At 37.1% G+C, this 72,089-nt stretch overlaps 2 protein-coding genes across 3 annotated transcripts; one reads left to right on the top strand and one right to left on the bottom strand.

Moving 5' to 3' along the window:
• Nucleotides 1–17,086: 17,086 nt before the first annotated feature.
• LOC125234705 lies at nucleotides 17,087–29,988 on the bottom strand. Of its 2 annotated transcripts, XM_048141062.1 has the most exons (5): nucleotides 29,494–29,988; nucleotides 29,301–29,402; nucleotides 23,043–23,123; nucleotides 22,693–22,913; nucleotides 17,087–17,707 (listed from the first exon to the last, which is right to left on the bottom strand). In XM_048141062.1, coding segments are annotated over exons 1-5 (519 nt in total). In that variant the 5' UTR covers nucleotides 29,496–29,988; the 3' UTR covers nucleotides 17,087–17,594. The 2 variants fall into 2 exon arrangements, with proteins under 2 accessions (XP_047997019.1, XP_047997018.1); XM_048141061.1 differs by lacking the exon at nucleotides 17,087–17,707 and having other exon boundaries at nucleotides 22,125–22,913.
• An 8,596-nt stretch (nucleotides 29,989–38,584) lies between these two features.
• Nucleotides 38,585–39,469, top strand: LOC125234951. Its single transcript, XM_048141373.1, has one exon. The coding sequence runs from the start codon at nucleotides 38,585–38,587 to the stop codon at nucleotides 39,467–39,469; it is 885 nt and encodes a 294-aa protein (XP_047997330.1).
• The last annotated feature ends 32,620 nt before the right edge of the window (nucleotides 39,470–72,089 follow it).

Genomic DNA, 72,089 nt, shown 5'->3' with positions numbered 1-72,089 from the left:
TTCAGTGAGAAATTAACAAACTGGTGACTAAAACGGGGTTTCGTGCCATCGCTCACGAAATCATTTTCCAACCTGAGACGATGAATAAATGCAATAAATTGGTGCTAGCTGGGCATTTTCTACAGATTGAAGACATTATTCCACCATTTGTACCTATGTGCAATAAAGTATAAATAAATCATTGGCTTTTGAAATAGTTGATCAGTTCACTGCTATCCTGTCATTTTCATAGGCTAACTATAGGTATTATAAATATCATTGCAGGGTACAGGGTTTATTGTAAAATAAAAACAAACTAGCTATAAGTAATAACGTTTAATTATAATATACATTACAAAAACTTGTTTCATTTACTTGAAAATATTGGAGGTTTACCAGATATCATATCAAATACAATCATGAATGCGATGAAATAAGTTCTCAGGAATTTTATTTAAAATGTGATAAGCCTTCAGTCGATGGACTGCTTCTGCTTCTATTGTTCTCGTGCTCCTTCTTCCCATTGAAACCTCGATATTTAAGCATTTTCGTCAATCCGTTTCGATTTGTATACAGGAGCACACATGAGGAAACAAATAAAATTATTTTCGAACATAACTGGGATTGGCTTCCACGTCGGCTTTTCTACCTCCAATAAAATTTGCACTAAGGTAATGGCGCCTATTAACGTGGTACTTAAGGAAGATTTCAAAAGATACCAAAAAATTAAGGGTATCAATGCTCATCAACGACCACAAATATTTTTTTTATGGAAGAGTATTTATTGAACTATTAGTTTTGAAGAGTTTTAGGATCATTTTAGTTTATTATATGTCATGAAATGATTATTGAAGCCAACATACCTAAATTTTCTATTACCGTGGTAATGAACAGGCTGCAGTTCTATTAACGCGAATTGAGATTTCATTACCGAGGGTATGAATGACAGTGTTTTTCTGCCATCGGTAAATAGAAACCCATCTCAAAATTCGGAGCTTAATACCGACGGTTGAATATACAAATTATGACAAATACATATACCTATACTATCCTCCTTTATGAATACCCACAGAAGACTCAGTTTCACCTAAGAAATCTGTACTTACGGTACACTAAATGTCATATTTTGATACAATACTAATATGTCACTCGGTAATAGATACTTCTATAGGAACCCATTACCGACCCAAACAAATATTGCATGGATCGGTAATAGATTCTTATATATTCTATTACCGAGGGTTATCTGATCGTACCATCGGTAATAGGCATAAATTGGAGTATTATAAAATCTAATTTCGACCCATAAAAACAAAGTCATACAGATGTATTTTCATTACAAATGAAAATAAAATATTGCAACCTTATATTAAAAGCAAGTTTACATAACTGGTAAGTAAGCATCAGACTTTATGTCAATGTTTAAAAAAATTGACAAATTAACGGTTTTCATAGAAACTACGAAATCAGTCATGAAGTTTTTGCTAAAAATTAAGGTTTTTTTGAATAATTTTCATACCGCGTAAATAGTTCTTTGATAGCGTGAATAGATCAAGATTGAAACAACTGTAAGACATTATATAACTGATCACATATACTTAAAATAAAGCAAAAAGAACTAATATCACTACTTTAACTATTACTGTGGTATACCACAAGTAGTATATATTTGGGAAGTTTAAACCACTTTCATTTCGTTCGAGCGATTCTCGCTCAAACTCATTCCAGTGGTCTAAACTCCCAAATACATCCTAACCCTCAAATATCTGGACAAGAATTGTATCATCATCGTTAGGAAGTTTAAACCACATCGATATCCTTTCGCGATAATAGTTGTGTTTAAAATCACTTCATACCGTTCGAGCGTTTCGCGGCCAAAGCAGGCATATTAATCGAGTTGACAATGTAAGTCATCATTATGGATTAACATTTCATTATAACAAGACGTTGCTAACTAACGAGTATTTACTATGAAGTTTGTTAAGCAACCTCAAACCCTTCGGTTTGACATACTAGCTTCAAACTGTTCAAAACAGAATTCTTATCATGGAAAACTTTTACCGAATTCAATCCGTTGCGTCATTTGTGGACCATCTAATTGTGGAAAGACCAATCTAATGATAGGTCTTCTTTTACATGAACAAGGAATTCGTTTTCAAAATGTGTATGTGTATTCAAAAACTCTTTATCAACCTTTATACAACTATCTAGAAAAAGTGTTGTCATTGGTTCCCTCAGTAAATTATTTCAAATATCGCGAAAATGATGAAGTCGTGAGTCCTCAGGATGCAGCTAATGACTCTGTATTCATATTTGATGACGTTGCATGTGAAAATCAAAATAATATAAGGGATTACTTTGCGATGGGACGACACAAAAACATTAATAGTTTTTACTTGAATCAAACCTACAGCAAAATACCTAAACAGTTAATAAGAGATAATGCAAATCTGATTATTTTGTTTAAACAAGACGAAATTAATTTACGACATATTTATGATGAACACGTTGGAACTGATATGCGATGGAACCAGTTTAGAGATATGTGTGCCACTGTATGGAACCAACCGCACAACTACTTAGTAATAAATAAGGATTGTGCGAAGAATTCAGGATGCTATAGATCGGGTTTTGATACATTTATTATTTTAGATGAATGTATTTAGAATGCCGCAATTACATTACACCGCCATTTCTTCATATAATTCCAACGAGGTTGCATCGTAATGAACGAAGAGAAGAATTTAAAAGAGAAGTTGCTTCAGTCAGCTGAGGCTGTAAAGAGAAAAGTTAAGTTAATTCGTAACATCAAAACGGCCAATGAAATGACATTAGAGTCAGTTTTAAAACCAATAACAGAACCTCTCAATGAGATGGTTAAAAGTAATAAAAAAAGTAACTTTAATAATGAAAATAATTACCTTAGCGACGAATTTAAGACTGATGATACAGACTGGAAAAACTCAATTAAGCGATTAAAATTCAGCCCTGAGGCCAGTGATAAGGAAAGTACTACTCACACCGTTGGTGTGAATTCTACGATCTCTAAAAGTAGAGACGTTTATGATGGAAGCAACGCCTCTTTAGATGACAGTATTAATAGCGAGGAATCAGCTGATGAGTAAGAAAGAAAGAAGAAAGAAAGAATTATTTATTTGCAAGAATATGTGCAGAAAAGGTGTGACATTGGTATAAATGGTAACAATATTCAGCCATGCGGCATGCAAATGTTTGCAGTAATCCTAAATTAACATTAGGTAGGTAGGTAACTATATACAAATAAATCCCTGAATTCTTAGGTAATAATGAAATATTTACATGTCAAGGTACTCCTTAACAGAGTAGAAACAATGTTCCTGAAGCCATTTCGTTAATTTTGTCTTAAACTCTAAATCATGCAATAATTTAATACAGTCAGGAAGCTTATTATAAATTTCAATGCTTTTATAACATACGTTCCGTTTATAGATATCAGCACGGCAACGAGGCTGATAGAGGAGGTTTTGATATTGGGTTCTTAAGTTCCCTCTGATAACGTCTGACCGTAATCTAAAATACTCCATGTGAGATTTGACAAACAAGCAAACTTTCTTGATGTACATGCATGCTAGTGGCAGAATGTTAAATTTCTTGAAAAGAGGTCTGCATTTATCTCTTATCCAAGCGTTTGCAACAGCTCGCACACACTTTTTTTGAACTTTAAACACATCACTGACATGAACAGAATTTCCCCAAAGAAGAAGACCATAGTTTAGTGCAGAAGACACATAACCATAGTAGGCTGTAACAGCAGCTTCTGTAGACACAGTTTTTGCAAGTCTCCTTAAACCATATACAAACTTGTCCAGTTTCGAACGAATTGTTTGTATGTGGTTTTTCCAATTTAAATGACTATCTATATATAACCCTAAGAACTTTACACAGCTACTCTCTTCTACAGCTTCATTATTATACTTAATATTGAGTTTCTTATGCTTACTTTTATAGGATCGAAATTGCATAAGTCTAGTCTTCGTTAAATTAATATTAAGTCGATTATTTTTTGTCCACGTATAAATGTCAGATAAAGCATTATTAATAGTTAACTCATAATCAATTAAATTATCCCCTTTTACTATAAGTGTGGTATCATCTGCGAAAAGAATGCATTTCTGTGTTGTTGACTGCGGTAGGTCATTTATGTATATCAGGAATAACAGTGGGCCTAAAATACTTCCCTGTGGTACGCCTGACTTAATCGTTCGAAATTGTGACCTGTAAGTTTCCCTTAAGTAGTTGTTATTTCCTGTGACTATACGAGTAATTTCAGTGCATTGTTTCCTTTCAGACAAATAGCTATGAAACCATTCAGCAGCCTTTCCTCGAATACCGTAGGATTCTAATTTAGACATAAGTAACGTATGGTCTACAAAGTCAAATGCTTTGCTCATGTCCAGAAAAATGGACATTATTGGTACTTTGTCATTAATAGCTTCCGTTACACTCTTAACAAAATGAAAACATGCTAACTCCGTAGAATATCCTTTTCTAAAACCAAACTGTTCAGCATTTAATATATTGTGTTTTGTCAAAAAGTCACATAATCTTGAGTACATTGCCTTTTCAATTATCTTTGAGATTATAGGAACAATTGTGATAGGCCGATAGCAGTTCGGATCTTCGCGATCCCCGGCTTTAAACAAAGGCTTAACAATGGACATTTTAAGTTGCTCAGGAAACACACCGTGACTAAAAGATAAATTAATTAAATGAGTTAAGGGGCGACTTAAACTTTTAGCATTTGCTTTTAACACCTTGGTCGATATATTGTCTGGACCACATGTATTGGTGTTGTTAAGTTTCATGATTAATTTATAAATTTCATCCTCATCTACAGGTTTCAAAAATATTGTTTGAGACCAATTACTTAAACCAGAATTTGAATTTTCTTTTTTAGGAATATTATCATTAATGATGTCAATGAAATAGTCATTTAAAATTTTACATATGTCCTGTGGGTCGCAATAGGTTTTGCCATTTGATTTAATACGAGAAATGTCTCTGTTATGAATATCATTACTAGTAGCCGAAGATATAACTTTCCACGTAGCTTTACATTTATTATTTTGAGTTAATATATAATTATTATTGCTATATTTCTGAGAAGCAGTTATACATTTTCGTAAAATTTTATTATAGAGTTTTAAGTTCTCCCTATTTATAGTTTTATTTATGGCATTTTTTTGAAGCTGATAACACATCATGCGTTTAACATGGCAGGATTTCCTAATGCCTTTTGTTATCCATCTAATACCTTTACATTTGTTGCTAACCTTTACTTTTATTAGCGGAAAGCATAAATTAAATAATAAGCAAACTAGGTCGTAAAAAATTTTAAATGCATCATTAAAATCATCATTTTCTAAAACGTCAGAAAATGAAAGGGCTTCCATACATTCACGAAACTTTCGAAAGTTGTCTATACTGTAGTCCCTCTTGTGCTCAAACCAAGTTACAATCGTTTTAGAATTTTTAGCCTCAATGGTTAAAGTTTGAGCCATGTCATGGTCAGACAGACAAAGTTTATGGGTCATCGGTTGAACTTGCTTGATGTTGCTGGCCATTTGATCTAAGCATGCATTAATCCTTGTAGGCGACTTTATGTGCAGTACAAACTTGTGATTGTTAAATACGCTAAAAAGTTCGTTTGAGAACTTACTATCTTTTAGAATGTCAATATTCCAATCTCCACACAATATAATTTTCTTGTTCTTATACTTCTCATTGAGACGGAAAAGAAGTGTATTCATTTTATTTATAAATTTACCAACATGTGATTGAGTCTGCTCCGGTATTCTATAAATAACAATGACGATTAAGTTAATGCCCAATATTTCCACTCCACATGATTCAAAATAGAAGTTTTCGCACAAATCAGTGAGAAACTGCACAGGTTTTACATCTAATGACTTCTTAACAAAAATAGCAGTTCCTCCTCGACTTTTCTCTCTACAAAAAGAAGCTACTTGTTTAAAATTGCTAAGCTTTATATTTTTTTCAGAGCCTTGCTTTAAAAAAGTTTCACTTAGACAAAGCACATGAATTTCCTGTTGATTATCAGAAAAGTTCTGAAGTGCTAATTCTAAAAAATCTATTTTGTTTAAAACCCCTCCTATATTCTGGTGCATAACTCTGAACTTATCATTACAGTTATAATTACAGGTATCAACAGCCTGCTTAACGAAAAAACTTTATTGGAAAATAGTCAGTTACACATTTTTGTTTTAATAGCTTTTTAGAGGTATGCTTGGTGTTTGTAAGCAGCGGACAATAGTCTGTTATATATTTTTGTTTCAGTGACTTCTTATGCCCGGTAATTTTATTAGGTGTACAATTTTCATAACAGTATTGAGAAACATGTTTCCGCACTGCGGCAATCTGTTTATTATAACCTAGATACTTATCGTTATAGTACTTACAATCTATTAGAAAATTAATTTTAGAGGACATTATTTTCATAAAATTTACATCATAAAATTTACATCAAGTTCTCTTTTAAGACTTCTGATTCGATAGATTCTCCCGGAGATGATAATAGTGATGGTAACATTTCGTATAATTTGGAGAATATCCCTTTTGGCGTACACAAAGAACGTGGTAAAATTATGCTCGGATCGCATGTGGTAGCGCTTGATAATAACAGTATAGTAATTAGCGGAAAAACTTACAATTTAACCCCGGGTTTGAAGGAATTATTATTTAAAAAAGTGCCTGAACTTGAAGTTATAACTGAAGAAGATAAACTTAATTATAAGTTACTGCTATTAGAAACGAATGCACACAGGCGTGACTTTAATCCAAATAAACCTATAAAAAGCAACAAAGGTAGAAAATATTTACAAATCATAAGGCCTATGTTTAAATATACTAAAGAACGTTTAAAAAGTAATGGGAGTAATGTCCAGGGACAAGGGCTCCCAACTATGAAAAAGGTAACCAATAATATTTCATACGTTTATTGGGATGATCCAAATGAGTTAGTTGAAAGATTAAAGCTACTTATTGCATCCCGGGATGCTGGTAATACAGGGTTAGATAACGAAATAATATCTATAATTGAAGAATTGAAAGAATCAGATATATTGAAAGATATATAATGACCTAACGATACTTTAGATCCGCAGTCAATCTTAATCTTTTAATAAAGCATGATACATAGCAAAATGAACATTGATAAATTTGGACACCATGTACATAAACGCTTACGAGTATTCGAATTTTCGGAATTTGGTGAAAGGGCACTAATTCGCGCTGATAATGGCGATTTTGATTTACAATCGTCTCGACTGAAAGGTGTTAATACACCTGTGCTGTCTACTGATGGTGTAAACAAACAATATGTTGATCAACTCTTTAGTGGCACTTACAAAAAAAGTGAATTGGATTCTTTGCTTGAAACTATAAATTCACAAATTCATAGCTTGCAGCGCCAGTTGAACTTGAACTTTTATACAAAAAAGGAAACTGAGGGTATTTTGAGCAGACTCAGTAATGGAAAAGAACCAAATAGTAAATGAAATTCATAGGTCTGCTCGCAAAAATTTTGCGCGGCGTTCAGTTGTACTAAAAGGCATAGATGATTTGTGGCAAGCAGATTTACTGGATTTACAAAAATTTCATAATATTAATAAGGGTTATAAGTACGTTTTGGTTGTCATTGATACATTTTCAAAATACATTCGTCCCCTTACTGCAAATACCGACTATGTGCAAAAAAGTGATTTTGAGATAATGCGATTTTAATATTTGAAGGTACGATTTCATATGATAACATGAAAAAAATTACTATTTGTATACAGCAGTCTACAGCCCGTATTGTCTTGTTTAATACTTAATCGTAAAAAATATCCAGGCTGTATTTGATTGCCGATAAAACTACGACTTAAAAAAAATAGTAGCAAACTTAGTTGGTTTTTCCTGTAGAAATAAAAATGTGTATATTTCTCTTATTAATACATATAAAGCAGTGTTTCCCTTTGATTAAGCTTTGATTTTCATACACTTTACTTATGATTTGCAAAAAAAGAAAAAATATACAAAAGTTTTGAACTTATTTCAAAATATATTAAATATTCTCAATGACATAGGCGGTTTTAGCTGCAGAAAATATAGCTGCTCTAATTTTATGTTACAAAACTTCACTTATCATTGTTAATTAAAGAGTTACATTTGTAATAAAAAGTTTTTTAACATTACTAACCATTAATAATACTTTATTTGAGGTTTTGAAGGGTTATTCTCAAAAAAAATTTTTTGAAAAAAATCCTTTTCAACCGGTTTTAGGAGATTTTTCACAAAATACTTTAACCGATTTCAGTAAAATTTAACAAGAAGTAACGCAATAGCATCCTCTTGAAAGGACAAATAGAATTTTAAAAATCGGTTAATGCGTTTTTGGGTAATAGCATAATATGCATAGGTACTTACTACATACTAGTTCACTGTCTCAGTAATCCGACGTCCGCCATAATTTATGTTCAAAATTTCACTATCTACACTGTTACATTTAATATAGGTAAATAGTTTTTGTATGCTCAATAACCTGAAGTAATAGTTTATTTAAAGTTTTGTAGTGATCATTTACGCCAAAGTCACTAAAATGTAGGCATAGATGAGGTAATAAGTTAGAAAAAGTAATGTGTGACGGTAATTACATGGGTTTCTGGGGCGATTTAAGGCAATCAAGTTTGCAATATTCTTACGCCCCCAGTTATACGCAGTGTTTTTCGTCACACTTGCAATAAAAAGATTAAAAAGTATTTATGGTAGTCCAAAATACAAATTTGAACACTCCCTTAGGAAAAAGTTTTTTCTGTTACTCCTGATACTCCTGCGTGCGATTGCACACTTACTGCGCAAGAGTGATAAAAAGTTATTAATCAACATGTTCATCGCTGGTGGAATTCGATACAAACACATCCGTAACACGGCTGCCAATGCTAGACTAACTAGGTATTAAGTGATTGGAAGCACTCATGGTACTATTTAGTTATGATACCTTTGTCAAAAAGTCTGCGTAAGTCCATTTTCTTGAACGCAGAGATAGCTAGTTCTTTATCGAGCTTTAGACCGAGATAGAAATATGGTATGATACGTTAAGAGGTTTGAGGTGGTTCTACTGAACTGGAGTTCAATTTGTGGCGTTGATTTCCTTGCCTTGTGATCCAGATCTCGACATGAACTTAAGCCTGGTGCCCACTAGACTCGTCGAGTCGAATCTCATTAATTCGCCTTCTGCATTTCTTATGAAACTACGTCCATTAGCGACGCGTCGAATCGGATTGATCGTTCATTGTAAATGTATGCAGGGCTCGATACGACGCGGCTCGACTCCAGCTAAGTATCCTCAAGGCTTTATGCAGCCTTTGTGACAGAGATTTCATACCTAAAGAGTACCATGGGTGGTTTCAATCACTTAATACTGCAGTTGGTGAAGTGGTACACAGTTGTGACATCTGAAGTCTACTCGTACCGTAGGTATGCTAGTAAGTAAAGTAAAGTAAAGTTTATTCATTGTTAACTGTGTACTAAGATGGTATAATATACAGGAAATACAGTATCAACAGTTGCCCATTTCGAGCGTACAATATTCTTAAAAACTACTGACTATATTAGCTTACTGGCTAACTTATAATTATTACCCGGGATATTTCAGAAAAAACTCATTTAGGTTGTAGAAAACATTTTCTATCAACCAATTTTTTAACTTAAGCTTATATATCTATTACCCTTCTCAACTGGTAAGGCGTTCAAAATACGAGTAGATGCTAGATGTCGCTGTATGGGAATCAGCATCGATGAAGATGACGTTTAATAACTTTATCACTATTTTCATTAGACTTATATTGACCGGGATATAGACCGTGATTACCTTTTTGATTTTTGTCGAGCTCCCGATATTTCGACGCAGTTGCATGCATCATATCCCGGTCAATATAAGTCTAATGAAAATAACCGTGAATCATTCAAAACTTTTATCACTATTTTATTAATAAGAATATCATCTACCTACGTCTACAATACAGTGACTTTGGCGCAGTGAATTTAGTTTCGTAGGCCAATTCCACTTCGAGTTGTTAAAACAACGATACATGTTATGCGATTACTCACAGACGTCTGAACCGATTTGTATTATTTATCGTAATTCAAAGGTTAATTTAAGGTTATTTGCCAACCAGCTTAGGTTACCAAATTAAAATTAGTATGAAATAACTTTGCACTAATGCAATCTACAAGATTTTGTGGATAAAATGCAACTCTCTCGTCCGTTTTCGAAGAACTAAGAGAGCCTTTACCAGTCGGTGAAGTGGCAAAAAAGATTTGATTTAAATGTAACACTGTAATTAGTAACGGTCATCGAAGTTATGAAACATAAAATTACACTAAATTTGATTCCTGTAGCTTAAACCGTTTGTGTTATTGTATTATAAACCGATTTAAAAAAAAGGAAGAGGTTCTCAACGCACGCTAATCACGAGAACATCATATATAATGGATTATATGTATAATGAAGAGAAATATGCAAACATTTATTTCTACAGGAAAAACCAACTAAGTAGGTATTTGACTGTTTCATTAAATCGTATTTGATCGTCAACTAAATACATTCTGAATATATATACGACAAAGTAGTAAACAAAAAAATATAGGTTTTAAAATGCCATACACATAACGTACATTTCTTCATGTTTTCATATAAAACGTGCCTTCAAACTTTAAAACCGCATTATCTCAAAATCGCCTATTTACACATAGTCGGTATTTGCAGTAATAGATCGTTATCCTTTCCTTCGTCACATTACATGAAAAACGAATTATAGTCCCTATACAACTTTTTGGTAGAATGACATTGCTGATGTTTGTAAACAAACATCTTCTGGAAAAACATCTTAAAGACATTTGGTGTATTTAGCCTGGCTTAAAATAAAGAATTTTGTTGATAGTTTTATTTGCAAAAATCAAATATGTACACATTAAACTTTTTTGTAGAACATAAGATGGCTACTTTAACAAAATGTTTAAATGCAAAAAAACACTATACACCATTAAAAGGTTCTACTTGGCGGATAAAGCATAAAAGTTTATATTAAATATTCATATCACATTCTGGCACTTTATAATGCAACAACTTGACCATTAAGTAACTTTATGCGAAAGCTATCTTTTGAATGCAGCGTCGTATCAATACATGGGTTTTAACATATTGTAGCCCTTGAAAACCTTATTCTATAGGTGCTAAAAACCCGATTTCGTCAAAAAGTCACTTAGTCGGTATTTGCATTAATGGGACGATATGGGGAATTCCGATGAAATCTAAGACCAAATTTGAGACCAAAGACGCTTTTAGGCAACTAATTGACACTGCAAAACGCAAACCTAAACATCTACAGACAGATTTGGGGAAAGAATTTTACAATACTGAATTTAAAAATTATTTGGAATCCTTGCAGATAAACCATTATTCAACCTATTCAGTTAAAAAAGCATCAATTGTAGAAAGGGTTATAAAAACTTTAAAAGGCAAACTGTATAAATATTTTAGTTTTGTTGGCAATTACAAATGGTTTGGAAAACCTTTACATGATATTGTGAATTCATATAATCATACATTTCATCGCACAATAAGGTGTAGACCGATAGATGTTGATTTCCATAAAGAGTCTGAAATAAAATCTATACTAAACAAACCTCGCTCATACCTACAAACAAGGGCCAACAAATTCAGTGTAGGGGATTGCGTACGTATAAGCAAGTACAAAGGCGCTTTTCATAAAGGTTATACGCCTAATTGGTCTACAGAATTATTTACAATAAAACAAGTTAAGAATACTATACCCGTTACATATTACTTAGAGGATCAACGAAAAAATTCAATATTAGGCACCTTTTATGAACAAGAGCTGCAAAAAACAAAGTATCCTAATGTTTATCTTATAGAGAAAATAATGAAAAGAAAAGGCAACAAGCTATACGTTAAGTGGTTGGGTCTTAGTACAAGCGAAAATAGTTGGATTGAGCGCAGTGCTGTTGTATAGAGGTAAATCTATTTATAATACTGATGCGAATGTTACTTTATCACTAGTTAACTGACTATGAAAGGAAGAGGACTTTTAAATAGTGCCATTAATAATCTTCCATTTGAACTACACATACCTGGGTACAATTATTGCGGCCCTGGAACTAAATTACAAGAACGCTTAAGACGGGGTGATAAAGGTATCAACGGGTTAGATTCAGCTTGTATGCAGCACGATATTGCTTACGACAAATATTCACGTATAGAGGATCGACATAAGGCTGATTTAGAACTTTATAAAATGGCTAAGCGACGTATGAATGCAAAAAACGCTGGGAAAGGAGAAAAACTGGCGTCATGGCTGGTTAGTAAAGTTATGAAATCAAAAATTAAGACAGGAGCAGGTGTTAAGTCATTTAAGCACTTAGTTACAAAAATACGTAGCGAATTAAAGAAAAAAAGAATGGAAATATCATAAGCAGTGCTTATACAGCTGCGAAGAAAATATTTCCTAACACAAGTCGTATGCGGATACCTCGTATAATACCTATTCCAAAAACTGGAGGCATATTACCGTTGATTCCTATATTCGCGGGATTATCGGCTCTGGGTTCTCTGGCAGGCGGCGCGGCAGGAATAGCTAAAGCTGTAGGAGACTATAAAGCGGCAAGAAATAAACTAGCGGAATCTGAACGTCACAACAAAATGATGGAATCCATAGCGTTGGGCAAAGGATTACATATAAAACCGTACAGAAATGGCAAAGGACTATGCTTAAAAACCTCAAAAAACTAAATGGTAGGTTACCCAGTCGAGCTCTCACAAATGTCGATATTATCAACAATTCAACGGGTATACCTTATTTTAGAGGAGTATTTATGAGAGACCGCTTACCCAAACTTCCTAAGCGTAGAGAATGCGCGATAATTAACTTAGACGAATCAAAAAACCAAGGAACTCACTGGGTAGCCTATGCAAAGGATAAAAAATATTGTGAATATTATAATAGCTTCGGCGATATTAAACCGCCATTAGAGTTGATAATATATTTGAAAAGATTTGATATTTCATATAATTATAGGCAGTTCCAACAATTTAATACTGTAAATTGTGGTCATTTATGCTTAAAATATTTAAAACAATTTTGGCAGAGGCGTTTAAATTGTTAACACTAATAAAAAAAATGTCATTTACACGATGTCTTTCACTTTATCCATAACGGGAACCTCCTCTAGTCTTACAACAAATTATTCGCCTGAACTTCAATTGGACGGTGAATACGAATGTGGTCTACTGTATTTATCTACGTTTAATTCAATACCTAACATAGATAGTCGAAATTGCAAATTTTACTACGGTGAGGGTGAAGTATTGGAGATACCAGAAGGCTCTTATGAACTCCAGGATTTAAACGATTATTTAAAAACACATGTTCAAGGCTGTTCTTTTAAACTTTTGTGTAATAATAATACTCTAAAAACATCTATTTTTTGCTCTAAGAACATACATTTTGGTGGCGATAACTCCATAGGTAAACTACTAGGTTTCGGTAATGAAACTGTTCCTGCGAATATATTAATGGAATCTCCATTTCCAGTGTCCATTCTATCGACGACTATAGTTCGAATCGAATGTGATATCATTAGTGGATCATTTATCAACGGAAAACCGAGCCATATAGTTCATGAATTTGTACCTAATGTGCCTCCAGGGTATAGAATAATAGAGACGCCTAAAAACGTTATTTATTTTCCCGTCACTCAAAATACTTTAAGTTCTCTTAAAATAAGACTACTAGATACCAACAACCAATTGATAAATTTACGCGGAGAAGAGATTCAAATATATTTACACCTGAGAAAAAAATGATTGATTTCAATAAAACAGCAGTGAACCGTGATAAATCAGGCAGTACCCTTGGTGCTATCAAGAAAAGAAGACCGAAAAGCAGGCTCACTAGTGAAAATATTTTGTTTCTCAGATCAATCGGTTTACTAAAATGAGCATTCTGGACTTAGCAAACTCCTTTAGCTATGATAACTCAATCGAAAGTTATGAATACCACTCGTACAAACCTTACGTTACAAGTTTTAATTTGAACGATGAAATTCGCATACCCATCAATCAGCAAGATATGTACGTGTTGCCTTCAGCTAGCACATTATACATAGAAGGTACTATTACAGTGATGAACAGAGAAACAAAACAACCCGTGTCGAGCGTCCTGTTTACCAATAACCCTGTCCTCCATTTCTTTCAAGACATTCGATACGAACTGAATGGAATTGAAATAGACAAAATAAAAAATGCAGGAATCACAACAACAATGAAATCTCTTTTATCCATGAGTGAACATGAAGCGAGAATGGCAAAGTCGTGGGGGTGGGACATAAAAGGTACTAAAGTTACCCAAGGTTTATTTTCTGCTTCTATAATAATAATAATAATAAGCCCCCAGGGCAGCTTGTGGCGAGCTGAATGGGAAGTGGCGTCCCTTGGGTCCCATGCCCCCGAGAGTCGATCAGATCCCTCCCTCCGGCTTGCCTTCATTGGCCGGCCGGAGTGAACACTGAGCAGGGGTCGCAGGACTCTCACCTCTGGCTTGCCTTAACCGGCCGTCCAGAGTGGGGTGCCAGAGCTATATGCTTGCAGGGTGGAAGTGAAATATGCATAAGACGCGAGTTGGCACAGTGGCTGTTTCGTACAGACTGGGTAGAAAGCGGCGCACACCTCTCCACACCCTGAGCCGCTCACGCTATGTTGTGCCCTTGTCGCTCCGTGCGAGCGGCCGTTTTCGGGGACCCATATAGTGAGTTGGCGAGTCACCACCTGCCTATTTTGTCATGTTTTGTAACATATGAGTAAGGCAGGTGCCATAGTTTTTCCAATAGCACCGGTTACGAATTCACTAGCAACTCAACATAATAGACCGGTTTCTTTTTGTACCTTTATCTTACAATAGTTCTACACTAACCGGGGCTTGTCCTTGGGTGCATTACTATAGTGCGGACAGGGATAATCGCTGGTTTGTGTCACATTACATTTAGATTAAACTGTTCTAAAGGGCCACTGCGCTGTTGGCTTCGGCCCCACGTATGCCTTACAAAGGTCCGGGACCCCATGGTCCCGAGATATGTAAAGAACAAACATAATAATAATAATAATAATAAAATACTTTATTGCACACTACAAAACATAAGATACAGTTAGATCCAATGAAATTAACAAACTAGGGTGACAACAGGCGGGCAGGCGGGTCTATACCATTAAACAAAATTTTGGGCTTTGCTGAAGACTACAACAAAATTATTATTAATTGCAAACATGAACTTATACTTTTACGCTCTAACACTAACTTGAATAGCGTTAAATTGAACCCAAATGAATATATAGACAATGTTACTTTATCAAAAGTGGTATGGCGTATGCCTCATATTAAGGTTTCCGATCGGGAAAGACTGAATCTTCTTAAATATGTGGAAAAAGATCGTGCAATACAAATTGCGTTCAGAAACTGGGACCTCTTCGAATATCCACTGCTGCCAAAAACTTCCAAGCACTCTTGGGCTATTAAAACTTCATCTCAAATCGAAAAACCTCGGTATGTTATAGTTGGTTTGAAAACTGGTAGGAAAAATGCGTCCGACAAAGATATAACACATTTCGATCATTGTAACTTGAGAGAGGTTAAAGTTTTCTTGAATTCTATATATTATCCTTATGAAAATTTGAATGTTAGTTTTTCCGATGAGAAGTATGCTATATTATACGAGCAATATTCTAAATTCCAACAGTCCTACTATAATCGTAGTCAGGCACCCTTGTTAAATCCTTACGATTTCAAAGAAATAGCACCATTGTTTTTCGTGGATTGTTCAAGACAAAGTGACACTTTAAAATCGGGTGTTGTTGACATCAGAGTTGAAATAGAGTGCAGTGAGGATATACCCGATCAAACATCTGCGTATTGTCTTATTTTGAATGATAGCATTATAGAGTATAGACCTCTTAGCAATATAACAAGGAAAATATCATGAGCACTAAAAGCTTATTCGTGGATGTTCAAGGATTTAAATCATTAAATAACGATTTTATAATAAAGGAATTCGCACTTAGTACTAAAGAATACACGCAAGTCTTTTTAATAAAACCACCCTACACGTTTTCTCATTTATCTCAGCAAGAAAGAAAAAGAGTAATATGGTTAGAAAAAAACCACGGGATTTTATGGAGGGAAGGATTTGTCGATCACAGAGAATTTAAAAGAATGATTGTGAACCATTTAAATAACAAGAACATTTATGTAAAAGGAGCGGAAAAAATTAAGTGGGTTAAAGATTTGTGTGCTAATTGTGCTGTAATAGATTTAGGTGAACAAGATTGTCCTAATTTTCTACATTTGCATGAAAAATATTGTAATAAGTCTAGTGCATATAACTGCCTGCATCATGAAAAAAAAAAACCGGCCAAGTGCGAGTCGGGCTCGCGCACAAAGGGTTCCGTAGCAGCAACCAAAATTACAGTTAAATCAACCTATCTCAAAAACTATAAGAGATACTTTGATCAAACCAAAAATCGTTGAAAGAGTTAATTAGCATGCATCACCTCTATTTTTTTTAGAATTTTATACCCCGTAGTTATAAAAATAGAGGGGGGGGGACATACTTTTTACGACTTTGAGAGCTGATATCTCAAAAACCGTTCACTTTAAGAAAAATGTTTTTTAGAAAACTTTATATCATTTTAAAAGACCTTTCCATTGATACCCCACACGGGTATGTACATCGAAAAAAAAAATTTTCATCCCTCAGTTACATGTATGGGGGCCCCACCCCAATTCTTTTTTTTTACTATTTAGTGTCATAATTTTGTAGCGGTTCATACAACACATATTCCCATCAAATTTCATCACTGTAGTACTTATAGTTTCCGAGTAAATCGGCTGTGACAGACGGACAGACGGACAGACGGACAGACGGACAGACGGACATGACGAAACTATAAGGGTTCCGTTTTTGCCATTTTGGCTACGGAACCCTAAAAATGTGCTTTAAAAAATGTTATATGTATTAAAAAGTGGTATTTTGATACTATTGTGTCTGCACAAGATTTATAACGATGTTTACTATTTTAGAAATAAGCACTGTATTATGTTTTAATGATAATAAATAAAAGTCTGTAATGAAAGACCCATTTTTTATTTTTTTATTTTACGCACACATACATTTTTAACCTTAACAATAAACTCAGAAATTTTCTTGTAACATTGATTTAGAGATTTGATTTATTAAACTGTATGCCGAATCCACAACATTGTCCACTGGTTCGCTGGCTATATATTGAGCACTAAAGATCATATTTTCTTCATCATCACTCTCTGCCTGGCTTTCCTGCCCGTTACGTAAGCCGATGATTTTTATTTGTATCAGACGGGGTCCCTCAGCAACGGATTTTCTACATTTCACAAAAGTAGTGGATGATTTTAATTTACGTTTTGGAGCACGCTGTTTAGTTTTTATTTTCTTTTTGTTGGGTGTTTCTATTGATGGTGCTGTAATGGTCACGTCATGCTTGTTGGCAAGTTCTGGATATGCGTCTTCAAATGTCTGGGTGTTCCACTCTTGAGCATGGGTAAAAGGATCCTCGGGGTCACAATGTTCGCACATGTTGAAACTGTAACACAATAAGTATTACCTTTAATAAAGCCTTACTATTAAGCATTAAATCTACCTCTTGTAATTTTAAGTTTTTCTTTTGTAAAATAAAGTTTAAATAAATATATAATAATAATGTATTTAAATTATCACATAATATTTACTAAAAGTATATAATAAAAATAAAATAATTACTTACTTGAACTTATTACTTGAACGACCACTTCTTATTGTATCAAATTCATAAATGCGAACATGCGAACATTATAACAATATAGAGAATGTCAGTATTGCAGTTTTCCAATAATGTTGTTGACCTGCTTTTGCCAGCGTAGGCATGCACGCGCCAAGAAATTAGACTCTATTCAGCTATGCAATATATACAGGTTAGGTAGATAAGCTTCTTGTTACTTGTCGGCGTTAATTGATTTATCAAACAGCTCAAAAGAAGAGACTCACATGTGATGAGCAAAATTAACACCTTTGTATACTTACTCATTATCATTAGTAAGAAATTGATGTATTTAATTATAATTTATAACACTGAGTGAAAGTTACTCACAGAGCGCACTTGCAACTATTATTTACTATAAGATAGGTATAGCTCTGTACTTCCTTAAAGAAAAATGAATCTACAGCACTCAGGCTTTTGAGTAGGAAACTTATAACAAAAATAATTGTCATCCTTTTAAGAATGTATTCATCTTTTTACATTATTTTCACTGGGAAACATTGTTAAAGCTACTTAAAAATAACATAATTATTTGTACAATAGGTACTATATTGAATACATTCTTAAACGCTTGATCAGTATTTTGGTTACACCCTGTAAAAATGGAAAGTATGGGAGTGTATAAGAAGAAATAAACTGAACACATATTTTTTATACGTTTATTAGATAAGTATACAAAATAAAAGCATAAAATACAGACGTGCGTTATTATATATATATATATTTATTTTCCAATGCAGTGAGTTAGCAGAGTATAAGTGGATATCCCTCATCCTGCTAAAATAAAGTGTAATTTTTTTCATGATTAACTGTGTTAACTAAGTTTAATAACAGTTTGAAACACTTTCACGGTAAATACAATTGAAATAGTACATTGAAATTCGCTACAACATATAATATTCAGCACTTACTTTTAGTTACAACTTTTCCATTATTTGTTTCGGATCTACAAAAAAGAACTATTACCCCATGCCATAGTTGAAACTTTGTCTGATAAAATAATTCGTTTATCATCTTTATTACATAAAGCAACTTTGTTGACCGTTTGAGTGAAGATGTCATGTTTGATAGTTTTAAACAAAATATTCTTTTTTCGAATGATTTTATCGTTTAAAAGTACGTCTTTGTAATTTTCCAGTGTCAAATCTTTGATGGCACCAGCCTTAGTACCTTTTGCTTTTTTTACAAAGCCCTTTTTCGGGTGTGTACTAGTTATACAATACAGCCTTAGACCGCAATCCTACAAACTCTGTTATAAGTGATCCTTCTAGCTCATCTTTGAATAGTCCCGGAATCTTTTTATTACGCAAAGGAATCTGGAAATCATTTAAAGGACTGTAATTACTCGTATCAAAGAAATCTAAGAAATGTGTTCTTAAGTCTTGGTAAAAGTCTCTAGTTTTAATTTCATAAATGAAACTGTCAGTATCAGAATAACAGAGGCGAACGCGATCACTATAGTGGGGTTTTATTACCGAGTAGTGAAATTTGTACATATGGTTTTTGGATAGTTCTAATACCGAGAATCCTATGTAAATGGGTTTATCCAATACAACTCTTTCTGGCTTCATTTGAATGGCTACCAAGTTGTCAGTGAGCACTGTGGCGCTATGAAAATTGGGTCTTGCTATTAAAGTACCGCCACAAGTAACCTTTTTAGTGCTGTTTCGTTCGTCATACCACTGGTTGACCAGTTTTACGTCAACGCGTCGTTCACAATCCTCAAGAGTTTTTCCGAATATCGAATTGTTCATTAGTTTAAATAGGTCCTGTTGAAATTGGGTTTTCGCATTTTTCCGCAACTCTGTATTTAAGTCTATGTATTTCTTTAAAAAAGAATTTTGTTTAAAAGTGAGTACACGATGTATTTTCTTAATAACCAAACCGTTTTTGAGGCATGTTTTTAGATGCTCGTAATGAATTACGTACTCATATTTATCGAACAAATTTGGAATTAATTTTGTATTTTTCCTCCCGGAGGAACAAACTTTTCTGCGCAAAAAGGATAGTCGTTGTGGTCATGATGTAAATATTGCGGATATAGCAAGTCAACCTCAAGTATATACCCAAATTCCGCGTCGTCTGAAACCGATGTAATATCTAGGTGTGAAATTTCAAAGTCATCCAAAAAACGAAAATCTGACACAGGCAGCGGTTGTGACATTGCATACCCGTACAAATTATTACAATCTATGTATATGAGAAACGAATCAGGTGATTTGTTATCGTAGGTTTTCATATACTGATTATTTGCAATGGAATGTCTAGTTGAACACATACAAATCCCTCCTCGAATCCCTTTTTGAATAAAGCGAATGATTTCTAGGTCTGATATTAGCTCTAATTTAATACCAGTCATTAGTAACATTGCATCGAATGAAAGACTAGGGAGGTTAAATAGAACGCAGGATCTAGTCGATAACTAACCATACAATTTCGCCGAAAATTTTCAAAGATGTCTGATAAAAGTAAAACGTCGGTCTGAAGGTAAAGATCCGTATATTGACCAAGATTTTTTATATTAAATGTATTCCATACAGTTTGCGCATGCACATAATCCTCATCACTTATGTTCTCCGAAGTTAACGAGTTATAAAATAAATCCTGCGAAGGTAATTCAGTCTCGGCAAACGTGTCCCAACATGTTATATAGTCATAAGGATAAACACCTTTTCTAGTCAATAGGTCAAATTTGATTTCATCAGGAAAAACAATCGTAAGTGAGAAAAGTCTGCCTTAGCAAGTCCCTTCGCTAATTTTTCTAAACTTGTATCTAGGAATTTAAACGAATCTACAAATCGTATCCGCACATACTGATCGTCAGGCATCTTTAAAAACTTACTGAAGGATATATAGTTTTCCTTGTTCTTCGCAATTATTTGCACCTTTGAACCTACATCCTCGCATAACTCCTTTATAAACAAGTGCGCATCATATCCTGCTAAGTTATGAAAGAAAACAGGAATAAATTTGGGAACACTATAACGTAAGTTACAGTATTGATGAGCGGCCCCACGATAAACACCAGTTAAGTGGCAGTGATCTCTTACGTTGTCGCCAAATAAAGCAGTCAGGCAAATGTGGCATGTCTGAGCATTTTTGTGGGCTAAAGCATTTGTTTCTGTGAAAATCATAGGCACTTCTTCACGCAATATTTTATAAATATCTTCAACATGTCTGTATAAATATTTTAAAAATTTAGAAACACAGTCGGGTCCTCTGTATTGAATAAATCTATTTAAGCGTTGATCATAAGAGCAGACTATGTTATAGGCAAAAGCTGCGGGTATATGCATTTGTTTATTTACAGTGAAACTTCCCTGAGGTTCCTTTTCAGGCTCACATGATTGAAATGGCCTAAGAATTGTTTCAAAGTCACAATAAACTACAAAAGGAACATTATAGTGACGTTCATAATGTTTAAATTGTAGATATGTACCTCTTTCCGGGAGTACAGTGGCGATTCCACTACAGGAGTGACTTTCAAACTTGTCTAGGGAAGGAAAAAATAAGAGGCAATCTTCACAAAAGTAAAGTTTACCATGATGTTTAGTTATTTGGGAACGAACCAATCGAGACAAATTATTTATTAAAACGTAGTGCGATTTATTTCCTTTCTCTATTAAAAGTAAATTAATTTTCTTACTCCTTTTATATTGAGATCTATAAATAGGTCCTGTCACTGTACGATTATCCATTAAAGAATACACATTAATACTTAAACCCACATTTTTATGCTCAAACATACCAATATCAGAGAAAGTTATGGGAAAACTGAGACCATCAATATTCAACACGTCTTTAAAGTAGGGGTATGAGGCCGTACGCTCTTTGTGATTTTTTGAGGGATAAAGCGCAGCAACAATACTCCACAGAAAACAATATTCATCTTTATTCTGTATGTTAATACAAGCTTTCTTGTTTTTAATAGACTTAGGTAAATCTATGTAAGAAGATCCTTTCAGAGGCTGGTATTTGTTAACATTAACCTCTAAATATAAATTAGATAAGAAAGTCCATCCACTATCGCGCTGCTCAAAATTTTCAATGTTATTTTTTATGTCGTTTATAACTTTTTGGTATAACTCAGAAAATGTATAGTTTTGATGTACTGTGAAGTTTTTTGTCGTAAACGACTTTGTTTCCTGCCGGTTGTTCTTAAATAAAAGAAAGTTTCCAAAATACTCGAAATTGATTTTTTAAACACACGTGCTTTATCAAACACTGTTTTATAATATTTTCTAGTTTCGACGTTAAATTATCTAAAAACTGTTCAGGTATAGCAAATTCTAGCTCTTCAGATCCGAAAACTCTATAAGATGATATACGACCCTGAAAGGCAGACGAAATCTCAATTACGCCATCAGTTACTGCCACTAAAGAATTATTTTTGTGTTTAGTACTTCTCAAATGACCAACCCATTTATTTTTCAGAACTTGGATTGAACAGGCAGAGCAAAAAGGCATTTTAGTTCCACCTAACTAAATTCGCGTATAAAACAGTAAAATAAGTATTTATCTAACTAAAGTAAGTACCTATATGTATATGTGTGGTATCCGAATACAGTTCAAAATATACACTTAAAAATTATTTTTGACAATGCTGAATTTTTAACCTTTTTTGTTGTGAAAAAATGTAACTTCAGCATCGTCAAAAAGAGTTCTTAAATGCTTTGTGAGTTTTTGTAGATATTCCCACTGAGGAGTATCGTTATTTATTTGCGCTTTAACTGCCAGAAGGGCCTTTTTCCACTTATGCTCCGCTAACTCACTGCGTATATCGGCGGTGTTGTATACTCGCAGCTCCAAGAAAAACTCCCCCTCAAGATCAGCAGCACGCCGAGTCAATCCATCAGCCACGCGTTGAGTTATAGACGAGCGTAGCTGGTCTGGTGTAGGGCAATTTTTCGCAAATGCCTCGTCATCAGGAAATAGCTCGAAGACGTCGAAGGGGTTGCTGGCAGTCTTTTTCTTAGACGCTCCACTAGTAGTCCTGTAAATAATACAATAAAATATAAGTAATGCAAAACAAGGCAACAAAAAATATTTTTCAGATTACAACATAGGTGGGTGTCACAATTATAATAATCGAATAGATGCATATTTTAAATGTGTAACATACCTAGGAGATTTCGCCTGGCGAGGCTTCTTCACCTTCTTGGTCCCCGCGTCAATTTCTTCCCACTCTCGTTCTGAATCGGACCTGAAAATATTTTAACAATTTGTAAATTTAAATTCATAATGTAAGTAGGTAAAATAAAACGTAATAATCAAAAACAATTTACGTATGCAACGCATACAATATGTAAGTAGGTACTATCAGCCGAAAAAGTGCATGGAAAGCCTAAGGGTCAATTTTGCATATCAACGTCTGTAGCAAGAATGGAGTAGTGTATAGATAGAAAACTAGATGGCGTTGAAAGCAAGAATGGAGTAGTGTATAGATAGAAAATTAGATGGCGTTGTTGACCAAAAAAGGTTAATGTAGGTGAATTTGCTAATAAATAAAGAAATTCATTAAATTATTACGAGTTTTTATGTTCATTGTCGTTTAAAATACATTTTTTTATATTTTAATTTCAAACGAATGTCACTTAGTCACCGTGGGTAAAACCACATTAGGGAGAGGTAGAAATCGTTTATAAATTTTTGTTATGAGTTTTTCTAAATATGCCTTTGTCTTTAAATACTACTAAGTTAATCGTCCAGTGGCGGTGGCACCCTCATTAGTGCGTTTTCACATTGTCCAATCCGATATCGGATGTAGGACCGATATTCCATACCTTCCGACGTCCGATATCGGATCGGATAATGTAAACTGCAGAGAAATTAAACCCTAAAGACCATCGGTCAACGGCGAGCGCGTCACGTGATGTGTGCTCGCCCGAGCCGGTTCTCCCTCACCGTGCCTCCCCCCACCGCCCGCACCAACCAATTACTTTTCTAGCAACCGTCGTTTCTGGATACATATTTGCTCGTTTTTAATTTTATAATATTTTGTCGGCTTCCAGCCAAACATCATACAAAAAGACATCACACTTAGCGCCACTGCCAGGATTTGAACTCGGAACACCAAGCGCCCGACCCTTCGTATAACCAGTGCTCTGTTCCCCTAGGCTACCAGTTGAGTTGACAACCTTGTCGAAAATTTGCCTTGCATTACTTCAATGCAATCCGTAATCTATGTCGTCTCAGTGGTCTGTTCTCAAACTCTTCTAATGACTACAGGATAAGGTTGAAATTGGCATAATAATAATGTTAATGTTATTCTTCCGAAATTTTTTATACTACCGCGATTTTACTTCAGAAAAGTATCTCTTGATTTTTCGTGTTTTTATTACTTGCTGGTTAAAGTTGAGATTAAAATAATTTACTTATTTATTGTCTTATTTACTACACTCTAGTTGAGGGTAATATTATTATTACTTTTCAAGTCATTACATTACTAACTATTGGAAGTATGGAACGGACATTAAAAAAAAAATCAAGTTTCCTTTATTAACGAGTATCCCTGTCTTAATGCTCCACCTGCCCCTCTAGCACAACTTGCCTTGTCGCGCGCGAGTCCATACTTGAAGTCGCGCTTTATGTATGGACTCGCGCGCGACAAGGCAAATTGTGCTAAAGGGTCTGATCTCACATAGGTATTAATTCTAATGTGTGTAAACAAAGTTATCAGACATTGTGATACCTATCAGGGAAAGATTTCTATATTTTTTTTGTAGAATAGTTATAGTATATGTTGGTTCTTTCTCAGTGAGTTACTGAGACATCCCAGTTTAAATAGCTGTAAAATAATAATGTTTTAAAAAGTATATAATAATGTTTATATTATACGTTTATATAAACAAGGTTTTCTATTTTAGTTTGTTAGTAAATTAACTATAGTTCGTTTCAAACCTCGGGTAGTTCCATGTAACGGGAAAATTTAAGTTACCAATTATTGCATGATACTTCAGGTATTTTTTATTATTTTTTATGTCTATGATTAAAGTTATTAACTTATATAGGTAATATGAGCATTATACAATACTAGCTTTTGCCCGCGGCTTCGCTCGAGTTAAATTTGAAAATTGCGGAATGCTCCATACTCAATCCATTTTAGGGAAGAGACCGGGGTTGGAAATACACGAAAAGTAGCCTGTGTCACTCTGCAACCCTTCAACTATCCGTTCCATTTTACCGTGAAAGGCGGAGAAACAAACAGAGACAAACACACTTTCCCATTTATAATATTAGGTAGTATGGATGGTATATCGTTAATACGATCATTTAATTTACTTCATAAAAATCATAAAATTTTTCACCACACCAACACGAACAAAATACTGACTATAAAACATCAATTTAAATCAAATCCAGCAATCTATTCAATATTTATGATTTAAAAATAATTATTTGTAGGTAAATTCTACCAGCCAGCTCAAGGCATCAAGTTAAAATTTGTATGAAATTACTTTGCACTCTTGTGGATAAAATGAAATTTGCTATCCGTTATCCAAGAGTGCAAAGTAATTTCATACAAATTTTAACTTGATGTCTTGCCTTAGAATTTACCTAAAAATGATGATTTTGAATCCTAAATATCGAATAAATTGACGGATTTGATTTAGTTTGATGTTTTATAGTCTGTATTTTGTTCGTGTTGGTGTGGTGAAAAATTTTGTGTTTCACTCGGTGGCAAAGTTTGTTTAACCTTCGTGCCTTGAAACCCTCGCAACGCTCAAGATTCCACTTTTTGAACCTCTCGCTACGCTCGCGGTTCAATATTGGAATCTTTCGCTTGCTCGGGTATCAATATTGGCACGTGCGGTTAAACAACAACAGAACTTTGCCCCCTTGGCAAAGTTGGATTCCAATATTAAAACAAAAAACAAATAACTATTACACATACAGAGTGGGGCCTGTAACAAAGGCGAAGAATTGAACTGTAGGCTATTCTCCTTATACTGATCAACATTTGTTCAGTGACTTTTAAAAATTATGAAGTCTTTAAATTTTTAATTTTTCATACAAAATAAATATTAGCTTCAATGTACGCCATTATTGTTGTCATTGACGTTGTCTGTCACACTTTAGACTTAACAGAATTCGCAATACATTATCTCTTAGAAAAAACTTTCAAGGGTGATAAAAATCAAAATACAAGTTATTTTTAAAAGTCGCCGAACAAATGTTGATCAGTATAAGGAGAATAGCCTAGAGTTCAATTCTTCGCCTTTGTTACAGGCCCCACTCTGTATATATATAAACAACCAGAAATAACTAAACGCTGTTGTTTTCATTATTGTATTTATTTTCATTTATTTTTTACTAATACCTGGAGGTCGATTTTTGAATCTCGCATACGGGATTTTGTCACTAAAATACCGGTTGAAAACGGTGACTTGTTTATTATTTTCAGTGACAATTTTCTGAATTCGAACGCGTGAGACTCAAAAATCGGCCTGCTGGTCACGATAATGTTCACTTTTATAATTGCCTAAAACCTTATACAAAGTATTAAAAAAGACGACAACGGCAAAATAAGGTATACAGCATTATCTTCAGAGAATAACTGCAATTACACATTTTATTTTACCCTAAAGGTTCTTATCTTAAAAACAAGATATATATATTAAGTTATTTATTTACTTCTAAATAACAGCCTAGATTAATAATCTAATACCTCGGGTGTTGACATGTGTAAATAAATTACAAATATCTTTCTAATATGTATAAAATTTCCACCATTTAACCTTACTGTTTGAGCAGTGGTTTAAAACTTTATTTTGGGTGTTAACTATATTATTAACCGCTATTTTTATAACATATTAAATGGTCTAATTTACAGCCGGATGGCAAATTACCCAACATTTTATTAAGGTTTAGGCTTAAGTTGCATTTCCGATCGGAAAAGGATTGAAGCCTCACCCCAATTAAAAATGTAGGTATTGTAGGTAATATGTGAAATAAAGGAGAACTAAGATTGTTAATTTTTCATTATTTCCAGCATAAATAAAATTTAGTGAATGAATCACATTAAACATAAATTTAAAAAAGCACCTTTATAAATCCTTTCACCTGTACGGTAAAACGAGAGTGGATTACAGGACTGGTAGGCAATTACCTACTTAATTACCACTTATTAATAAATTGTGTCAAGTTTGAAATTATTATCACTAATTCCAATATAGTCTTGTTATCAAATAATCAAAGGTAATATTTTTTACTTACGTGTTCAATAGAAAAATAATGTAATTTTAACATATTAAGTATAGGCATATAAAGTGAGGGCTTATATTATAATGTTATTTATACACTTATTTGACACACACTGTTGCATCGATTAACAGTCTTTGTTATACCTACAGGCTTGACCTGGCCAAATGATTATGTCACTAATATTTGGTATAACCCCCTTCTTTGTCAATTACATCTTGCAAACGGGAACGCATAGATGCGACAAGATTTTGACAAAAATCTGACCCGCGAATGTTTTCCCATATTTGCAAACAATGAGCTTTCTAATGCTTTGGGGGTTCGCTCATTGACGTTATCCCAGCGCTGGACCATAACACCCCAGACATTCTCAATTGGATTTAAATCGGGCGTCCTAGCAGGCCACGGAATAACTTTTACTTCATTTTTATTTTGCTCCAACCACCTCTTCACAGTATGCGAATTATGAATAGGGCAATTGTCCTGCACTAACGTTATCTGTGTCATTTCGTCTTCAGGATATACGTTTCGAACAGTAGGTAATAACGTTTCCTCTAGCACTTCCACATATGTTTCGCTATTCGCTCGATTGGGAATCCTGACGAGCTCCCCCGGCCCTGCTGCACTCATCCAGCCCCACATGTTCACCGAAATACGGCCCGACTCCATGTTAGGCACGACATTGTTGGTATCGTACCGAGTATTATTTCTGCGCCATAAATGAAGACGGCCATGTTGACTTGATCTGAAAGACTTTTCGTCAGTGAAGATAACATTACTCCAGTCGTAGTCTAAGTGATCCTTCGCAAATTGTAATCTTGCCGTTTTGTGTCTGTCTGTGAGAAGAGGCTTAACAGCAGGCCTGCGATTGTGCAAGCCTTCACTGTGAAGAACTCGACGAACCGTGTCCGCACAAGTGCCAAATAAACGGGCATAGTGGCTTGTCGGTTTGAAACCATTTTCCTCATATTCCCTCACCATAAGCTGACGTTGTGAGGGGTCTATAAGGCTCGGTCTGCCAGACCTCTGGCGGTGTGACAGCGACCCTTCCATTTGGAAACGTTGTATCCACAAACTAGCAGTTTTCCACTGTAACAATTTATAAACACGTAATTAAACATAAATTATAACCATATTTTGTATAGCATTCCAACTTATTTATTGTCTAAAACCAATTGGTAAGGAAATAATAAAACTACTTACATTCACACCGGTTTCTCTAGCTATCTCTGAAATGTTTCTCCTTCTTCGTGCAACGCAATTATTTGCGATCTTTTGACTACGTCAATATTATTATGCGAACTCATACTCATAGTTAAATTAAAAAAGGCACAAAGAAAGCAAAGAACAGGATACCCAGACACAGAAATGAACTGAATGAGTTATACGTGACTTGTAAGGTAGGTAATTAGTAAAGACTCGAATAAGACGGAAATGTCTATCTACCCTCAGTACCCTTACAAGTTTTTTTTCTTAATACAAAAAGTAATGAAATGTATCGAAAAACTTATAGTTATAAAAAATATTATTTGAATTAATTTGAATTATAATAAAATTAAATTATCATCATGCTGTATTTTAAGTTTTACTTCATTGCATAGAATTGTTCTTATTTGCCCTCTCTCTTCCACTCATAGCAAGTCGAGCATCGTGCTGTTGCGGACAAAGTTCGTATTTGTTGATGTTGACACAACCAGGGACTAATTTCGTAGGCTTTTTCAATTGGTCATTTGGTGTGGAGGTTCGATGCATGGATAGCTATGCAGGAGGTTCCCAGTTCGAATCCTAGCCGGCGACTATGGAAATTTGTGTTTTGGAATTATTTTAAATTCTGAATGGTTGGTGATGTAAAATGATGGCAGATGTTAAGAATAATTAGTAATTAGGTAATTACTTTCCAACGAAAAAATACCAAAAACTACAAAAAGTAAAAATAAATATAAAATTGAACGAACAGTTCGAATGGTAGGTAGGTAGTAGGTAGTGGGCTCTAAAATTAAGATAAATTACTTTTTGCGTCAATTTCGCTTTCAACGCCATCTAGTGAGCTGGAAAAAAACCAACAAGGTTTCTTGGAAGCTACGTTGCGTTCGTTTAACGTGCACGCCAATTTTGTTTAGAGTTTGCCATCCACTTTTGCGGCTGATAGTACTTACGTGCAGGTGTCATATCTTTTTACCTATTAGCAGCATCGGACTTTCTTTTCTGCACCGGTTTTTTCGCTTTCGCACCTCCAGTCTTGTTATTTAGGGGTACAATAGTTTCAAACTCGGAGTCCGACCTAAAAGTAAATTAAAAAAATCATTTTAAACCTTGCACATGAGCAACTAGTATTATAATTTATAAAAAGACAAAATACAACACTTACTTACATGTTATATGTAGAAATGACGGTGGTTCGAACTTATTATTTATAAGACGTATGAGTACGTAATGTGCACTGTAAAGAGCAAAGTAGCAAAGGAATAAACAATTAGAATGATGGTTTATTAATAGCAATTTATTGATGATTTTACTAAACGAATCAGGGGTGTCACAGTCCTCATTTTACTAGTACTCGTAATAAATGCATGTAAGCCATTTGTATGACTAACTTAATATACTACGGTGTTTAAAATGCAAAATCGAGGCACACTTATTAAGTGATTAAGTGATAGTGGTATCTTAGGTGTAGGTAATCTTATTCAAGAAATCACTCCATAGCGGCAAGATAACATGTTGCTAAAGTAATTTATACTACTAAATTATTTTTGTAATTATTCTCAATTTGGTTTAAAAGCCAATATTCAAACATATTATTTTAGTGTACTTAGAATAAGTTAAACACCTAACAAGAAAACATTGGTTTTAAAACGTATGTTTTGCGCTGATGAAACAGCCAAAACAGTGAATAAAGAGATTAAGGTGTTTATCCCAGTTATGATAATGTTACTTTATCATATCACCAATAATCATAAATCACCAAATACGTGCCGGCGGCAACCCTATATTTATGCCAATACTATGCTAACGCAAGTATCCTATAACAATTTACATCCGTTTCGAAATTACGAAATGTTAGATGTTGTTTTTAACAATTAGTGCAATCAATGCAGAATACCTAATTAGAATAACATATGGATATGACGTTGCATTTTCGCAACACGAACCTTGATGACCGGCTAAGTAGCAGTACTTAACAGTACCTATAAAATGGATGGTCCTGGGTTCGAATCTCAAAAATGGCCAACATTTCTGTGAAGTGCTTATTATTATTTTTTCTCTTCGTCTTTAAATGAATGAATGAAAATGTTTATATCAGATAAAAATATCCATATTTTTTAAATAAGACTTTAGACTATTGCTATTAAAAGTAATAATTGAGCAAATATATAATGACGTTACAATATATTTATGTGCATCTATTAAGTATTTATCCTCCTAATACAAACAGTCTAAAACTCTTGTTCCAATAAACATACATAGTTCGAAGTCATTATGAAATAATTGTTTTGCTCAAATAGGCTCCTTTTGTTGAGTGCTTAACTAAATGAACCCATGAGATTTTCTTAGTTCGAACCATTGAAGGGAAGCTCCTTACTATGGAAACGATAGTGAACGACATCTATGGAAATTAGCGCAACCTAGCATAATAATATATTGGATAACACGATGCCTTAGAAGCATCTAATTAACGAAGTAGCTAGTTAGTACCATCCCTCACTAATAGAGGCCGCACTTGCAGTAAAACATCAATGATAATAAATATGATCTGATTACATTCCCCCTTGACATAGCAAAATAAGACTATAGTGTATTTTCTGCCGTTTCAGACTTTTACTGTTTAATTACAAAGTCCACAATTGTTAATCAAAAGGTGGTATTTACTTCGTTTATTATAAACGATAGGTCTACATCGCACTATCAAAGTTTTTGATGTTACTTCGTATAAATAAACGCCTTATAGACGACGTTGATGAGTCTCGACGACCGGGGACTCCAACGTTCACACTTTTCGGAATTGGCCAACCGACTTGTGTGCAATGTTGAATCAGATACTTAGGGAAACTCTGTATATACGCGGTCGATATATATGGATTTCCATGCCTGAAGAGGATTGTACTTAAATGATGCACGTAAAATGCGGCCTTACGCCGGGGTTGAGCACCTTGGAGGTCCATTCATGTTCTGTGACGCTGACGAGTTGATCAGACATGTTGTGTGAAAACGCCATAGTCAACCGAGCATTCGCTTGGAAGAGACTCGCACTCTGGGACTGGCCACCTCAGAGAGTGAGTTGCGTTAAGCTTTTGCATCTTTTTTCAAGAAACATACATTTTATAACGTGTTCTTATAACTGATATTCACTGAAGATTCAAATAAAGTGCTCTCAAAACACCTTTGTTTCAAGAGACGACAAGTAATTTGAATAGTATGTAACATAGAAAAAATCTTAGCCCGATGTTTGAGAGCCCGGATATATGAGTTTGTAAGCACTGGAACGATTTCGATCGCGAAACGCTCGAACGGTATGAAGTGATTTTAAACTTCCCAACGGTATGGCTAACATGATCATGCAAACGCGATTATTATAGCAAAACGATATCGATGTGGTTTAAACTTCCTAACGATGATGATACAATTCTTGCCCAGATATTTGAGGGTTAGGATGTATTTGGGAGTTTAGACCACTGGAATGAGTTTGAGCGAGAATCGCTCGAACGAAATGAAAGTGGTTTAAACTTCCCAAATATATACTACTACCACAGTAATAGAATCTACTCACGAAATGGCGCCTATCACCGCTGTCTTTTAATTTCCACTTTAAACACATTTCCAGGCTAAACAATACGTAAAAAGTACTCAGAAGTCATGTAGAAAACTATGAACAATAATTTGAAATGCATAACTTTCACCTGTTTGCCATAATTATTACGTAAACTACTAAATGAGATTGGAGTTCACTTAGGTTTAGCGTCACACGTCAGTATGACACAACCTCTTCTCGCGGCCCCGTGGCAAAAACTGTCAAATAGCGAGCGTCTTCTTTCATTCACACTCTCTATCAACTAAACAGGCTTCCTTTGTGTGAGTAACTTTTTTTAAGAAATTGGTCGGTTTGCCTATAAAATGCGTATTTGCAAATGCGGCGGTAATGAACGTCGATTTCGATACCCGCGTTGATAGCCGCCGTTACCTTATAAATTCACCGTAAATTCAATTCAATACTTGTATCAAATGATTACGCACTTTAAGTAAAACTTCAGATATTGGACGACACTTTTCTTCTTACGGCAACTATTCACTTAAACGGTGGTTTCGTTTCCACCACGGTCTAGCTAGAATTTAGTCGCTATTTTTCTTGGAGTTATTACAGTTCGCCATAACAAATTTTACTGGGCCCGTATTAAATTTATCTCAAAAACGACATGAAAATGTTTACTGCAATATGGATTTGACAGCGCAAGTCAGCGACTAAGATGACAATTTTGGCCGTAGTGAGCGCTGTGATCGTTTTAGCTACCCCCTCCACCCGCTTTGCACCCTGCCAATAGACAGATAAAGTCTAAGAAAAAAACGTAGCTCAGTACCATACAGAAAAAGGTACGGTGGCCTAGATGGCGTTCCACCTTTGAGGGACGCTCAGTTAGATGGTGCTAATATTAATATTTGACATTTTAATACATATCAAGCGAAGAATATGGGCCAAATTGTCAAAACAGGTTCAAAAGTTTTAAGCATGTATCAAGAGATGGCAGTCTATGCACTGTGATTACACATTTTACTTCCACAGTAAAACTCTGTATTATAATACTCGATCCTCTTTGATGCTCTATATATGCAAAATTGGTCATAGAAAACGTAGATGCTCTGACGATTTCGAATTATTGAAGGCACAAGTTTTTGAAATGAAATGAAATATTTATTTTCCAAGTAGGCATATTACAATGCGCTTATGAACGTCAAATAAAGCTACGCCGGCTCAAACCCTACGCCTCAGCCTCGAGAAGATTTCAGTCCCCCCTCAGTTGGAGGGGGGTATCCACTATGGGACCGGCAAGAAACTCGGCGGGCCACTTCTTTTCAAAACATTACATCTTATAATTAACATGCATTAAAAAACGAGATACAATTTAATCAGCAAAAGTATTCATCAAAAAAAGAAATATTAAATTAACAGACTAGGTACCTACTCTATGGAAATTCATTTCAATAAATTATACAAAGTACAAAGCTACTATGATTAATAAGAGATTTTAGAGATGTATAGTCTCTAAGTGTTAAAGTACATCTAAAAAAAAGAAAAAATATACATGATGGAAAAAAAAATATGGAAGAAAATTTTCATGGAAGTTCAACAAAACTTCTGACTGATACAACATTTACCGACCGCCGTGGTAAGACCTAGATTTTACCAAATCAGTGTCCGTAGCCCGGAACTTTCTCCATACTAATATTATAAGTGCGAAAGTGTGCGTGTCTGTTTGTTTCTCCGTCTTTCACGGTAAAATGGAGCGACGTATAGACGTGATTTTTTAAGTGGAGATAGTTGAAGAGATGGAGAGTGACATAGGCTACTTTTTGTCTCTTTTTAATCTCCCACCTCCCTAGAATGTAGGCTTGTGTCGTTCACGAACTATGAACTGTTAGGAATAAAATCCCATCAATGACCGAAATGAACTGAATCTTTCCGTGCTCTGAGAATCGGTCTTTGCTCATTTAGTTCAGTATAGGATCGATGAGCGTGAGCGGTTTGGATCGAGAACGAATGTGTGACTGCGCCGACCGAGAGCGAGAGCTACTTAGCAGAGCAACAAAAAAAGGCAAGTTTTCATAATAAACTTTGGTTACTTACAACCTTTCGGCCCGGAATTTTACTATCTGTGGACTATTCGTATCATTCTGACACTATTCGGTCCCATTCGTTCTGATCTTTCCGACCGCAGTGGTCGCTGGTCTGGCTGAACTAAATGAGCAAAAGACCTAAAAGAGCGAACTAGTTCATGGAAGCGATTGAACGAGATCGGAGCGCTCCGATCAACGAACGAAACGGCACAAGCCTACTAGAATGAGGGGTGGAAGTTTGCATGGAGCATTCCGAAAAATTCGAATTTAACGCGAGCGAAGATGCGGGAGAAAGCTAGTTACAAAATAAATATTTCTCATTCGAGCTTTTAGCAATCAGCATCGGTAAAACATAAATTTGGATATACTTTATGTATAATTTTACAGTGACATACATATCTATATTCAAAACTCTTGCACAGGTTATAACATGGTTGCCGCGAGCAAAGACCTTTACAGATAGTAGTAGTATTTTTATTTGTATATTACCTGACTTTACAACTTCTTATATTGTTTCAGTATTATATTTAAGCTTTTTTTTTCTGTGCCTAATCGGCGGGTTTCGATATAATTTAAAGAATTGGCAAATAATTATAATGTAATTATTTTGTTGCCAATAAATCAAAGATTTGTATAATTAAAAATACCTTCAATTGGGTATTGGTAGATTTGGTAGTCATTTTGAAAATTGACCGGTATCCCCAATTTATGACAGTGACAATTTATCACTGAATAATGTTGACATTGTTAGTAAGTATGAGAGGGACACCAGCCCAAACCCCTTTTTGACCTAACTACTCATTCTGGCTTAACTATAATTCTGTGGCCGCTAGAGTATGTCGCTGCGAGATAGACTACCCGTCCTTATGTCATTAATACAGTTAAAAGACGTGTCATCTATCTCGCATCGACATACTATCGCAGCAATCATGTGCTAGGGCTACTGGTTATTTATATTAATATAGCGGTAAACTATCGATAAATATTGGTTCATCGTGTAACCGCTCTGTCGCCGTGTGCCTGCTATACGGCCACAACTCAAAATTTTTAATTTTCTGGATTATTGCAGATTCGTATTCAAAATTGTTCAATTTACGACCTTATTTCGAGAGCCATAGCAAAAAAGGTCCTTAAGAGCCTTTTTCTCACAAGTGGCCGTATGGAATTGACCATAAATTGTCAGAAGATTCCCTGCAATACGGCCACTTGCCAGTTTGTTCGCATGTAAACCGACGGCCGTTTTGAGTTGTGGCTGTATAGCACACGTTTTAAATGTAAGTTTTGAGTTGCGTCCTAAAAACTTGAGTGATAATTGCGATAAATTCCTTTAAATATTGTGTCAAATAGTCAGTATCACACTTATTATTACAAAATTACCAGCCCGACGCCGAAACTACTACACAAAATGATGAAACAAATCTCAACTTTGTTTTCTTACAAGTGCAGTTCAATATGTCTCATTACTAAGGTCATAATTATTTTTACCAGTCAGTACACGTTGTTCTCTACTTAAATTATTAAAAAACTAGACTTAAGATATTGAACGGCATTTGTCGAAAGTGTCTTAGTTATCAAAGCGGACCCCAGGCTCCCATGAGCCGTGGCAAATGCCGGGATAACGCAAGGGATGATGATTTGTCGAAAGTGTCTTAAGATCTACCCTTTTTCCGCTAAACTTGGTTATGGGGCACTCGAAGGCACCATATAGGTGCACCGTCGGATCTGGGTGGCCGCACTGTCACTCCACAGACTCGCACCATCTCCATCTGTCCTGATACGGTTCAGCCGACACCAAACCTGTTGAAGCTCCTAAAATCACACCGGTCGGGCCCCAGTATCGAACTCGTACAGCTCTGTAGGAAGAGCTCTGGCCACCCAGTCCATTATCCATGCCTCTAAGGGGCTTACTTGTGACCCACTTTAGTGGAATTCAATTTGGGGGGGTAGTCGAGACTTCAGTCTGAGAGCCTTTAGCGCGTCGAGGTCTCGGTGGATGGGTAAACTTGTGTCTGCTCGAATCTTGGCGATTTCACGAAATAGGCACTTTTCTCGGCGGAAGTTTAGAGGCAAAATATGAGTCAACACCGGCAACCAGTGTGTGGGAGTTGGTTTTGGGCAGCCTCTGATGAGTCGCATAGTGTGGTTTAGCTGGGCGTTACCGCGGTAGTATGGGTGCTGTTTAGCCACACCGCTGAACAGTACTCGGCAGAGGAGTAGACTAGGGATAGCGCGGTTGTCCGAAATGTTGCTGCGCTGACACTCCAGGTAGTTCCAGTAAGCTTGTGAATGATGCTGTTCCGCTTCGCAGAGAGGCTGGTCAGGGTGTTCCTTGAAATTCAGGCTTCTATCCAGAGTGACACCAAGATACGTAAGCTACAAAGTTTTATTTGTTTCAATTTTAAATAATTAATATTATTTGGTAATGACGTAATATAATGTTGATGATTATAAGCTAGTTACACATAATTATTGCTATCGTTACTGTCAAAGTTCGTAAATAAAATTATTTTAACTATTTGATGTTTTTTCATATATATTTTCATGATACCTTTATCGAATAATATCGTTTAATTTTGGACGCATCTCAAAATCATAAAAAAATGTTTCTGCAATACAGCCATAACTCTAAATACCTGTCTTTAAGGCATTGTATCTTAAAAAAAAGTTTTTTTTTGCAAAAAGTGGCGTGATCTTATGGAGGGTTATATCATTCCGAGTAAAAATAGCTAAATTTCAAATTCATAGACCTAAAACTCAAGAAGTAAGATCCTATTTAACAGCCTCAACTATACTCTCAAAACTTTGAGACGCGATTTCTCGAAAAAATGGTTTTTTGAATTGTGGCCGTATAGCAGGCACACGGCGCTGTATCAAAGTGCAATTTTCGCATCGATCTAAACTACCTAGATGCACCATCATGGCTTAGAATGTGTCCGCAGCAAATTGTGCTTGAAAATGTTCTAAGCACAATTGGGCGGTCAGTAGCGCTTCATCCGCCGTGTCGGCAACATGCCTAAGTGCTCCGTAAAAAAGTGCAAAAATAACACCTTATATACGTTAAAAAAGGATGACGTATCGTATTTCCGGTAAGTAATTGTTAATAATTTTATAATGTTATGCATTTGTGGCCAAAATGGCTTCCTAACTTACTAAAAACATTTATTTTCTAGAATAATTAAAGTAAATTCCTTGATTTGGTCTTACGCAGTTTGTCTCTTTCTCTCGCGCTATACTAGTAATGAGCGGACGGCGACAAAAGATGGATGAAGTGGAACATAGTTAAAAATGGAATGATGGAGTCGCTAATTTATATTTTTTGTAAAAGAAGCCTATTTCATATTATTAGTGTATGTATTTATTTATTATTATGGACCAATAAGTCTGAAATAAATGATTTCAATTCAATAATATTAATACATATCTTATAAATTACTTTAATTATAAAAAGAAACAACCCGGGAATAGCAAATTCGTTTTTAAGTAATAAAAAAGGTTTTTATTCCAGATTCCCAAAACAAGACGTTGAAAGGGAAAAATGGCGCAAGATTATAGTTGAGGAGCGGAGAGAAGATTTACCCACACAAAGCTTTGAAGGAAATTACGTAGAATAATAAATTAATGTCATCATTCAATTCTTCTTTGTTTTAATAGCTACTTAATTCATATTCTCCAAGTGCACCATCCCTCACACACACCACATACAATCCCTCAACTGTTTACCTTCACATAATCGCTACACATACACTCACTACACGCACACACACACATATGTTATATATATTAGACGACCGGTCTGGCTCAGTCGGTAGTGACCCTGCCTGCTAAGCCGCGGTCCTGGGTTCGAATCCCGGTAAGGGCATTTATTTGTGTGATGAGCACAGATATTTGTTCCTGAGTCATGGATGTATCCTATGTATATAAGTATGTATTTATCTATTTAAGTATGTATATCGTCGTTTAGTACCCATAGTACAAGCTTTGCTTAGTTTGGGGCTAAGTTGATCTGTGTAAGGTGTCCAAAATATCTATTTATTTATTTATAAACATACATACACACACACACACATACACATATATATATATGTATATTTTTTTTTAACAGTTTTTGGCAAAAATAACGCAAATTTCCTCATTCTCGCCTTTCATCTTGTGGCGACCACTGCGCACATCACAATAAACTATAAAACTCATAAACCTCCCCACCGAGGTCGGTTAACTTAGCCGATAGCTCGCGACCTGAGAGCCGGTTGGTTGGGAATTACACAGCCCATACAGCCGGCGTCAGCGGTATATCAGTCGGCGCTCGCGCCGCGCCGGCAGTGCGATCTCGACTTCCACGGCGAATGCACGTTCCCCCGCTTACCGATCCGCTACTGACGCGAGTGCTGTGCTTACGCATAATTTAGTGTTATTTCGCTTTCTTTCGTGTTCCTTCCTACTGACTATCTTCTGTACTTTCTCTTCACCTGTGCTTGTGCTTTCTTATGCTTGTAAACGTGCTTAAACTCTTATATATTATACATAGTGTGTCTACAACGGTTTTATTATTTAAACGCCCGGTAGGCACCCTATATTGGTGACCTCCGATATTGAACTATAATACGCAAGTGACTGTTAATAGCTAGTGCAGTTATCAGCATGGGTAGCAAAGGTGAAAAAGACAATGCCGCCGCCGGGGCTAGCGCATCGCAGCCGCCTGCGGATGACGTGGACTCTAACGGTTCCGTGTTTAAAGTGTCCGTGCGCGCGCCGCCATTTTATCCCGCCGAGCCCGCTTTATGGTTTAGCCAAATGGAAGCTCAGTTCGAAGTATCGGGTATAACGACTGAATCTACGAAATATAATTATATTGTGTCGCAATTAGAACAACAGTACGTACTAGAAGTTAAGGATATAATAACGAATCCTCCAGCGATCAATAGATATACCAAATTAAAAACCGAGCTTATATCTAGATTGTCCGCGTCGCAAGAAAAACGGGTGTTGCAATTAATGAAGCATGAAGAGCTAGGAGAAAGAAAACCGTCACAGCTTTTGAGACATTTACGTACGTTGGCCGGTAAAACAGTAACGGACGACTTTTTGAAAACGGTGTGGTCTAGTCGCTTGCCTAGCGGTTTGCAAACGTTGATAGCATCCCAAACCAGTGCCACGATGGAAGAGTTGGCCGATTTAGCGGACAAAGTGCATGATATCGCACCTCAGATGCCCCAGGTATGTGCTGTAGGTGGAGATCCTTACGCCATAGAGATGGCAAAGCAGATGGCAAACCTGGCAAGAGAGGTAGCGTCACTAAAGGCCAATTTTGAAAACCAATCGCACGCATCAAGGTCTGGCACGCGTAAGGGTTACCGCGGTAGAAGTCGTACGCCATCTTCGGGCCGGCGCAGAGACCGGTCAGCGTCGAGGAACAAAGATCCGTCAGTGTGCTGGTACCACAACAGATTTGGGGATAAATCGACACGGTGTACCAGGCCTTGCAATTATCCGGGGTCGGAAAACTTCGACGGCAGCCGGAAGTAGCGGCTAACGACTGCCAACGTAAGCCGAGCCGCCTCTTTGTGATGGATAACAACTCTAAGGTTCTATTCCTGGTGGATACGGGATCGGATTTGTGCGTGTACCCGCGCACTGCTCTTAGAGGACCGCGTAAGAAAACTAATTACGAGTTATTCGCAGCAAACGGCACTCTGATAGAAACTTACGGCTCGGTTCAACTGCAACTCAATTTAGGTCTGCGCCGGGTGTTTAACTGGAGCTTCGTGGTCGCCGATGTATCTAAGCCCATTATAGGGGTTGACTTTCTGTGCCATTTTGATATTTTGGTTGATTGCAGAAACCAGCGCCTTATTGACAACTGTACTACACTCACCGTGAGGGCCCCAGCTCAGCCAGCAGCAGAGACCATGATGGCCATATCTTCGGTGAAGGTGACTGCGGGAGAATCCAGATATCTTGATATTTTGAGACAATACCCAGACATCACTCGGCCAGCAGGTACGCCTACAGTTCCCAAGCATAATACTGTGCACCATATACGTACCACGCCTGGACCACCTGTGTCAAGCAGACCTCGTCGTCTCCCTCCTGATCGTCTCAAGATTGCTCAGAAAGAGTTTGAGGCCATGCTTCAAAATGGTACGGCGATAAGATCTGAGAGTCCGTGGTCGTCTCCGCTTCATTTAGCTCCTAAGAAGAATGACGGTTGGCGGCCATGCGGTGATTACCGTGCTTTGAATGCACGCACCATCCCAGATAAGTACCCAGTTCGGCATATACAGGACTTCACGCAACAGCTGGCTGGCAGCAAGGTGTTCTCCAAGGTTGACCTGGTGAAGGCGTATAACCAGATTCCGGTTTACCCCCCTGACATTCCCAAGACGTCCATAATTACGCCGTTTGGATTATTTTCCTTCCCGTACATGACGTTCGGTTTGAGGAACGCTGCGCAGACGTTTCAACGTTTTATTGACGAGGCACTCAGGGGCTTGGACTACTGCTACGGGTACCTTGATGACATCTTGATCTTTTCTTCAAGCGAGGGCGAGCATGAGGAGCATCTGCGTCAGCTGTTCCAGAGGCTGTCAGACTATGGAATCCTCATCAACGCAGCGAAATGCGAATTTGGGGTGTCATCCATCACCTTCCTGGGCCATGAGGTGTCAGCAGAGGGCATTCGTCCACTCCAGTCCAAGGTTCAGGCGATTTTGGATTATCCTGTTCCTAAGAACGTGAAAGAGCTGCGTAGATTTCTCGGGATGATGAATTTCTATCGAAGGTTTGTACCAGGGGCATCAGCACTACAGACAAAGCTGAACGTCGTTCTGAGTGGGCCGAAGAAGAAGCCAAACCAAGAGATCGAGATGACACCAGATATGTTGGAGGCATTCGCAGCATGCAAAGAAGGTTTGTCCAAAGCTGCCATTTTAGCACACCCGCAGACAGATGTCGAGCTGGCCATCTTCACAGACGCCTCAGATGTCTCAATCGGAGGCGTGCTGCAACAGCGGGTGTCACAAGGGTCGTGGGAACCTCTCGCATTCTTCTCTCGTCATCTTAAGCCTTCGCAGAAGAAGTACAGTCCGTACGACAGGGAGCTCCTGGCCATCTACGAAGCTATACGCCATTTCCGCCACATGGTCGAGGCCAGGCCGTTTACTGTCTATACGGACCATAAACCACTGACGTTCGCGTTCACTTCAACGAGAGAGAAGTGTTCCCCCAGGCAGTTCCGCTATTTTGATTTCATTTCCCAATTTACTACAGATGTCCGTTACGTAGCCGGGAAAGACAACGTGGTAGCGGACGCGCTTTCCAGAGTAGAGGAGATAGGCGAGCTCATAGACTACGAAGCCTTGGCATGGGCGCAAAACGATGACCTTGAATTGAAAGACCTTATACAAAATGGGTCTGGTCTCAATTTAAAGAAAATTCAGTTGCCTGGCGCTCAAGCACAACTTTATTGTGACGTCTCGACAGAAAACATAAGGCCTTATATCACTGATGCTTTCCGAAGACCGGTGTTCAGTGCTATGCACAGTCTGAGCCATCCAGGTGCCAGGGGTTCTGCCAGAATGGTCGCCCAAAGATTCGTGTGGCCTGGTATTAAAAGAGATTGTCGCCAGTGGGCGAAGGAATGCGCAGATTGCCAGAGAAACAAGATCTCGCGCCATACAACCTCTCCTATATCTCCTTTCCCTACTCCATCTGACCGATTTTCCCATGTCCACATGGACATTGTAGGGCCTTTACCATACTCTTCTGGTTACAGATACTGCCTCACGGTCATCGATCGCTTCACGCGTTGGCCTGAGGCGTACCCTTTGCCTGATATCACGGCAGAGACCTAGCGCGACTCCCATGATGCCTCTGTCCATCCTCGTTCCCAATTTAAAAATGGCGTTTAGATTGTTGCAGCGCGAACGAAATTAAACTTATGTTGGTTGCAATAAGACGTAGATTTGTTTAAAAATATGCACACCTGCGATCTGCGGTCATAAAATTTTATGGCTTTCGCGATGATCACATTCATTAATGTCATAACCGCCAATTGCTTGCATTTGAAATTGAACTCTAAGTACTATGAAATAACGTTGTTTTTGTAAAAAAAATAAAGTAGTTTTTACTACATTGCGAAGTTTTCGTTTGTCAACTAGACGCACACATTTGCAACTAAGCGATCGGACACTTTTGAGTGTCGAATTTGTAGGCGATAGTGTATCTAGGGAAGTTTAAATCGATGAATTTTCGACACATTATGTTTGAACGCGGGCGCTAATTAATGTATGTCATTATGGAGATGAATGTTGCTAAATTAGTATGAGGTTGCAGTGACTTGGGTCACAATCATGGATTTGCAATATGTTTTTGTTTCTAGCACAGTATAAGGACGACTCAGTAGTTTTTTTTTATACCACGTCGGTGGCAAACAGGTATACGGCCCGCGGAATACGGCCTGATGGAAAGCGGTCACCGTAACCTATGGACGCCCGCAACTCAAGGGGTGTCACGTGCGCGTTGCCGACCCATTGGAAACTTAATCTCCGGCTGCGACACGTCCAGGTCCAGGGGCCCATTTCTCGAAGCTACAAGTTACAATTTGTTGCCAATGTCTAATATGACAAGTTGGAGACTTCCGCTTGTAACTTGTAACTTTCAGATTTGAGAAATGATCCCCAGGGCTGGCCGCTAATAGTAACCAAAAAAGATAAACATCTAGTAATTTGACTTCTAACGTGGATATTTTCAACATGCGAGTATTACTGTATAAAACTTCAAACGAAAACATCAAATAAATTTTATTTTTATCTATTGTATACTCGTAAATAGTGATATTTTAACTAAAAACACACACAATAATTTTCAATTAATTTTTATTAAGCAAAAACGTCTGCTAACGATTCTAAACATTTTTATATTAAAGGGAAAAATGGAAAATGGAAGCGTAAATTTTTCCATTTTTTCCTTTAATATAAAAATGTTTACAATAATTTTCGTTTTATTTCTAAAAAGTAAAAATACTTTTTCCCCTCACTAGCTCGGAAACACGTGTTTTTTCCTTTAATACCAGCGGGTAAAAACGCATTTTATCCACTAGTGGGTAAAGTAATTTGACCTTGAATAAAGTCAAATTAACTGATTTAAAATTGATAAAAGTAGGTGAATCAAGTAATAAAGATGATTTACCATCTGTGGAACTACTGGAAGCAGTGATAAACGCATTTTTTGCGTTGTAGTTTCCTCGCTATAGTGTGGGGAAAAGTTTTGTGTTACACTCGGGTGCAAGTGTATTTTACTTCTCGTGTGTTAAAAAACTCGCAAGTTCAGGATTCTATTCTCGAACCACTCGCTTCGCTCGTGGTTCAACTATAGACTCCTTTCACTTGCTCGTTTTTCAATTCCACACTCGGCGTTAAAATACAACTTTGCCCCCTTGTATAACAAAATAACTATTTCATGATCAGGAGATACGACAAACACATGTGTTATAGACATTTATAATATCCTGAAACTAGTAACATCTGCAGGATATTAACTAGGTACTAAAAGAGCCTTATGGTTCTACAATTTCACTTAGTTATTAAGTAATCTTAATTAACTTTGCTCCTAGGAGAAAATATATTGAAAATGTTGATAACATACATACATACATACATACATACAATCACGCCTGTTTCCCAGAGGGGTAGGCAGAGATCACGGATTTCCATTTACTACGATCCTGACAAACCACTTTCGCTTCACACACTTTCATAACGTTTCTCATACACGCTCGTCGGTTGATAAAAAATGATTTAACATAAGATCTTAATAACTACCTATGTTACGGCAAGGACGATATAATACCCGGACAGAAAAAGCCTATACAAAAAAGCGTTACGCGCTACTCAGGGGTCCCTGAAATGTATTTAGGCCTTTCCGCGAATTCGCGCGAAGCGCTTTGCTTCTTCTTTTCTTATGCGCACTGCCAAGGAGTGGAACTCCTTGCAGGCGGCTATATTTCCCAGCTCATATAACCCGGCAACCTACAAATCAAGGGTGAACAGGCATCTTCTGGGCGAACTCACTCCATCGTAGGCCACGTCTTTGCCTTTGGCTAGTCAGTGGTCAAGAGTAAGCCCATTTATAAAAAAAGGCTTAAAACTACATAGAGGGTGCTGATTCGCAACCTGAAAATAGCCAAAATCATATTTTCACCAAATATTTTTGCGTGTTTTTATTTTTTATAACAACAAATGACATGACACATTTTGAAAAAATAAATTTGTAGGCATCATCAGTGTAGTTAGTAATTAATAGGTGGTGGTAAAAAATTGAGGTACGATTGAAGATTGTAAATCCTTTATAAATCAACCTTGGTTTAGATAAATAATTCCAATTTCATTTTCATTTTTTCTAGCACTTCTTCAACCTGGGCCGTAGGGAGAGCTCCTTTCATTAAGCTTGTTACGATTCTTTCGAAGCGTAAACTATTCTGACATTGGCTAGATACCTGGGTTTCTCTCGCTTTTCACGTTCGAATGATTTGAATTTGAACTAGTAATTCGTCGTTGGAAACTCTGTATTGAAATACCTAACTCTTGGCATACTATGTCTTGCATCAGTTTGTGGAATTCAGTATCGTATTAATAAGCGTCTTAATGCTAAAGCGCTGGTAGCCTAGCGGTAAGAGCGTGCGACTTTCAATCCGGAGGTCGCGGGTTTGAACCCCGGCTCTTACCAATGAGTTTTTTTGGAATTTATTTGTGAAATGTCATTTGATATTTGCCAGTCGTTTATCGGTGAAGGAAAACATCGTGAGGAAACCGGACTAATTCCAATAAGGCCTAGTTACCCTTCGGGTTAGAGGGTCAGATGGCAGTCACTTTAGTAAAATTAGTGCCTACACCAAATCTTGGGATTAGTTGTCAAAGCGGACCCCAGGTTCCCATGAGCCGTGGCAAATGCCGGGATAACGCAAGGAGGATGAGGGAGAATATGCTAAAGCAATAGCTACTGATCTAATTTGTTATATTTTGTTAAGACCTAATATATCTTAACAAGGGTGGGATAAATAGGTATAAAGAGATGCCTGCCTATTCTCCCACGCTTGACACGCAATCTGGGCGAAATATCTAGAATTAACAAACTCACAAAATTACAATAAAAGTCTTAATTAGCTATAGTCGGGTAGCGATAGCTTTTGAGGTTTCGATAATATTCACGTTGCTTCTTTTTTGCATATAGTTTTTAGACTATTGATCAAATATAAAAATAATATTTTGGGTCGTCCTAGGTACCTGCTTAGCTCGAAATTTAGGTATTTCTATTTTTAAGCAGTGTTCAGTCAAAGAAATATTCGAGAAGAAATTATTTGTATCTATATAAAAACAACGTGGTTGCCGATGTACATATGCATTTTGGGTCATTTTTATCCATGGGTTTAATGATATTTTAAAAATGTCTAATATTGGCCCTAAAACACCTAACAAAATATTAGAGTTGGTAAGTGAAGTCTTATACCATTCAGGACATTATTATATATATATTTTCTTAAAGTGTGTCACATTTTATCCCTTGCTTATATATAAAAAAAAATTTTCTTTAATAAAAACCCTGTCAAAGCCTGAAAAAAAATTTCATGTTAATAAGTTGACGTCTATATTATTATAAAATGATATCAAGTCATCATTTTTAATTTGGGTCACTTTCATCCATGGGTTTTCAATATTTGGCAGAATAAAACGCAACGCAATAGAGTAGTATTTTAAATTTTTGCGCTGTGTGGCGCGCAACCGATAGCCAATCAGGTTGGCGCATGCCGCTGGCGCGACGCCGCGCTGTGACACGAGGCGTAGGTACCTACTTCTCGTGCGCAGTCATACATAATTTAAGATTGCCAGAGGGTCGGGCTTTGGCGGGATTCTCCCGATTTTTTTGTAAGTCTTCCCAATTAAAACTTATACATAGTAGGTAACCTTAAGAACTTTATTACATTAGTAACGAAAACAGACCAATTATAAATGTCGAAAACACGTAAAGGTCTACTATATAAAATAAACGAAGTAAACTAGCTAAACTATCGTAAATTTTTATTATGGTGCATTAGGGTAATTCCGAATGACAAAAATGCTCTGGTAATTCCGAAGAGGGAATCTTGATATGATGGAAATAATGGTGATTTTTAACACGCTTTTATTAGGTCGTCGTGTATGTAACTATGTATGTAATGGAATCTAAGGAAGCTAATTTAACCATCTTCCAGGAGTCGTAGCGTAATGAAAATTGGCAGCTATATGTAGTTCCGATGACAATACAATAATATGGTACTGTTGAGCTGATCTGATGATGGAGTCGGAAGATATGAACTGGAACTACATGATGGAACATCGTATCATAGCCGTTTTTGGGTTTCTTAGAAAAGTCTTGTAATGAACTTTGACTACAATTAGGTTTCAAGGTCTGATGATGAAGCCGAAAGATATGAACTGGAACTACATGATGGAACATCGTATCATAGCTGTTTTTGGGTTTCTTAGAAAAGTCTTGTAATGAACTTTGACTACGATTAGGTTTCAAAGGTCTGATGATGGAGCCGGAAGATATGAACTGGAACTACATGATGGAACATCGTATCATAGCTGTTTTTGGGCTTCTTAGAAAAGTCTTGTAATGAACTTTGACTACGATTAGGTTTCAAGGTCTGATGATGGAGCCGGAAGATATGAACTGGAACTATATGATGGAACATCGTATCATAGCTGTTTTTGGGCTTCTTAGAAAAGTCTTGTAATGAACTATGACTACGATTAGGTTTCAAGGCCTGATGATGGTGCCGGAAGATAAGAACAGAAAAAAGGGGGGAGGGGGGCTCGAGGGGGAAGCATGAAAGAAAGATCAACGTAGTATTTAAAATAAGTTGGGTTAGCGTTTTCTTGTGACCTTTCAGAGCAAACAAGGGGGCTCGGGGGCGAAGCCCCCGCATAAAAGAAAGATCAACGTTGTATTTAAAATAAGTTGGGTTAAGGTTTTCTTGTGATCCTTAAGAGTAAAGAAAAGGGGGGCTCGGGGGGCGAAGCCCCCCGCATGTAAGAAAGATCAACGTAGTATTTAGAATAAGTTGGGTTAGCGTTTTCTTGTGACCTTTAAGAGCAAACATAGGGGGGCTCGGGGGGCGAAGCCCCCGCACGAAAGAAAGATCAACGTAGTATTTAAGATAAGTTGGGTTAGCGTTTTCTTGTGACCTTTCAGAGCAAACAAAGGGGGCTCGGGGGCGAAGCCCCCGCATAAAAGAAAGATCAACGTTGTATTTAAAATAAGTTGGGTTAAGGTTTTCTTGTGATCCTTAAGAGTAAAGAAAAGGGGGCTCGGGTGGCGAAGCCCCCCGCATGAAAGAAAGATCAACGTAGTATTTAAGATAAGTTGGGTTAGCGTTTTCTTGTGACCTTTAAGAGCAAACATAGGGGGGCTCGGGGGCGAAGCCCCCGCATAATATAAAGGTAAACGTTGTATTTAAAATAAGTTGGGTTAAGGTTTTCTTGTGATCCTTAAGAGTAAAGAAAAGGGGGGCTCGGGGGGCGAAGCCCCCCGCATGAAAGAAAGATCAACGTAGTATTTAGAATAAGTTGGGTTAGCGTTTTCTTGTGACATTTAAGAGCAAACAAAGGGGGGCTCGGGGGGCGAAGCCCCCCGCATAAAAGAAAGATCAACGTAGTATTTAAGATAAGTTGGGATAGCGTTTTATGTGACCTTTAAGAGCAAACAAAGGGGAGCTCGGGGGGCGAAGCCCCCCGCATAAAAAAAAGATTAACGTAGTATTTAAAATAAGTTGGGTTAGCGTTTTCTTGTGACCTTTCAGAGCAAACAAAGGGGGGCTCGGGGGCGAAGCCCCCCGCATAAAAGAAAGATCAACGTTGTATTTAAAATAAGTTGGGTTAAGGTTTTCTTGTGATCCTTAAGAGTAAAGAAAAGGGGGCTCGGGGGCGAAGCCCCCGCATGAAAGAAAGATCAACGTAGTATTTAGAATAAGTTGGGTTAGCGTTTTCTTGTGACCTTTAAGAGCAAACAAAGGGGCGCTCGGGGGGCGAAGCCCCCCGCATGAAAGAAAGATCAACGTAGTATTTAAGATAAGTTGGGTTAGCGTTTTCTTGTGACCTTTAAGAGCAAACAAAGGGGGGCTCGGGGGACGAAGCCCCCCGCATAAAAGAAAGATTAACGTAGTATTTAAAATAAGTTGGGTAAGCGTTTTCTTGTGACCTTTCAGAGCAAACAAAGGGGGGCTCGGGGGCGAAGCCCCCCGCATAAAAGAAAGATCAACGTTGTATTTAAAATAAGTTGGGTTAAGGTTTTCTTGTGATCCTAAAGAGTAAAGAAAAGGGGGCTCGGGGGCGAAGCCCCCCGCATGAAAGAAAGATCAACGTAGTATTTAGAATAAGTTGGGTTAGCGTTTTCTTGTGACCTTTAAGAGCAAATAAAGGGGGGCTTGGGGGGCGAAGCCCCCCGCATGAAAGAAAGATCAACGTAGTATTTAAGGTAAGTTGGGTTAGCGTTATCTTGTGACCTTTAAGAGCAAACAAAGGGGGGCTCGGGGGGCGAAGCCCCCCGCATAAAAGAAAGATCAACGTTGTATTTAAAATAAGTTGGGTTAAGGTTTTCTTGTGATCCTTAATAGTAAAGAAAAGGGGGGCTCGGGTTAAGAGCAAACAAAGGGGGGCTCGGGGGGCGAAGCCCCCCGCATAAAAGAAAGATCAACGTTGTATTTAAAATAAGTTGTGTAATGGTTTTCCTGTGACCCTTAAGAGCAAATAAAGGGGGGCTCGGGAAAAAAGAAATACTTAAATTTTGTTTGAATTAGTAGAAATGTGGCAATATTTTCTAATCGAGTCAAACAAAATCCCACTAGCTGAGAGCTTCAAAACAATGTATGGCGAAAGTTTGTCTCTCTAAATGTCTTCAAAAAGTCCGCGATGGCACATGTCTATATTGTCTATCTTTTACGGATAACTTACTAGGTATAAACATTTTTATGATAATACCGTAATAAGAAGGTAGCCGCTAGTTATTATTAAGTAGCAATTAGCAATAAGTACATGTTAAGCCACAAATGGCATGTACAATCCGCCTACTTGAAATAAATTTATGTATAAATGTTAAAAGTATTTCATTATTAATGACTAAAAAGTATAAAATAAATTAATAGTTTAAAAAACACTATAAAACACGCTTTTATAAATGCACGTAAAAGCCAAAAATAAATTATGGATCGTTCAAGTTGTCTCTATTTGTGAGCTGAAGTTTAAAAACTATGTGCTTTTAATTATAATATTTGATTGTAAAAGCGTGGGGCGCTGGAACAGGAAAGACTTTCTTGTAAACAAATACTAATCCGAACTTCCTGGCGAATGAAGTTGCATAAGAACATAACGTTTACATATGCCGCCTAAGGGTTACCAAAGAGAACCAAAGATATCTCGTCCACGAACAAGAACTCTGCATCCTGTCACTGTAGACACTTTCCCCTTTTGTACTTTGATTACCGGAAAAAAGCGGCGTTCTAAGTGTCGGTGACTGTCGACTCTCCTCGCTACTAGCGCATATTTTGTCTGAGTTCGACAAACTGGTACCTACTTTGAACACTGACTTTTAATTGATTTGACTGTTTAATGTAGAACCTACTAGTCATGCTGCAACTCCAGTTAGCGCGTCAATCTATGTAACCTCCTTCCCGTAACATAGCATAATTTGATTTATCAGCAAGTTATATTACAAAAATTCTTTCCTGTTCCAGCGCCCCACGCTTTTACAATCAAATATTATAATTAAAAGCACATAGTTTTTAAACTTCAGCTCACAAATAGAGACAACTTGAACGATCCATAATTTATTTTTGGCTTTTACGTGCATTTATAAAAGCGTGTTTTATAGTGTTTTTTAAACTATTAATTTATTATGTGACTTTCGTAATTAGACGACTTTCGGAATTACCCTAATGCACTATTATTTTTCATTTCCCTACGAAATCCTCGAAACTCCAGAACCTTTTGTCCCGATATTGAAGTACCTAATTCGATCCGGCGCTCCTATTCATACACCGTGATTATATTATTGTAACTATTGATTTCAGTTTTTAGTTCCACAAACCCTGTATTGTGTAATTTTTATGACGGGAAATATTTATGGATGCAAATGGATACAAAACCCAAAAACAATAAATTGTAACTTGAATATTATTTCCTATATTTTCCTTAATTTTCATTTATAATGGACACGAAGCGCACGGCGGCATATCTGTACACCTTATAAAACAAAGTCCCCCGCCGCGTGTGTCTGTGTGCGCGCGCGTGTGTGCAAACACAGGTGGTGAGACTGCGGTAGCCATTATTATAATTATTCTCATTATATGGCATTAGTATCCTTTTTACAGATTTTCGACATTACCTCAATTGGTTTCGAATTTAACCCTACCTTAGAAAAATGGTAATCAAAATACGTATGTATTTTTTTTACTTACATTTATCTATCCATACTAATATTATAAATGCGAAAGTATGTCTGTTTGTTTCTCCGTCTTTCACGGAAAAACGGAGCGACGAATTGACGTGATTTTTTAAAGTGGAGATAGTTGAAAGGATGGAGAGTGACATAGGCTACTTTTTGTCTCTTTCTAACGCGAGCGACGCCGCGTGCAAAAGCTAGTGTAATATAAAGCTGCAACACGACTGACATTTTTCAAAAAACAGCCAGAAGGAGGTTCCGCCGGTGGCAGTGTTTGGTGTGGCCGTATAGAGGTTTGTCCTGCAACCCTGTAAAAATCCGACCGTCGGTCTACCTGTTCCAGGTAAAAAAATGTTGGACGGCCTGACCAAACGGCGGGAGATAGCCAAGGGGTGTTCGACCAAATGTCATAGAGGACCCTGGGTTGTTTTTGACGCTGCCATTTTTTTTTTCAAAATGACCATCTTTTTTAGACGATTTTTCAAGTTTGTCGTAGAGCACTCTAATTTTGGTCGTAGAATCTCCATTGCAGCCAGCAAGCAGCCTTGATTAGAATGAAATAAAAAAAAATTGAAAAATGCGACAAATGTGAGAAAACTGGCTACTTTTGTTTTGTATGGCAACTTTTAAATCGTAAGAGATAGCCGGGGGTGCTCGACCAAATGTCATACAGATCTCGGAGTAGAAAAAAGTTGTATTAAAAAAAATTAAAAATGGCCGACTTTTTTTTAAATTTCAAAATGGTCCTAGCGCGCTGAGATTTGGCACACGAGTGGACGGCCGACGGATTAGTATTCAAAAAGAATAATAATAATAATAATAATAATAAATATTATAGAACATTCTTACACATATTGACCGAGTCCCACGGTAAGCTCAAGAAGGCCTGTGTTATGGGTACTCAGACAACGATATATATAATATACAAATACTTATATACATAGAAAACATCCATGAGTCAGGAACAAATATCTGTGCTCATCACACAAATAAATAAAAAAATAATAATAATAATAATAATAATAATAATATTATTGAAAAATTTCAAATGGCGGCCTTTGTGGGCAAATTGAAATTTGTATGGAAGATTTTTTTTAATAACCATATCTCCGTAACGGTAGGAAAAAGGTCAAAAAAGCTTGAACTACACAATTTCAAAATGACCGACTTTGATTTTGGGAAATTTGACTTTGTCCCCTCTCGCCGCCGTTTTTGACTTTTCCAAAAAAAAATTCTCATTCCTATTTTTGGCCCCCGTTTTTACCACGTGCCAAATTTTACCGCGCTCGGACCGAAGATAAAAAAAAATAATTCAAAGTCGGCCATTTTGAAATTTTGTAAATGCCATTCGATGGACCTAAGATAACTGTACAACATTAGTTCAAGCACTTTAACCTTTTTCCTACCGTTACGGAGCTATGGCGATTAAAAAAACCTCCATACAAATTTCAATTGGCGTTCAAAGGCAGCCATTTTGAATTTTTAGAAATTTTCTTTTTGTATACTAATCTTGGGGCGGCTATCCACCCGTGTTGCGACGTACAGACTTGCAATTTTGAGTTTTAAGTATGTTATTATAGCTTACTAGACGACGAAAATTTCTGCGTTCCGGTCTTATCCAAAGGTTCTCAAATAGGGGCCTGAAAATGCGGCGAAATGGTTCCAGTAAAGGATGGTACGGCAGTGTTGGCTTCGTGCTCGACTTGGCGGGGGTACTGCCGTGCCCCCAGATTAAATTATAAGATAGTTAAGTTTAATGAAAAGGTTTATCTATTTGTATTCTTTTGCAGCAGCGTCTCAGCGAATCACAATGAGTTGTCTTGCCTTCGGCCGACCAATCGTATTAGTCTCTCGTATCTAAGTAATATTTAACGAGAGCTGTGATAGGCCTGTTTAAAATTATGGATATATATTAAAATCATAGTTCAAAACGATGGTTTTTGCCATACCTTTAACAGGCTTTAACACTGGCGTGTTTATTTTTGATAGGTTTGATTTTATTATTTCATAGTATAATTCCTCAATAAGGAAATGATGTATCTATTATTTTCGAGATACCTACAGTATCAACCATTTCAAAAGCTTTAACTGTTGTTTTGTGAAAACTTTTTATATAGTACTTTGGAGACTAGTTTCGAAGTCGTGACAGTTTTCAGACGTCCGTGACTGGCATCGCCTCGGCCATTTTGTACAACCGCGTTAAGAGCACACGTCACCCAGCGTAAAAATCAACAAAACAAATCATGCAGTGATACTCGTATCATAAAGAGATACCCAAAAACGCTGGCTACGCTAACAGGACTCAGGGTTCAGCATGAGCTAAAGCTTAGGTACTACTTTCCCAAGCGCTTATCATGATGAGTCGTACCAAAACAGCGTGTCTTTATATAATCTCTATATTGTACCAAACCTGAGTTCTACTAGGTACAGCCGAGCCAGTGTCAGCTCAGTGTCAGCTCTATCTTGGATACTGCTCACCCACGAACTCACCGTGACGATTTCTTTAATTACGATGATCATTTGTTTGTTATTTTTCGAAATACATTAACTTTAATGACAATTGGCGTTCATTAATTTTTAATGGTTAATGACAATTAACCTTTTGACTGTGTAATTTTTGTTAATTACCGTTCGGCCAATACTCCTAGGCATTTCTTGCAGCCAATCAATAAATAATATCCTAAAACATCTGGACGACCGAGCTTCGCTCGGTTCTATTTTATTATATCACGTCTTTAGAAAAAAAAACTTATAAATACAAGAACAAAAAAAAACCAAAACAAAAAATTAAAACTTAATTTCTGGCCGGGATTCGAAACCCTGACACCTGCAATCTGTCTGCGAACATTAGACCGACCTCGTACGACTGAGCTAAGCGCAGCCGATGTGCGCGGGGCGAAATTAACGACCATATTTAACGTTTACTAACGCGAAAGAAAAACTCATTAAAACTCCATAATTCGCCGTTTTCCGGGACCTAAGGTCTACGCTAGATCGATTTTCCAACCCCGAGAACCCCTACATAACAAATTTCAGCGAAGCTAATCTTCGGGTGGCCGTCCACCCGTGTGACAAATCTCAGCGCGCTAGGACCATTTTGAAATTTTTCAAAAAAAAAAAGTCAGCCATATTGATTTTTTTAATGAAACTTTTTTCTACTTAAAACCCTGTATGACATTTGGTCGAGCAGCCCCGGCTATCTCTTACCGTTTAAAAGTTGCCATACAAAACAAAAGTGGCCAGTTTTCTCACATTTGTAGTATTTTTCAATTTTTTTTATTTCATTCCAATCAAGGCCTCTTGGAGATTATACAACAAAAGTTTGAGCACTCTACGACAAACTTGAAAAATCTTCAAAAAAAAGTCGGCCATTTTGAAAAAAAAAATGGCGGCGTCAAAAACTGCCCAGGGTCCTCTATGACATTTTGGTCGAGCACCCCCCGGCTATCTCCTGCCGTTTGGCCAGACCGTTCAACATTTTTTTACCCGGAACCGGTAGACCGACGGTCGGATTTTTCCGGGGTCGCAAGATCAACCTCTATACTACCACAGCCACACCAAATACTGCCACCTGCAAAATCTCCTGGCTATTTTTGGAAAAATGTCAGTCGGGTTGCAGCTTTATATTATATAGAAAAATAGAATAGAATATAGAATTGATAAATAAATGAATATACAAGAATTGCTCATTTAAAAGTATATGATATTCTTAAAGAAAATATATAAGTTATATTTAACCAAATTAACATGCAAAGAATTAAGTTATTTTATTTCATCTTTGTTTAAACGACAGGTAGGATAGGATAAGATTGGCTTAATAGTAATTTGAGGAAAGATTTCGTTTAATTTTTATCTAAAAAACCGGCCAAGAGCGTGTCGGGCCACGCTCAGTGTAGGGTTCCGTAGTTTTTCGTATTTTTCTCAAAAACTACTGAACCTACCAAGTTCAAAACAATTTTCCTAGAAAGTCTTTATAAATTTTTTTTTTCATATTTTTTAAACATATGGTTCAAAAGTTAGAGGGGGGGGGACGCACTTTTTTTTCCTTTAGGAGCGATTATTTCCGAAAATATTAATATTATCAAAAAACGATCTTAGTAAAACCTTATTCATTTTTAAATACCTATCCAACAATATATCACACGTTGGGGTTGGAATGAAAAAAAATATCAGCCCCCACTTTACATGTAGGGGGGGGGGGGTACCCTAACAAAACATTTTTTTCCATTTTTTATTTTTGCACTTTGTTGGCGTTTGTTGGCGTGATTGATATACATATTGGTACCAAATTTCAGCTTTCTAGTGCTTACGGTTACTGAGATTATCCGCGGACGGACGGACGGACGGACGGACGGACAGACGGACAGACAGACAGACATGGCGAAACTATAAGGGTTCCTAGTTGACTACGGAACCCTAAAAACACTACGTGACGTCACGCGAGGCAAGTCCATTGGGCGTTTAGTGTTTTGTATTCGATATCAGTTATATGACTTCACCACGTTAAATATTGCCGGTTATAAAAAGTACATCCTGTATTTTGCTTTATAATCCTGTATTTTCTACATATAAATTCCTCACCATTTTACGATATAATATGATCTCGTACCAACGTCGATCCCCACATGTACTTCAAAATAAAATATGAATAATCGGCGGCGCGTGTGTTAGCTCATTGAATTGTATATATTTTATGTATGTGGATTCATATTGAAAGATAAGCGCTCAGCTACCTGCATAGTGAGTGACACGCTTAAATATAAGTCTAAAGTACTTAGATGATAAATCGCGTTATTTTATTTGGCAGTAGTAGTAGTAGATTCCACGATGTATACTAAATTTATTATTTATAAATTAAATTATTTACTGACGCATGTGGAAAATAGGTATATTAAGTTAAAATTGTTACTCTAGTAGTCTTATCAAATACAACCCTTTCAGGCTTAGCATTAAATAGCGTGATGCGCACAGTTGAAATAAATTTTGGCGTTTTGTACACAACGTGCGGTTTGTCGAATGTCGAGAGAGGTCATTGCCCTTCCCCGCTGCCGCGCCACGGCCGCGCGGTCGGTATCATAATACCTACACTACCCGCGTCACTGCGCTCGCTTGACTTGATCGAACGCAAATATTAATACCGTATTATTTTTCGAAGCATTCTATTAAACTTACCCAAATTCACGTATCTTATTTAATTTTATCTTGTCTTTTTAGTTAATAAGATAAGAACTCTAGTAACTTTAATATTTTTTTGGAATGGTAAAAACCTATTTTTGCTAAATTATCGCAAATTTTATCAAGCACTGGATTAGGAAAACACAATTTCAGTTTATTGATATATTTAAAGGAGGCAATGCGACGTTTCTTATTTTTTTTAACATGAATATTTTTTTGTGTCTGTTTCGCTAGGTATGACAAATTGTCATATAGCACTCGAGTAAATTGACCCAAACTACGTATACACGCTAAAAATATCATTCTAAATGCAATACAGTTACATTTTTTCTCTCGAATATTTTTTTTACCACATTAGGTCAAATTAAAAATTATAACCACAAATTACCAAATTACTAAAAAAGCACCTTAGGAATGTGACCCAAAACGAAATGTTAAATTTATATGTTATCAATGTATTTATAAACGAAAACAAAATCGACTTTAATATTTTTTTAACTTAGGGCCCAAAATATAGCCAGCGCCGCAGGACTACTAAGGACCATATAGATGTCACTACATTGCTATAGAATAAAGGTGACATCTACCGAAAGGTCACATGTATTAAAGTAGGCAATCAATAGCTTAGCCTTAAGTCTAGTTCATAATTATGCCGAGTGCGGCGCTGTACAATAGCTATATAAGACAAATTGTATATCCTTACAATAAACAATTACTTAGTATTAAAACCATTCTTGCATTTCTCGTTTTGGCCGTCATTTTGTCTCCATATTGGACAGACAAGTTATTGATTTTTTAACACCGTTAGGGTTTCATGAACTACCTAAGGCTGCAGTGGAGAAACTCGGAAACTCTAGGGAACATGTGGATTTGAATCTGCAGGACTAGTTTTGGTTTATTTTTATAAATAGTAAATACCAACTATGGGAACAAATCAAATTATTTTACCAAATATTTTGTGTTTTTATAAACTACTATACTTAAATATAAATTAAAAATCGAAACAAGATGTCATATATTAAATAAAAAATGACGAATACCACCAGGGGCCGGATTCGAACCGGCATCTTTAGCAATCTGGGCTAACTCCATGAACCCCTAGGTCACCCCACTCCACCACTGCCACTGGTGGTGTCCGTCATTTTTTCTTTAATATATCACATCTTGTTTCAATTTTTTTTAGTAAATACCAAATTCATAAAACGTTCAAGATAATAAAGAAGGTCAAAATGCGTGGTTTTCCATGATCAACTCATCAAAACTCACTCCGTAATCAAAACGTGGGAATTATAATTATTATCGTTCAAAGCTTTTTATGCAAATGAGTAAGTGTAACGTTGAAAATTATAATAACACATTTCATATACATATTAATTTTACCGCCAAGCTGAAATGAGACTACTGGGCCGGCCATGTCTGTCCCAGAGGTGGTCAAAAATTGCTACGGTCTGGGTGCCGCAAGACGAGCGAGGATCTGGCAGACCCAGGCGGCGATGGCGGGATGACCAGGCAGGCAATCATGGTCGCGCGATACATGATAAAAAATCAGGCCGTCCCTATCGAACTTATAAATAGTGGGATAGGGACGGCCTGAAGTTTTATCATTTATCGCTCGACCATACTTGCCTGCCTGGACGCGCGCATATCATGGCGACCGTGGCGGATAGAGATCCATGGGCACAGCAAGCTTTGCCCAGCAGTGGGACACCAGATAATTATATAATTATATATAATTATATTTTGCGACTGTATTCCCGAAACAGGTAGGCAGACGACATAAACCGCCTCACAGAAGACCGCAGCCAAATAGTACACTACTCATCAGTCTAGACACTACTCATAGTCTTGTGTTCCTGCCGGTGAGTAAGGCTGCCAGAGCTCAACGAGGGTGCGGTGTGCTGGTGGCGGAAGGACCTACGGAACTAATTGGTTCCGTCTATTGTCCTTTGAGTCGTCGGCAACCCGAACCCTCCTTGGAACTTGTACACAACAAAACGGAATGTACAAGTTTCTAATGGGTTGGCAACGCGCACGTGACACTCCTTTGCAGGCGACAATAGGTTACGGTGACCGCTTTCCATCAGGCGGACCGTATGCTTGTTTTCCCCCGACGTAGTATTAAAAAAAACCTAAAATTTCTTAGAATATTTTTTTTGAAAAAAAAAAAAAAAACTTATTGCTAATGTTTCATTTATGCGTTTACTTATTTTCTTTGCAGTGTCACGTAATAAATAGTGCATTCAACCGAAAATGTGACATCGCAGTGACAGGTTGTAAACCCATCGCCTACGTCAAAATCACGAAGGAAAGGGGTAGTGAAATTCTTAGCGCGACATTACACCAAAAAGGTATAATGACTGTAAAATAAATAAATATTACGAAGCTTCTTACACAGATTGACTAAGTCCCACGGTAAGCTCAAGAAGGCTTGTGTTGTGGGTACTCAGAGAACTAAATGTGCTCATCACACAAATAAATGCCCTTACCGGGACCGCGGTTTAGCAGGCAGGGTTACTACGCGCTAGGCCAGACCGGTTGTAAAAAATCATGAAAATTAAACAAGTGTAAAGTCACGTTTTTAGGGTTCCGTAGTCAACTAGGAACCCTTATAGTTTCGCCATGTCTGTCTGTCCGTCCGTCCGTCCGTCCGTCCGCGGATAATCTCAGTAACCGTAAGCACTAGAAAGCTGAAATTTGGTACCAATATGTATATCAATCACGCCAACAAAGTGCACAAATAAAAAATGGAAAAAAATGTTTTATTAGGGTACCCCCCCTACATGTAAAGTGGGGGCGGATATTTTTTTCATTCCAACCCCAACGTGTGATATATTGTTGGATAGGTATTTAAAAATTAATAAGGGTTTACTAAGATCGTTTTTAGGGTTCCGTAGTCAACTAGGAACCCTTATAGTTTCGCCATGTCTGTCTGTCCGTCCGTCCGTCCGTCCGTCCGTCCGTCCGTCCGTCCGTCCGCGGATAATCTCAGTAACCGTAAGCACTAGAAAGCTGAAATTTGGTACCAATATGTATATCAATCACGCCAACAAAGTGCAAAAATAAAAAATGGAAAAAAATGTTTTATTAGGGTACCCCCCCTACATGTAAAGTGGGGGCGGATATTTTTTTTTCATTCCAACCCCAACGTGTGATATATTGTTGGATAGGTATTTAAAAATGAAGAAGGGTTTACTAAGATTGTTTTTTGATAATATTAATATTTTCGGAAATAATCGCTTCTAAAGGAAAAAAACCGGCCAAGAGCGTGTCGGGCCACGCTCAGTGTAGGGTTCCGTAGTTTTCCGTATTTTTCTCAAAAACTACTGAACTTATCAAGTTCAAAATAATTTTCCTAGACAGTCTTAATAAAGTTCTACTTTTGTAATTTTTTTCATATTTTCTAAACATATGGTTCAAAAGTTAGAGGGGGGGGGACGCACTTTTTTTTCCTTTAAGAGCGATTATTTCCGAAAATATTAATATTATCAAAAAACGATCTTAGTAAATCCTTATTCATTTTTAAATACCTATCCAACAATATATCACATGTTGGGGTTGGAATTAAAAAAAATATCAGCCCCCACTTTACATGTAGGGGGGGTACCCTAATAAAACATTTTTCACCATTTTTTATTTTTTCACTTTGTCGGCGTGATTGATATACATATTGGTACCAAATTTCAGCTTTCTAGTGCTAACGGTTACTGAGATTATCCGCGGACGGACGGACGGACGGACGGACGGACGGACGGACAGACAGACATGGCGAAACTATAAGGGTTCCTAGTTGACTACGGAATCCTAAAAAAGTGTGTCCCCCCCTCTAACTTTTGAACCCTATGTTCAAAAAATATGAAAAAAATCACAATAGTAGATCTTTATAAAACCTTTCTAGGAAAATTGTTTTGAACTTGATAGGTTAAGTAGTTTTTGAGAAAAATACGGAAAACTACGGAACCCTACACTGAGCGCGGCCCGACACGCTCTTGGCCGGTTTTTTATCCTATAATCTTATTACCCATGTCCCGTTGTTAAAACCTTTAACACTAAACATGTTTTTAATAAATTCCTAACAACGTGTCGTGTTCCAAGATTTCAATTTAACGGTAATCTGAGCACAAGCCGTCGCGTCATGGAAATGAAGGAAAATCGCAGCTTATTAACAACATAGCGTATTTTCTGGCTTGCAAGTTGAATTTATATTTCAGGTTAGTTTTCAGGGAAAAATATCTTGGAATCGTCTGAAATTATTGCTTCGTGTCACATTTTAAGATTCAACAAGAGTGACATTGCCAAAATGAAATGGAGCCTCGTCTTTTTAACCCCCGACGCAAAAACGACGGGGTGTTATAAGTTGGACGTGTCTGTCTGTCTGTTTGTCTGTCTGTCTGTCTGTCTGTCTGTTTTTCTGTCTGTCTGTGTGTGTGTCTGTCTGTGGCATCGTAGCTCCCGAACGGATGAACCAATTTCGATTTAGTTTTTTTTGTTAGAAAGCTGAGTTAGTCGGGAGTGTTCTTAGCCATGTTTTATGAAAATCGTCCACTATGTCGCGGTCGGGGGTTTTTTCAAAATTTTAATTTTGTGGTTAGGTTATCTTATTTAGAAATTTCAGTAAAAATAGTTTTACAGACTTAATTTATAGAAAAAAGAATGCGTAATCTATTTTGATGAAAAATATGGCGAAAAATACTTGATGGAATCTTGGATGCTGCTTTCGGCTGTTTTCTGCTCCAAAATCAGTCGAAAATAATAGGAGAATCTGTTCTCTATGACGATTAGCTGTTTAGTTTTTTATTTAATTATCACACCTGTTTTGGCGGAAAATTCAGTTAGGTCGAATTGGAATGTTTTGGGATAACGTCTAAAACCACCAGCGAATTCCGTCTCCGCCTTGGGTGAGTTGCCGCATTTGACCTAGTGAATAATCATTGATCCTAGTAAATAAATAGTCAGTTTTACTGCAGTTTATTATTTTAAGATATGAAACTGGTTTATTTTCAGTATGATCCTCAACAAATAGTGTAGATAGTTCGCAGTAAATCCGCAGCGCTAGGAGCGTGTCATGCGCGGCTCCGGCGCGCCTAGCCAGAGATTAGACCGGGACCGTTTACATAGAGTCCTGTCTTCGACGATATAATATGATAGATATGATATTATAACAGTAGTACACCGAGAATCTGGCGGCACGACAGTGCCCCAGCCAAGTCGATTTTTACTTGGCAGATAATAAATAGACGTTACTTAAAGTTTCTAGCAATTTTGGTGCAGAAAAGGAATGCGCACCCTATTTGATTCAAAACATTTTTTGTGAGAAATAAAAACACTTGCGCGAAGTCGCCTTTTATATACCAGAGGAGTTAGAAGTGTGTTAAAAGTAGCCTTTATAAGTAAATATTGAGTAATATCATGTTAAATACCTACAAGTCTACTTTCAATTCTCGTGGTGTATAGTCACTCACAGATAGGTACGTTAAACTCTATGGAATACTATTATTTTACCTTTTTCCCGAAGTTTCTAGTCGAAATTTACTCGTCGTCATCCTCCTTGCATTATTCCGGCATTCATCACGGCTCTGGGGACCGATTTTTGAGTCTCACGCGTTTGAATTCAGAAAATTGTCACTGAAAATAACCACCGTTTCCAATCGGTATTTCAGTGACAAAATCCCGTCTCCGAGAATCAAAAATCGCCCCCATGGTCATATGTAAGTTCCTAAAAACCATGGACCTTCAATAGGGACTGAGCTCACACTTTTTTGCCATACTAAATTGAACTTTATCACCGGTGCAGAAAGGCGTTCTTGTCAGACTAGCAAAAGTGTGTCCACATGAGGGTCAAAGTTGGGGCTGGTGTCCCTCTCGCACGTGTGACCAGTGTTAAAGAGATTATTATAGTAGTAGTAGTATTTTTACCTGTATAATAACTAAGTTTATAAATTTATTAAATTATTTTTGTATTATATCGAGGCAAGGGTATTAATACCTTGTAACAAATTGGTAAGTCATTATTATGAAGCCATAAAACCAAATATTTGCGCAATTAAAAAAAACATTAATTTGGTAGTAACTTTGAATATTTACTGGTATCCCCAAATTATGACAGTGATGACGTCATTCAAATGGTTTTGACAGTGGCAATAAGTGCGAGAGGGACACCAGCCTCAATTTTACCCTCTCATGCACACTTTTTGGCCTAACTGCTCAATCTAGCTCAATATATCTAAATCTATGCTAAAAACTCATTGGTATGAGCCGGTGCGACCTCCGGATTAGATGTTAAATGCTCTCACCGCTAGTGCTTTTCTGCAAGTGACTTTAATTATGTCTACTTAAAAAAACTTAAATAGTATTGAAAACGGAGACATACACCGATGAAGTGATCCTCGCACCGCTCAATCCTCACGGCGGCAGATTATGCAGATTCTGATAACACTGAGGGGTTACCGCCGATCAGGTGTAAAGTAAAGACATCTTAGTACGGATAACCCTATTACATCGCTTTATCCGGGTTTTTAATCCGGACCATTTTTCGTTATACCAAGAAAACTGTATTTTTCCTGCATAATAACATTAATACCTACCTCTCTTCGAAGACAGCGGGTTTAATAGCATATTTAATATCAATTATTTTCCGTCCTTATGGTTTCTGGGTGACCAAATGGACTGGGAATATTTTGTTTAGCTAATTAAATTATCACGCCCATCCTGTTAGTTTATCACTTTAAAATAATGTCTTACATTATATGGTTGTAGATTTTTTATGAACGACTTGTTATTAGGCATATTCTGATAACACAGGGGTTACTGCCGATCAGGTGTAAAGACATATTAATTCGGATAACCCTATTACATCACTTTATCCGGGCCATCACTTAATCCGGACAATTTTTCGTTAACTGAAATCCTATTTTTTCTTTCATATATACCCCTTGCCAAATACATCGGACTTAACAGCTTATTTGATAATATTTTATTTCCCTATCTTATAGCTTCCGGGTGACCAGATAGATAGGAAATATTTTGTTCAAAAATCAGATGCATTACTTAAATGCTCGTTCTCCATGTTTCAGCTTATCGCTTTTAAATAATTCAACTCATTAGTTATTTATTACCTTACATTTTATAGTGTGTTTTGGAGACGACCTTACCCAGAATATATGCCCAGAATGTTGCGAGAGGCATTGAGATCAAGATATATCCAAATTTTAATAGAGAAGATGGCTTTACTTTACCACCGGCTTGGGATCCAGTAGTACATCTGATAATGGAACAAGCACGAAGAAGGCTGTGAGGCATTTGTGTTGTATGGTGTTGGACATTTGCAGTTTGTTCTTTGTCAATTTTTTGTAGATTAATTGGTTAATTTTTTTTTTAACATAGAAATGGTAAATTTTTTGAATATTGTATAACTAGCTTTATTAATAGTGTGTGAACCTGCCTTAGAAATCTATATTATTTGTGGTCATGGTTCGTTAATATTTCTTCTATGTGGGTAGCTTTTGCACATTGTAATTTTTCCTCAGTCACCCGTTGACCACGAACGCTGTAAAGAGTTCGAAACGTCGGGATGTATTTTAAATTCATTATACGCGATTTAATCCGTTTCCATAGTTTTATTTCATGAGTAACTATCGCGGTAACCTAAGACAATATTACGACCTTATAAGATTATTATGCCTTATAAGTTGGTAAGATTATTGAATTTTTTTAACTACATATTTCGTTCGCCTAAGTTCACTTCCGATTGCACCAGATTTTGAATAATCAAATGGACTGTCGCTTGCGATATTTCTGAAGCGATACGACCTTCAAACCTTCAAGAAAATAGCGTACACCCATCTTAAAGGCCCCCAACGCACTACCAACACTTCTGGTGTTTCAGGTGTCCATGGGCAACGCTTACCACCAGGCGACCTGTCTGCTCTCTTGCCTCCTATCGCATAATAAAATCGAATGTAGATAATTTAACTGAATACTTAGGGCGATGATGCGCTTTTTACTTACATTAGCGCAGTGTCAGGGTCAAATCGTTTGTCACTAAACAAATGGTGCTGGGATCAATCCAATAAAATAAAGAGGTTCTTCCCCAAGCAATTTATAAATGGTTGTTTCTTTACACGTGTGCCGTAATCGAGTCATTCATATGGGATGGTACAATAGAATACAAATAAAGTTGTGGAATCCATGTAATACCAATTTGGTTAATTTATTCAGTCCCTATCTAAAGGATCTTCTGACTTGAGTAGTCTATAGCTACCTAACTCAACAACATGTTATAGCAACCATATCAATATAAAAATATTTTATGTTTTAAAGAAAATTGACTGACTTGTTGTTATTGTTAGGTTTAGTCATTTTACATTTCACTTAATGATTATTAGTTCACTAGTAGCAAAGAGGATCGAGTATTATAGAGTTACTGTCGAAGTAAAATATGTAATCACAGTGCATAGACTGCCATCTCTTGACACAGGCTCAAAACTTTTGAACCTCAGTTTTGACAATTTGGCCCATACTCTTAGCTTGATATGTGTTAAAAAGTCAAATATTAATATCTAGCTGAGCGTCCCCCAAAGGTGTAACGCCGTCTAGGCCACCGTACCTTTTTCTGTGTACTGAGGTACGTTTTTGTCTAAGACTTTATCTGTCTAGATGGAGTTATATGTCTTTGCTAATAGGCAGCACAGTAGGTACACATTTTTTTATGTTAAAATCCTAAATTATCATCGGTTTCACCCGGCGTGTGTCCAGTTTTATAATTTCAAGCTTAGGTTTCAACCTAAAGTAAAGGTGTTATGAGATGTATTTCGTATTTATAAATTAAACCGGCTTATACTGTCCAATTTATTATAAAAATAAATAACAAAAATGATGGCTTATTTCAGATACAAAATAGAAAACATCTAGTTCTATCATAGAAGCCTCAATATCTAACAATTCTGCACTTAACTCTGTTTATTCAGGTCCCTAATTACGTAGACCTATTTACCTTGACTAACTCTACGGCGCTATGGCTCATTTGAAACTGGTCTGTCCTATTTGTGTTGTTACTGAGCCTTTACGCTTATCGGTCGCTTGTATTGGGTCGTGACATGAATCGATGTCTGAGGACACGCTGAAATGTACTTACCCGAGATATTTTAAGGTCGGTAGTAGGTAGAACAGGCTTCGGTCTATGAACTGATAGCTAGGCTGGATAAAAAGTAGTGGAAATGCTTACTTTAGGATAAGAGAGTTTGGGACTCAAACATGTAGGTACGAATTAGTTGGAAGTGAGATTAGGATTCTGATTGACGGGTAGTAAATGTGGCGAAAATGGAACTGGATGGAAAATACTAGATTTGGATGAAGTCATAACTTTTTTAGCTTAGGTCAACGATAAGGCAAGTCAAGTTGAGGGATTTAGTTGTCATTATAGTCATACTTGTTATGGAGAATTTTTGACCAAAAGCTGCACTTTTAGATGGAAGCAAGCCGCTTTGCATGGTGATAGTAGACATCATAGTAAACGATTTTTTCCGAGGATATCGAAATTTCATCCCTTAGGAAGCCGAGCGCAGCGAGGTGTTTTATGAAAATGAAAAAAATTCTATCTTTTTATCATATGGTCCGATTTTGACAAATCGTATCTCAAATGAAAGATATTGATTAGTGCAAAAAAAAAAAAAAAAAAAAAAAAATTGTTCAGAAAAAGTAACAAAAAAATTGAAAAATGTAAATTTACGTATATTTACATCCTTCCTACATCCGATATCGGATCGGATAATGTGAAAACGGCCTTAAAGTTACGAATTGGCAGCCCATCGCCCAAAACACAATTGTGACGTTATCTCTGTAAGGGACCTTATTGTCGACGGCGCTTACGTCCCGCGGCGTCGTATTTGTACACGAACATCGCTCATAACGTCTTAAGCGCCATTGACAATAAGGTCCTATAGTCCAGATAATGGCACAATTAAACTCATATCCCATTTTTGACTTCTGCGACACCCAATAGGAAATAAGATTTTTGCAAAAAAATAATGTTTGGCACAAGCTTTTATCGCCGACTATATTCAATTCAATTCATTTATTTCGTCATCATGGGTTACATTACACTAGGTCGATTCACGAAAGCTGGCACGAATGAAATGAACGAAACTTTGATTGTGTGAGTGACACCTTTATTGGTATACAGTCGTAACTGTCAAGAGCCACCATTTTATTGGTTAATCTGTCACACACATGCATATTTTCATTCAAACATTCGTTCCATTCGTGCCAGCTCTTGTGAATTGACCTGTACAATAGGTGTCAGTTTACATTATAAGTCCGACCATGGTGTGCCTTTCGGCGTACGATATAAAAAATACTTATGCTAAACACATTTACATGCACAAAATTAAACTAAACAAATTGCAAATATCAAAAGTAACTTTATATAATCATGTTAAGCAATAACAGTATTTAAATTGAAAATAAAATAATAATAACAATAGAGACATAATATTGTGCAATCAATCATTACATTCATTAATAAATTCATTGATCGAATAATAGGCTTTTTCTATCAGGTACATTTTCAAAGCTTGTTTAAATTCATTCAGACCCTCTTTACCTCGAATTGTCTTTGGTAATTTGTTGAAATTTTTTGGCGCCTTTCCTATAATAATTTTTGACAGTAATTTGGTCTTTGATGGCATACCTATCACTTTATCACATCGTCTCTCACTAGTATCTTTCTTTCAACAGTCATCTACTGCTCTTCGAGACGTTTCTATAAAGCCCTTACTCGATGGGGATACGACGTTTCATAACAGAGTTCCTATGACCACCTTTCCATTCCATCATCAGATCAGCTCCATGATACCATAATATTGCATTGTCCCGTGATTTACATATGTGTGCAAAATTTCAGCTCAATCGAAAATCGGAAAGTGGGTCAAATTTAGCTTCTACGTTTTGACCCAAACTAACAAGGCAAGTTGAATAAAAGCTTATAATAACCACAAAATTTAAATTTTAAAAAACCCCTGACCGCTACTTAGTAGACCGATTTTCATGAAACATGGCTAAGAACACTCCCGGTTTCAGCTTTCAGACAAAAAAAACTAAATCTAAATCGGTTCATCCGTTCCGGAGCTACGATGCCACAGACAGACACACACACACAGACAGACAGACAGACAAACACTAGACAGACAGACACACACACAGACAGACACGTCAAACTTATAACACCCCGTCGTTTTTGCGTCGGGGGTTGAAAATGGTAACTAGCATAGAAAAAAACGTTCATTACACTCTTTTCATCCCTTAGCATAGAAAGAGCTCGCCATTCTGAAACAAAATCAAATTTGAAAACTTCCAATTCAAAAAAATAAGGGGCCAAAATAATATGCACATTTTAAACTTCCAATCAGGCTAAATGTTTATTGAGATGCAAACTTTTGACGTTCATTTCATACATTCTGAAATTCGATGCCATAATTCCCAATTAACAATATGGCTATCTATCACGCATTCGGAATAACTCATCTATGAATTTCAATGTGAGTTCGCAGCAGTAAATTTGAAGCTGCGCATAAATTACAGAGAATCCGGTTATCCGGTCAATAACCGGTTTTTATTGGGGATGAAAATTACCGGACTTGGCTTGACGCTCTGCCGTGCCTAGATTACTAAAGTATATGTACTCTATTATACTGTGGTATAAGTATACAGAGTGTAACAAAAATGGTGGTGATCCGTTTAAGGGCGTACTCAGTATCGTATTCTTATCAGGAAAAAGTAGAAGAAAATTTTTTTTTCGCTAAAAAAATTTTCACTTTTGTATGAACCGGGCCGCGCGAATCGGTCGAATCTCCATACAAAGATAAAAAAATTTTTTGCGAAAAAAAATTTTGTCCTACTTTTTCCTGATGAGAATACGATACTGAATACGTCCTTAAACGGATCACCACCATTTTTGTTACATCCTGTATAGTCATGACCAAATAGGTACTACATACATAGGTACTAGTAAAGTAATTTATTATAAATAAAAATTGGTAGGTAAGTTGCAGGGGGGAAACTTCTACTGGCGAAATTTCTTCATGTTTTATAATGTTTATATTTTTAATTAAACTGTCAAGGTAACAAATGGCACGCGTGTTCAGTGGATACATATCGCACTTAACTTAATTACTCGTAGTAGTATAAAACATTGAAAATAAAATCCATACTAAATATTATAAATGTGAAAGTGTGTGTGTCTGTTTGTTTGTCCGTCTTTCACGGCAAAACGGAGCGACGAATTGACGTGATTCGTCGATTTTTTAGGTGGAGATAGTTGAAGGAATGGAGAGTGACTTAGGCAACTTTTTGTCTCTTTCTAACGCAAGCAAAGCCCCTGGCAAAAGCTAGTAGAATATAAAAGAAAACAGTCGAAGTTTTCGCCTTTACCTTACACACAAAATAAATAAATACAGCCAAGAAAGTAATGATATCTCATACAAAAACACTGAAATATTTTTTTTTGTTCAATATTCAAGGTTACCTAAACTTAAATAAACCAACTACTACTTTAAATATGGCTAAGTAGCTTACGTTCATAAACGTCAAACAAAAAACACCAAAATAAATCCTGTTATCTCTGAACCGATTTTTCAAAAAAGACCTGTTTGTACAGCCCCGTGCATAAAATTGTCGTCGAAATAATGCAGGTCGTTATAATATAAATCAAGTTGTTCCCATGGGTAATCTAAAATAAGCGAGTTTGGGGCTCAAGGCGCGTAGGCAAGTCACAATAATGGAACTGTGGAATGTATAAAATTGTCGCCTGCGGTATTTCCGGACCGATACGACCTTGAAACATGAGCGTACCCCAAAGGCGTAATGCCATCTAGGCCGCCGCACCTATTTGTGTATGGTACTGAGGTATGTTTTTTTCTTAGACTTTATCTGTCTATACATGTCTTTATATATGTCTTTGTTGGTACGTATTAACAGCAACGTCACCTAGCGTCAACTATGTATGTAGTTATTGTCACTTCGGCTAGGCTGGCAGGCTGACCCCCCCGAGGGTGCCTACCTTGCCGTGGTGGGGGGGCCTAGTAACCGTGGACTGGTCACCCACGGCGAAGCTAAGAGGTACCCAGGGCCGGCTTGTTGCTGGGCGAGCTGGCCCGAGGAGGATGCTCCAAATGGGCTTGTAAAGCCCACTTGAGACGCATTTGGGAGGACTGCCGTGGGAGGGAAGATCCGGCAGTATGGGATGCCGCTCTGCGCCCTCTCTCGGTAGCCGAAGTGGGATCGCACAGAGCGGCCTGCCGGATCTTCCCTCCCACGGCAGTCCTCCCAAATGCGTCTCAAGTGGGCTTTACAAGCGCATTTGGAGCATCCTCCTCGGGCCAGCTCGCCCAGCAATAGGATGCTCCAAATGGGCTTGTAAAGCCCAGTTGAGACGCATTTGGGAAGATCTGGCAGTATGGGATGCCGCTCTGTGCCCTCCCTCGGTAGCCGAGGTGGGATCTCAGGGGGAGAGGCGTGATGGTATAGCGGTGCGCTACTCTCCCTACCCCCTGCGACCTTTTCGGGGCCGCTCCGCTGTAGCGGCATCGGTGGGGCCGCAAGGGAAGAGGAGTGCCGGTATTACGGTGCGCCGTTCTCCCTATCCTTTGCGGCCGACTTGGTTAGCGGTGGAACCAAAAACCATGTCCACTGCCGGGCGCCGGAACTCTTCTGGCGCCCATGGAACCTGCGGGTGATGGATTGGGAGTCCCATCACCCGCCTAAACGAGGTTCCGAGCTGGAAGGCCCTCCAGTGTTCCGAGGTGCCTTCAGCGGAGTAGGCTATCAGAATAGTCTGAAACGACGGGCCTCAATGGCAACGCAGGCGGGATATCGGAAGCCTACAACCGAGTGCCTGAAACCCTGCGCAAAAAGCGAGCGTCGGAACACCCCATGGGGTTTAGTCCGTGGGAGGCGGACATACCCACTCTCTCTCCCGGGCCAGTGGCATCCTTAGTGGATTCCCCCCGATTTAGCTTGCTCGAGTATCAATATTGGCACGTGCGGTTAAACAACAACTTTGCCCCCTTGTAAAACAAATAACTATTTCGTTAATTACATACATTTTAAGCGATAATCTACATTCGTTTTTAGATTTATGCTTAATTGTCGTCTCAAAACTAACAACGAGTTAATTTTTGTTAACTAACAACTTACCCTAATTGGGGGGTTCAAATTCTGAAAATGCCCTTTAGCCAGCTCCCCTTACCTTTGTTCATAGACGCGAGAGTTGGTCGCCGAGCGATGAACAGTAAATCGCTCGCTCTCTCTTTTTAACACCCGACGCAAAAACGAAGGGGTGTTATAAGTTTGACGTGTCTGTCTGTCTGTGTATGTGTCTGTCTGTGGCATCGTAGCTCCCGAACGGATGAACCGATTTAGAATTACGTGTTTTGTCTGAAAGCTGAGTTAGTCGGGAGTGTTCTTAGGCATGTTTCATGAAAATCGGTCTACTATGTCGCGGGGGTTTTTCAAAATTTTAATTTTGTGGTTAGGTTATGTTTACACAGGAGCGACTGTCTTTTAATCCCTTCTATCACCGATAGCTCATCAAGTCATCAGTCTTTGGTGGGACCAGTGATATTGGTTTGTTAGACTCACTATGACTCGCTAAAGAAACAGAACACACCGCCAAGCCCACGCTAAATTATGGCCAGAATACACGCCACTCGGCTGATTTTAGAATTACACAAAACCGGCCAAGACCATATCGGGCCACGCTTAGTGTAGGGTTCCGTAGTTTTCCGTATTTTTCTCAAAAACTACTGAACCTATCAAGTTCAAAACAATTTTCCTAGAAAGTCTTTACAAAGTTCTAATTTTGTGATTTTTTCATATTTTTAAAACATAATGGTTAGGGGGGGTACCCTTACAGAACATTTTTTTCCACTTTTTGTTTTACCACTTTGTCGGCGTGATTGATATACATATTGGTACCAAATTTCAGCTTTCTAGTGCTAACGGTCACTGAGATTATCCGCGGACGGACGGACGGACAGACAGACAGACAGGCATGGCGAAACTATAAGGGTTCCTAGTTGACTACGGAACCCTAAAAACAGTGACACTATTTGTTATATCAACCATAATTTATTGTTTAGGGTGAAGCTGAATTACCTACTTGATTTAACGATACAAATATATCTTCCTGTGAAAAAGCGGCACTGCCTTCAAATCATCAATTTAACATACAAAATTTTGATAGGAGGCTTTTAATGTTTCTTGAATCGTTTTTAACATTAAGAACGTAAATCATTCAGGTAAACAAATATACATAATATTTTAACACTCTTAGATCATTAGCTAGAATTAAATATAACAAGATCATACCATCCCATACATTAAAATGCGACCGCCTACGAACGCGCTTACACTCCACCACACATAGATGGCGCCACAAAAAATGCCTTGTTGCCACCGATTATTTGTAGATTGGCATTAAGTGTCAATTCCACGCCGTAAATCTATGTCAAAAGTGACATTTAACGCCATCTACAAGTACAATCGAAAGCTACAAGACATTTTTATGTGGCGCCATCTATGTGTGGTGGAGTGTAAGCGCGGTCTTAGACGGTCGCATTTTAATGTATGGAATGGCATGATCTTGTTATATTTAATTTATGATGACGATGATGCTGCCATGGCCGATTTCGGTCACAGCGACTGCGTGTTATGGAACAAACTATTTCAAGAAAGAGTGCGGCTGTTACACTCTCTGGTGTGCCTTTACGTGACTCGCGTACCCTATACTAATATTATAAATGGAAAAGTGAGTGTGTCTGTTTATTTGTCCGTCTTTAACGACAAAACGGAGCGACGAATTGTCGTGATTCTTTAAATGGAGATGCCGCGGGCAGAAGCTAGTTTTAAATAAAGTTTTACCTGCTCGCTGCTGCTTACAGTCAGTTTTCAGGGTTCAGTACCTACTGAAAGGTGTAAACGTGAACCTATTACTATGACTTATCTCTCCGTCCGTCCATTCGTATTTTCAAATTTTCACAGATGATGACTTTGTTTTTGTTGACATAACAACAAACTGTACTAAATCTACTGTACATATTAAACTAACACAAATAAAACTACACTATGAACTAATAAATTAAACTATAACTAAACTAAATCTACAGTTACAGTTAGTACAGTTTTTCACGATTAAATATGTTTAAATAAATTTTAAAATTAAATAGGTACCTAATACTGTTAAGCTGTATAACGTATTTGAAAAATAAATATGATTTAATAAAAAAACAACAAATTTAATAGTTACTAAAACAGGGCAAAATTAAATATTTATTAACATAGGGGTTTACATACCTAGTTTACATACCTACAACAGACAATCATGATAGTACTACGGAACGGAATCCTTCGTGCGTTAGTCCGTCTCGAACTTGACCGGTTTTTATTTATTTTATTCGAGAATTTCATTGAATTCCAATTTTTATTAAAGCGATAACCTAGCACG

The sequence above is a fragment of the Leguminivora glycinivorella genome, chromosome 16, assembly GCF_023078275.1.
Source record: "Leguminivora glycinivorella isolate SPB_JAAS2020 chromosome 16, LegGlyc_1.1, whole genome shotgun sequence".
NCBI lineage: Eukaryota > Metazoa > Arthropoda > Insecta > Lepidoptera > Tortricidae > Leguminivora > Leguminivora glycinivorella.
The sequence above is the reverse complement of the archived record's forward strand: the minus strand, read 5'-3'. Positions and strand labels throughout refer to the sequence as shown.

Bases quoted from the DNA above. Each gene is read 5' to 3' on its own strand.
- LOC125234705 (XM_048141061.1), bottom strand. The intron at 23,124-29,300 runs GTAAAAAGATAT...AAATATTTTCAG, and splicing joins AAGTCCGATGCTGCTAATAG to GTCCGATTCAGAACGAGAGT. The intron at 22,914-23,042 runs GTATGTTACACA...TATTATTTACAG, and splicing joins CGCCAGGCGAAATCTCCTAG to GACTACTAGTGGAGCGTCTA.
- LOC125234951 (XM_048141373.1), top strand. From the start codon at position 38,585: ATGGGTAGCAAAGGTGAAAAAGACAATGCCGCCGCCGGGGCTAGCGCA.